We start from the raw sequence: 63,300 nt of genomic DNA on the forward strand, positions 1-63,300 counted from the left end.
ATGATACTTCTCTCTCTGGTTGACTTATTTTGCTCAGCATAATCTTTTCCAGTCCCATCCATGTTGCTACAAAAGTTGGGTATTCATCCTTTCTGATGGAGGCATAATACTCCATAGTGTATATGGACCACATCTTCCTTATCCATTCGTCCGTTGAAGGGCATCTTGGTTCTTTCCACAGTTTGGCGACCATGGCCATTGCTGCTATAAACATTGGGGTACAGATGGCCCTTCTTTTCACTACATATGTATCTTTGGGGTAAATACCCAGTAGTGCAATTGCAGGGTCATAGGGAAGTTCTATTTTTAATTTCTTGAGGAATCTCCACACTGTTCTCCAAAGTGGCTGCACCAACTTGCATTCCCACCAGCAGTGTAAGAGGGTTCCCCTTTCTCCACATCCCCTCCAACACATGTTGTTTCCTGTCTTGCTAATTTTGGCCATTCTAACTGGTGTAAGGTGGTATCTCAATGTGGTTTTAATTTGAATCTCCCTGATGGCTAGTGATGATGAACATTTTCTCATGTGTCTGATAGCCATTTGTATGTCTTCATTGGAGAAGTGTCTGTTCATATCTTCTGCCCATTTTTTGATATGATTGTCTGTTTTGTGTGTGTTGAGTTTGAGGAGTTCTTTATAGATCCTGAATATCAATCTTTTGTCTGTACTGTCATTTGCAAATATCTTCTCCCATTCCGTGGGTTGCCTCTTTGTTTTGTTGACTGTTTCCTTTGCTGTGCAGAAGCTTTTGATCTTGATGAAGTCCCAAAAGTTCATTTTCGCTTTTGTTTCCTTTGCCTTTGGAGACATATCCTGAAAGAAGTTGCTGTGGCTGATATCGAAGAGGTTACTGCCTAAGTTCTCTCTAGGATTCTGAGAGATTCCTATCTCACATTGAAGTCAGACACTTAACCAACTGAGCCACCCAGGCATCCCGTCTTAACTCCTTTTATATTAATATCTGTTTTAATAACAACAATATATTGGGTTATGGACATTGGGGAAGGTATGTGCTATGGTGAGTACTGTGAAGTGCTATGGCGATTCACAGACCTGTATCCTTGGGGCTAATACATTATATGTTAATAAAAAATTTAAATAATTTTAAAAATAACAATGTAAGTGAATTATTCTGGAACAACCCTTAAGGACAAATATGTTCGTTGCTTATGTGCAGGGGATAAAACAATTTTTTAAAATGCTGATAAAATAATGCAGGCACATAATTTAACAATTAGTATAAAAGTTAGTTCTCTCCCCAACCTCCCCCTCCCCCCAAAATCCCCCCTGTTCTTCTTCAGGAGCACCTGCTTTCAAGGCTTTTAGTGTTTCTTCTTGGACTTAGTCTCATACTTGCAAATAGGATGCTCTTGATTTCCATTTATGGCATTTGCGGATTTAATTCTCTTACAGAGCATGGCCTCTGCTGCCTCTTCTTCTTATCTTCTCAATATGGTTTTTATCACACTTTTTTGGTTGAACAAATGGCCATTGTCAGTATTGTTCACTGGTGAACTAAATAATTCTATGATGTGCTTCCTTCTCTCACAGTGTTGTTTTTCCCTAGTTTTTATTTGCTTAATTTTCTGTGTATTTTTTCAAGTGACCTCCCCCCCAGAATCTTTTTCATCCTCCCCAACCTGAGATTATCGCTGCTGGTTATCAACAGCAGCACCAAGGTGACTCACTCCTTTACTAAGAGCCTCCTTTGTTCCCACTCACTTTTCACTGAGACTGTGTTACCAACACAGTTCTACTTGGAAAAAGGTAAATTGAGTTCTGTTTCCTCCAGAGATATTCCTGCCTTTCCTGGGGCTGCTGGAACACCCCGAATGTTTTTCCTAAACTCCCCTCCTCTGCCTCACAAAGTAAGCAGGGCTCAAGGTGTAAATTCGCCTATTCACATCAGAATACAGATGGCTTCACCAGTGAAATCCAAACAAGGACTTGTTTTTGTGCCAGCTGTCACAATGGATGCAGAGCACCAGATATATTCCCTAATGTCAAAGATACTGCAATCAGGCGTACCTAGTAGCATAGGGGTAAGACAGAACCAACAAGAAGTGCTATAAAAAGCTGACTTTTTTCCCTTCCCACCTCTGACTGATATTTTTGTCACCCCTTAAATGTAGTAATCTTTGTAAATTTCTTTCCTTCTGTGTGTTTACCCTCTAGCCCTGTATGTCAGATACGACATTAACGTCTTTTGCTTAGTTTTCATAATTTTTTGGAAACTCACTTGGCCTCCAAAGCTTGCTACCTGCATGACTGTGGACAAACTACTTAAACTCGTTGACCTCAATTTCTTCATATCTAAAATGTGAATAATAATGAACAGCATCTTAAACCTTTGTTGTATTTAATGAGAAGATGAACGTGAAAAGTTTAGTCTAATACCTGACACTTGGTAAATAGTCAAATATTAGCTATCATCTTTAGGTTGGAATTATCATTTATTACCATCCTCCTCATTTTATTCAGTCTTGGAAGAAAATCCTAATGCATAACTTCACCATCCTCTAATATGCACATTATTATTAAAAACTCTGGTAAGATACTATAGTTAATAAATTATAGTTAATATTGCATATTTGAAAGTTACTAAGAGATTAAGTATTTTTTTAAAGATTTTATTTATTTATTTGACAGGCAGAGATCACAAGTAGGCAGAGAGGCAGGCAGAGAGAGAGAGGAGGAAGCAGGCTCCCCGATGAGCAGAGAGCCCAACTCGGGTCTTGATCCCAGGACCCTGGGACCATGACCTGAGCCGAAGGCAGAGACTTTAACTCACTGAGCCAGCCAGGTGCCCCTAAGAGATTAAATCTTAAAATGTCTTATCACAAGAAAAAAATTTCTAATTGTGTGTGGTGATGTATGTTAACTAGACTTCTTGTAGTGGCCATTTTGCAATATATACATAGATGGAATGTCATACAGCTGTAACTAATATAATGTTATATGTCAGCTATCCTTCAGTGAAAAGAGAAGTCTGGTGCCAATCTAATTTCCATTCCTATGTAAGTAAGCTGTTCCCTTTCTCCCCAGTTTTCTCTCTATCACTGATATTTGGAAAAGTCACAATGACTTACATGCCTTGTTTGCTTCTTCTCTCATCCATGGTGGTAGACACTCAATTTAGCACTTTCAATCTGAACGTTATTTTTTTTTTCCAGTTCCGAGGATTTTTCTTGTACTACTTCTCTGATCATCTCTTACATGATTTCATTTTCTCTACTCTCTTTCTGAAATTTCTTATTGGGTGGTATACTTTTAGGTTTGGTTCTCTAATTTTCTTATCATTTCTCTCCCACTTCCCATATCTTTCTGTTTTTATAATACATCCTAATATATTTTCCCATCTTTATCTTCCAAACAATCGATTAAATTCCTCACTTCATCTACCCTGTTGTAAACGCCCATCGGAGGTTTCATACACTCCGATAATTCCTGTTCCATAGCCTTCTTTCTTGCTTAATGGCTTCAGTACCTCCAAGCCTGTCTGAGAAGCTGAATGGCTGTTCTTTCATATTTTCTTCTGTTATTTGCACTGTCTTCGTTTTCTCTGAGTTCTTTTTCTCTGGCTTGTTTTGTTATCGCTGTTTCTTGTTTTCTCCCACTCTATCATGCATGTTGGTGGCTTTTCTCTACTCAGTCTTAGCTATCAGATCAGACTTATCATTTAGCCTGAAGCTGAGGTCTTCAGTCATCACCAGGCATCTAATGAATCATCCAAACCAGACTCTAGAGTCTAGACTATTTGTAGGAGAGCCTCAGAACACCTATCTATAATCTCCTGTGGTGAAGCCATGAAGTGTTTGGTCAGAAGAAACTCAGTGAAACAGCCTGATCGTTTTTAGACAGAAGGCCTCCTTTCTCCTTCAGACAAGACTCTGCAAAACATCCCCAAGCACTCCTTTATAAGCCGCAGTCAAGCCCATGCAAACGTTTGGGAAGAAATGTGATCCCTATTAGCCAGTTTCCCTTGAATTTCTCAGCACTCTCGGGCAGTTTTCCTTCCTAAATAGACATCACAGTTTACTCCAATTTTTTTATTTAAAAAAATAATTGCTCTCCAAACCCAAACAAAAACAGTAAAACAAGCAAGGGCATGCTTTCTGGGAAAAACAAACAAAACAAAACAACACCCACAACAGAAATAGGGGTGTCGTGGTGGCTCAGTTGGTTAGGCCCGGAACTCTTGGTTTCCAGCCAGGAAGTTCTCAGGGTCTTGAGAATGAGAGGGCTTCAGGCTTCAGGCTCTGAGCTCAGCAAGGAGTTTGCTTCCCCCACCCGCCTCTCTCTCTGCCCATCCCCCCAACTCATGCACACACAGTCTCTCTAAAATAAATAAATAAAGCTTTAAAAAACAAAACAAACAAACAAACAAAAACCAATGACAACAAATCAGAAGTATTTAAGGATCATGGATTAGGGCACAGGGCAGGAAGATGAGAACCAAAACTCATAACAAGGTGACATTTAGTAGACAGGGTCCTGACTTGATACTCAGATATCCTAGCTCAAGGGGCCCTGAAAAGAAAAGTGCAAGGCATCAGTTTGGTGGGAAATGGCCACGAGCAACCGAATATTGAGTAATTCTGTGGAAGAAATTAGCATACTAAGAAGGAAAATTTAAATATTAACAGTCAAAAAGGAGGTAGATATATTAAATTCCTTCCAAAATTTGAAAAATTTTCAGAAGAAAATTATGGGCAACATTCCCATTCCCATTAAAATATAGCATGTTGGGATGCCTGGGTGGCCCAATCCATTAAGCATCTGCCTTCAGCTCAGGTTATGATCCCAGGGTCCTGGGATCAAGTCTCACATTAGGCTCCTCGGCTCCTCTGCTCACATCTCTCCCTCTGCCTGCTGCTCCCCCTGCTTGTACTCTCTCTCTCTCTATCTATCTCTTCTCTCTGACAAATAAATAAGTAAAATCTTTTTTAAAAAATACCAAAATAAAATAAAATAAAATACACCATGTTGTCGGAGGGAGATTTACTTCCCATCACACACCCTTTTGCCAGACTTCTGTGTGGCAGAGACCCCAACAGCCAAGCAGGAACTGAAGGTCTGGAAGCTATGGAGGTGCATGACCTGGTATGTCCCTGTGCCAGAAGGGAGGACTAGCTCAGCTGAGCAGCCTCAGGGCAGAATGAGCAAGAGAGGCCAGCCCTACAAGGCACAGGTTGGGTGTAATATCACAGCATAGAACCTCCCCTTTCCCTGGGCCAGCTCAGACCACGTCTGGATGTGGCAACCACTCCCTTTCATTGAACAGAGTGGCAGGTGTGGGAAAGTAGAAATCAAAAGGAGGCGGCAGTCCCCACAGGGCACTAGTGCATCCTGCAATTCACTCCCCAACCTTGACCACTGCTCTTGCAGGTGAAACAGGTGCGGCGGTTTTCCCATGAATACGAACAGTTCTCTTGGCACAGAGACATGTCCACACCTGCTCTTAGTGCTCACTCTGGTCCACCTGCCGGATCCAGTCTCCAGGTTAAAGGAATGGCATAGAGGCAGGTGTCCCAGATGAAGGGGCATTTGCAGGAGGGTCCCATCTCTCTATGTGGTTCCAGTGAGTCTGTACAGGCAAGACATGTCCCGTGGACTTCCTGGAACAGCCAGCATTCTTCCAGGGACTGCACTACTCATGCAACTTATCCCTAAGTCTGGCTTTTCCTTGTGGTACTTAGCATCCCTCTGGACATGAGAAGGTCAGTTCTTGCCTGCAAAGTCCAAGGCTGGGTGCTCCCATCACAACTGCCAAGACCCGAAGGAGTAGCCTCCGTGCTGTCATCGATCAGGCCATGTCAATTTGAATCCTGCAACAAACAGCCTAGGATTGTCAAATCCTCCCAAGATTCCAGCAGGTCCAAGCTCTCTGGACACAAACCTTATGTTTAATCCTTTACCTTTTCAAAAAAATTTATTTCAAAGAGGAACAACCTAATTAAAAAAATAAAGCGTATATATTCCCCGTTCACCAAAATGAACAAATGAAAAAAGCAAATGGCCAATAAAATATGAAAAGATAGTAAAAAAATTTTGCCAGTGTTTGAATATGATTACATCATTCTGTCTTTGTAATAAGAAGAAAGGGTGGAAACTAAAATTTTTTCCAGATCTCATATATTCATTGGTTTTTTGAAAGCCCATAAATGCCTTTCCCTTGGTTCATCCTGTTTTTTTCTTATATCAGAAGAGCAGGTAGGCTCACAATTTCAAAATGAAAACTAACTCAAAGAAAGAAGAGCCAAAATATATTCACCTCTTTAGTCATTCCATCTATCTTCTTTGGTTCCTATTATCCATGGTCTGATTTATTTTGGTACTGAGTTCATGCTAGTATCTGAAGCTGATATAATTACTGACATAATTACTGATGTCATCTTACTGTGACGGTTTTAAAGCTGGAAATTTCTATATTTAAAAACAACATAACACCTCACAGTTAAAACTACACTTTTTTTTTAAAGTATAGGCTAGCAGGATACCTATCACATTTTCTGACTCTGCTCTGATATAATTTTTAAATTGTTTTATAGAAAGAGATGCATTCAGCTCTGTCCTCTACAAAGAACAATAGGAGGCAGAGGAATTTAAAAATAGAAAAACACAAGGAGCGCCTGGGCGGCTCTGTCGGCTGAGTGACTGACTCTTGATCTTAGCTCAAGTCTTGATCTCAGGGTTGTGAGTTCAAGCCCCGTATTGGGCTCCACACTGGGCATGAAGCCTATTTAGGAAAAAAAAAAAAAAATAGAAGAACACAAGAGAAATATTGAGGATGGAGTGTGGATCACGTACATCTGAAGTTTATCTCCTTCATCTCTTCAGCAGGACTTTGGGGTAGGACCCCAAAGAATCAAAGTTCCATCTCATCAACACCTAACATAGCCAGAATCTCTGGTTATAGGATATCAGTATCCGTCTGAGCTGTCTTAAGGCCTTTGTAGGTCCTGAGCATTCTTACTTTGAAAGCCCCACCTATATTCTTAACAAATCCTTTAAAAGGCACTCATGTCATAAATACTTATTGAGCCTTGTCCTAGGCATTGTTGTAGAAATTTGGCATATAGTAGTGAACAAAACAAAGATCCCCACCTTTGTAGAGCCTTTATTCTACATAATTCATATACAACTATGGAGGAGTCAGGTTGAATTGAATTAAGTATAGTTGAATGTTTGGCATGTTACGTTAGGTAGACGCTTGTACACAGTTTAGGCTAGACTCTGCTGACATAACAAACAGTCCCGCAAATCTCAGTGGCTTAACAGAACAGAAGTGTATTTCTGACTCACTACACATCCAGTGGAGGTTGGAGGATCTCTGCTGTCTTGGGAACCCAGGCTTCAGAAGGCATCATGATCCTGTAGCTGCACCAGTGAGAACATATGACCTCTTCAGTCTCATTAACTGGAAAAGAGTAACCTGGAGAGTCATGCACTGGCTCTTAAGTCTTTCATACCAGAAGGGACAAGAGCCACTTGCAGTCATAGACAATAGCAGAACCGGCCACAGAGTCCTGTCTAACTGCAAGGAAACTAGGAAATGCAGGGGAGCACAGGGTTATTCATGAGCAGGAAATGTCCCTGCCATAATGCTTATCTAATATTTATTGATCTTATTCTGCAGTTTTCCTTTTATAGTATAGAGCTAGTCAGTGTTTTTTCAAGTCTCAGATATTTGCACAAAGACCTTATAGACCTTAGCCACTGCTGTTATAATGGTTCATATTTACCAAAACTTTGTTACTGTTCTACTGTTCTACTGTATAAATACTGATAAAATAAAATTTATTTTATCTAATAAATCACTGTTTTTGGTGCTTTGTAGACATGCATAAATGTGCAGCTCCTCTACTCATCACAACAACCCTGTGACATAGGAAATTAATCCTGTCCCTGTTCTACGGCTGAGGGGATGGAGGCACAGAAAGGAGGAGTCACCTGCCCCAAAGGCACACAACTAGAAAATGGCAATGCCTGAGTGCCTACCACCTGGTTTCACTGCCTTTAAAACAAGAAGGAGAAGACGGCCTGTGGGCCATGCAGTATTTATCTTTTCTGCCTGTACCAATGCTTATAGTAACAATAATGAATGAAGAGAGAAGAGGACGGGGATAAGCAAGATCCTTCCCGCCCAAGTCAAGCCCAGTAGTGAGTAACTCTTGTTTTCCTGAGGGTGTGTTTCTACCCAGCACAGTGCTCTAAAGAAATAGGAGAAATAGGAGGTGGCCCATCCTTTGAAACCTACTACAGTCCACATTCTGGTAAAATGGCATAAAGCACTTAGTCAATCAGTGCAGCCCAAATGAAGTTAATTTTGCTTTCAGATGAACATCTAATGTGATTAGAGAACAGAAGTTGTTAAACAAACAGGTGAAGTTCACTGAGGCAATGATTTTCATCATTGTGCCTGAAGCAAACATAAATGTAGTCTACTCACCCTAGATGTGGCCTTACCCCAAATGTAGCCATTAGAGATCTACAGCACATTCAGCACACGATTTCACCATGCATGTTGATTATTTCTGGGTTTGTACTCAATGTGTCACCAAGAAAGGCAAACATGTCTCAGAGTACACAAGCACGTGTTAGCACACACACGCCCATTACCTAGAGTGAGAAACCACACTTGAGGTCTGTACTGTGCCATTCCATCCATATACAGTTCCAGAAGTGGCAGAACTTATTTATGGTGACAGACATCAGAATAGTAATTACTCCTGAGAGGTGGCATGAGGGAACATTCTGAAGCAATGGAAATGTTCTAAATCTTGAAGTAAGTAGTTTACACATTAAAAATTCATCTAACTAAGCACTTAAGATGTGTGTGTGCATATATATACATACATACATATATTTATATTTATATTTATATTTATATTTATATTTATATTTATATTTATATATATTTATTTATATATATATATATATATATATTATACTTCAGTGAACTTACCTCACTGGAAATCACTAGTCAGGTGGTATAAGATTCCACCATAACAGGGTCACAAACCAGGTGTTAACCTTTACCACACTTTTAGTTGGGTGATCTCAGCCAAATCACTACTCTCTACAATCCAATTTCCTTTCCTGTAAAAAGGGTTAGTCACTGTGCCTACCTTCAGGTGTTCCTACTTATAGCCCCTTAGCCCTAGACACAAAATACTCTATTATCTTCATTAATTTGTGTGTGTGTGTCTGTATATATCTAAATCTATGTTTCGGTGCTTTAACCTTCATGGCCCATCTCTATGGGAGACAGAATCATTAGCATCCAACAACTGGTTCATATTTCCTAAAGACAGGAAGAACTTAACCTTCAAACAGCCCCAGAGATGAGTTGAGGGGCAGGGGAAGTGATGGGTGGGGGGTGGGGCTCAAAGAGGTACATACCTGGAATGCCAACCTTGGGCATTGACCTAGTACAAGTTATGGGTACAAAAAGGAAAGAAGTGGGGAGTAAAGGTAGCCCTGCTGCTCTGGAAGCTTGTGCACCTCACCAGGTCTGGGTCACTGTACTTAGCTCTGTAGGCTACACATCGCACAGGGCCAGGGCTATAGTCCACGTGAATGGTGTCCCTGCAGTTGAGTTGGGCAGGATCACTGTGAGAAGCTGTCAGAGGGCAGAGGTCTCACCAGCTGAATGTCACACCTTCTCCAGGAGAACCTCTCAGGTTAGATTGCACCTTGGCTGCTTCAACCTTCACCTGGTGCTTTCTCAAGTGAGCAAAACCCATCATTGCAGTGGACTCTGTTCCATCCCTATCAGACTGCCCTGCTCCATTCAACTCCACCCTGTAGTGATCTGGGAACACCTAAGCCCAGTGGAGGCCCTGGACAGCCACAGGGTGGAGGTGTGAAACTCTGAACTATCCTTGAGGGAATTGGGGAGCCCTGATCTGAGTTGTGTGAATCACACACATCCTCACTGTGTATAGTGGTAGCAGTACTAAGACTGATAAAACCCATTAACTATAGCTATTAGGATGCTCAGAAAGGTCTATGACATAGGACTGGAGTCTTATCATATCAGAATGCATCAATATCTGCATTTCTTAAATTTGTAAAACCTCAGAAAACCCAAATCCTTTATGCAAACTTTTTGGCAAATTTCCCCATCCTCTGACTACCAGGTGAAGTTAAAAAGTGGTGAACCAAAATAAAAAACAAAACTATTTTCTCCTGGAAATACAATCCTGAATTTTACTGTCCACTCCAATGTTATAGCAGAAAGCAGGGAGGGACACATTCAGGGCTTACAGCCTCCTGGGGGGACACTTATATTTTTGGGCAGTACAAGATGGGGACCCAAGGCTTTGTGGGGCTAAGAGAGGGATGCTTTCTTCTTCCATTATAATCTGCTTTCTTCCTTATAGAAACATGTTAATTTTAGAAAATAGAGGAAATAAGGTTTGCCTCACCACAGAAATGAATCCAATGGGACCGCTCATCCATTTTTCTCACTCTCTTATTTTCCCTTTTCCTTTTTATTCTTTTATAAAACTCTTAGTGGATTTGGTACTGAAGTTGATTATTAAGGCAATTTTTAAAAATTGTTCAAATTTTCATGAATATCCACATGGATCCTACACCCACCCTGGGAAAATGAGATTTACAGCTTTTGGGGAATATACAGATTAAGGGAAGTGGGACAAAGTTGAAAATTCTTGCTTGGCAAGTTCTGCTTTTGTATTTCTCAAAGTACGTGTGTTAGAGTAGATGTGTGTATATAGTATACGTTTTATTGTTACTATTGTTGGGGAATAATAGTTCATGAAATAAGGAAGCCCCTTAGCCCTGGTCCACAGTTCAGAGAGTAGTGGATATCTTGTTTTTTTATTTGGAACAAGCTGAATCCCTGCTTAAATGTCCAAGGTCACCTTTTGTGAAAGCCTCAGATAAAAATGGTTATTATAATTGGCCTCACCACGAGAGCAGGTGAACCTGTCTATTGGTGACATCGGAGAGAAAAAAGAATGAGTGTGGGCTATAAAAGAATAAAAAGGACTTAAGAGATGTAACAACCAAATACAATATGTGGACGTGGTTTAGATCCTGACTCAAATAAACCAACTGTAAAAGACACCTATTAGGGATGTCTGGGTGGCTCAGTCAGTTAAGCATCTGCCTTCAGCTCGGGTCATGATCCCAGGGTACTCGGACTGAGTCCCGCATCGGGCTCCTTACTCAGCAGAAAGCCTGCTTCTCCCTCTGCCTGCTGCTCCTCTTGCTTGTCTTTCTCTCTGACAAATTAAAAAAAATATATATTAAAAAAAAAGACACCTGTTATATGATACTTTTACCATTATTCTGTTATGGGGAAGGGAACTTTTAATGTCCCTATCAGTTTACCAGTGAAATGATTATGTCTGATATTTGCTTTAAAATATTTGCAGAACAAGTGTTGGCTGGGGGAATATGGAAGCAACAAAGTTGCTTATTGAAACTAGACTGTATTATTGAAACTAGACTGTAGGAGTTTACAGCACTATTTTCTTCATTTTTGTGTATGGTTAAATTTTCCATAATAAAAAAATGTTTAAAAAGAAGCAATGGAGGGGTGTCAGGGTAGCTCAGTCAGTTAAGCAACTGACTCTTGATTTCAGTCCACTGACTTATAGAAACATGCTAATTTTAGAAAACAGCTCAGGTCATGATATCAGGGTGGTGAGATTGAGCCTTGTGTCAGGTTCCACGCTGGGCATGGAGCCTGCTTAAGATTCTGTCTCTCCCTCTCCCTCTGCTCCTTTCCCATCTCTCTCTCTCTCTCTCTATCAAAAGAAGAAGAAGAAGAAGAAGAGGAGGAAGAAGAAGAAGAAGGAGAAATGGAGAACAAATAAACTGGTGAACATAACAATTGAATGAAAAAATAAGTAACTAAATCTCTTATACAGAAGAATCTTAAATAATTTATGTAGATGCTTTGCTCTCCAGGAGGTAGAACATAGCTTCCCACCCCTTAAGTATGGGATGCTCATGGTAATGTCCTTCTAAGAAGCACACAATGGAGAAGAAGAAAAGAAGAGTAACTTCAGATAGAACTAATGAACATGCTCCGGCCAGGTGCTAAGGTCAACATCATCAATGACAAATCATGTTGACAGCAGGTACCCCTAATAGATGTGATGAGAAGGGCACCTCACCTCTGTGAGCTTCCTCCCCTAAACCCATAATTACTGTCCAACCATGAGAACATCAGACAAACCCAAACTGAAGGGTTTTCTACAAAACACTTGCATAGGGTTTCTCAAACTTGTCAATGTCATCAAAAATAAGGAAAATCTGAAAAGTCTAGAGGAGCCCAAAGAGAATGACCACATGTAATATGGTATCTGGATGGAATCCGGGGACAGAAAAAGGATGTTAGGTTAAAAACTGTAAATCTAAGTAACTATGGGCTTGAATTCACAATAATGTATCAATACCAATTCATTAGTTGTGATCAATGCAGCACAGTATTAACAATAGGGAAAACAGGGTACATGGAATACAGAAACTCCGTGATATTCTGGCAACTTTACTGTAAAACTAAAACCATTCTAAAACAAAAAACTTATTTTTAAAAAAATGTCTACTTCTTAGGAAGTGAAAGATACAAACGTAAAGGTGATATAATAGCAAAGCTGACTCCAGGTCACTTAAATCAAAACCACTGGGGGTAGATGTCAGGCATAGTTTCTATAGTGCCTGAGAAAGAGACAGAGACAAAGGACACAAAAAAAGAGAGATGCATATGTAGATGTTATGGACTGAATTGTGTCCTCCAGAATTTGTATGTTGAGGCTCTTTTCTAAATGTGACTATATTTGGAGATGGGGCATTAAGGAAGTAATTAAGGTTAAATGAGGTCCTAAGAGTGAGGCCTTAATCCAATGGGACTGATGTCCTTCTAAGAAGAAGAGACCAGCTCTCTCTCTCTTTCTCTCTCTCTCTCTGTCTTTTTCGGTTTCTCTCCATCCCTCCCTCCCCGTGTGCACAGAGGAAAGGCCACGCGAAGGTACGGTGAAAAGGTGACTGTCTATAAGCCAGGAAGAGAGAGATTTCACCAGAAACCAACCTTACCAGCCCCTTGACCTGGGACCTCTGGCCTCTAGAATTGTGAGAAAATAAGCTCCTGGTGTTTAAGCCATGCAGTCAGTGGTGTTTTGTCACGGTGGTCCCAGCTGCCTAATACAATAAACGCATGGCAACAGGAGTGGCAGACGGGAGACAGAAACACAGTGATTGCATTCTACAGATTGTGCATTGTTGGAGACTGAATTAAAGTTAATAATTACCTTCATCAAACATACAATTTATATCTTTGTACATGTTGAAGAGTAACTAAAAGAAAAAAAAAACACCTATTTTCCCCTATACAACATTTGGTTCTGACACTAAATGTGTGGGAGTTTTCCCCACAATTATCTTCCAACTTTCCAGACACCAGCTGGGAGTCTTAGAATCCAATCATGGCATTAATTACCTGAAGTGAGTGCAGACCCTGCAGGTTAAGGGCTTGATCCTACAAGTCTGCCCCCACGTCAGATGGCAGGGACAGGTTTCAGGCCATCTCTCATACTTCTGAAAACTTGACTACAACTTGGAGGTTCCCTCAACCTCCTCCTCAAGTTCAATAATTTGCTATAATTGCTCATAGCACTCAGGGAGACACATTTATTGATTCATTGTAAAGGAGATGATAAAGGATACAGATGCAGAAATACAAGGTCCAGAAGTGTTCCATTTGTAGTGAACCTGGGATAAGCCACCCTCCTGGCATATGGCTATGTTCACCCAGAAGTTCTCTGAAGCCCATAGTTTAGGGATTTTTATAGAGGTTTAATCACATGAGCATGATTGATTATTAACTCAATTTCCAGCCCATCTCTCCTCCTAGAATGTTGGGGGCTGCACCTAAAAGTTTCAAGTTTCTAATAATGCTTGGTCTTTCTGGTGACCAGCCCCCATGCAGGACATTAGAACAAAATATGCTTCTATCACCTAAGAAATTCCAAGGCTTTTGGGAGCTCTGTCACGAACTAGGGGTAGAAACCAAATATATACTTCTTATTATGTCACAGTAACAATGAAAGAACAATAATAGGATGTATACCGTCAGAACTGGTGGATGGAAAACCAGGGAATAAAGAAAGCTTCATATATCCAATGGAAGGCAGGAAGGAAAGGGGGGAGGAAAGCAAAGACAGAGAGAAAAGCACAATAAATAAAGGTCACTAAATAAAATGGTAGAAAAATGAATGAAAATACATCAGTAATCACAGATTCAGCCTAAAAGTGAGAAGGTTCTAAGAGGCACATAAAATCTAGTGATGCGGCAAGGCTGAAGTAAAACGCTGGAAAAATCTACCACATGGATCCGTCTGGGTCCCAGCGGAATCCAAGTCAGATGGTTCAAAAGATTTTAGGGACAACCCACAGAGGGAGGTAGAGGTAGATTGAGGGAATAAAACGGGTATGAGAAGCAGAGAGAACCTGTTGATACTCAGGGCGCCTGGGTGGCTCAGTCCATTAAGTCTCTGCCTTCAGCTCAGGTCACGATCCCAGGGTTCTGTGATGGAGCCCTGAGTTAGGCTCCCTGTGCAGCGGGGAGTTTGCTTTCCCCTCTCCATCTGTCCCTCCCCCCCCCACAACTTGTTCTGTCTCTCAAATAAATGAATAAAATTTTAAAAAAGAAGAAGCTATTGATACTCTCAGCCTAGATGTGACAAGGGGAAGACAGTTTTGCCAGACTTCTAAGGATGCCAGAGCCTGGGAAAAGGGGTCTCCATAGCCCTACAGTCATGGCCAAACACGGCACCTGCCAGATAATGCAGTTTAGTGTGAGGGGGAAGAGGCAAGAAATACTTGACCTCTCTTCTCTGCTCTTACGTCTACTCCCTCCCCTTGGCAGCCTAACCATAGGCAGTCAGCTAGGGAGCCGGTGTGACAGTTTGTGGGCCAGCAAAGGAGAGAAGAGAGAAGGTGGGCAAAGGGCATGGCAGTATTCCATGCCCGGTAAAAAGAACTTGAAGACACAAATCACTGTTAGGCAGGAAAAGGGGTTTTGTATAATAATAAAATAATTTTTCTAGAAGATGTAACAAACCTGTAGCTATATGAATGTAACAACAGAGGTTTCTCAGTATATCAAGAAACTACCGGTGGGGGACACCAGGGTGGCTCAGTGGGCTAAAGCCTCTGCCTTCAGCTCAAGTCATGATCCCAGAGTGCTGGGATGGAGCCTGCTCTCTGCTCAGCAGGGAGCCTGCTTCCCTTCCTCTCTCTGCCTGCCTCTCTGCCTACTTGTGATCTCTCTCTGTCAAATAAATAAATAAAATCTCAAAAAAAAAAAAGAAAAGAAAGAAAGAAACTACCAGGGGGCACCTGGGTGGCTCAGTGGGTTAAGCCTCTGTCTTCAGCTCAGGTCATGATCTCAAGGCCCTTGGATGGAGCCCTGCATCAGCAGGGAGCCTGTTTCTCCCTGCCCCACCTCCCATGCCTGCCTCTCTGCCTACTTGTGGTCTCTCCCTCTGTCAAATAAATAAATAAAATCTTTAAAAAAAAAAGAAAGAAAGAAAGAAAGAAAGAAAAGAAAATACCACAGGGGTTATACGAATACAAGAACAAATATACCATCATAGTGGAAGGGTAACATATCTCTCCCAGAAAGTGACAGATCCAAGGATCCAACACACAAGAATTTTCTAAGTCCACAGAAAATTTAAACAACACAGTAAGCTTCATATAAGGGATGTGAGAGAATTCTACTCCCAATAATTTAAAATAGTGTTCCTGAAAACCATACAAATGTCTTTGAGTCGGTGGTTGGGTAAACAAACTGTGGTCTCTCCATACAATGCAAGACTATTCAGCGATAAAAAGAAATGATTATGGATACCCGGGACAGCGTGGACGAATTTCAAACATTGTGCTGAATAAAAGAAGCCAGACTTAAAAGGTCAGGTACCTACAGGATTCCATTTATATGACTGGAGGAGGCAAAATTAAAGGTACAGAAAACAGATGAAAGATAGCCAGGAGCTGAGGGTGGGGGAAGGGTTTGACTGCAAAAGAGCAGTGGAGAGTGATAGAACCCATATGGCTCGGTCACAGCAGTTACTGGACTCTAGGCTTCTAAAACTCCCAGAACTGTCCCTCCAAACCAGGAATGTTACTCCACACAAACAAACTTGTAAACGGAATTTTTAAAACATCATCTGAATATTCAAGTTCAACCAGATAGCCACATAATTGACCATGTGCACGGTCACAGAAGGAATCGTAAAGGCCGTGTAAGATCAGTATTATACACACCAGATCTTCTAACTACAGTGCAATAAAACTCTAAATCGGTTGTAAAAATTTAGCTCCCAAACATCATACTTGTGGAAACTAAGAAAATGCATTTAAAAAAAAATCAATGGGTCAAAGAAGATCATAATGGAAATCACAAAATAGTTCAAGCTGAATAATGACAGGAGTGTTAAATATGAAAATGTGTGGCATGTAGCCAAAGTGGCCATTGGAGTAAAGAGCTGACTCAGAGAAGACAGGCATTATTGTTGTTGTTGTTGTTGTTGTTTAATAATAAGGTAACCATTTTGCTCAAGAATTTAGAAAATGGACAATGACAATTTAGAAAACGGAAAGAAGGAAATAATACACAGGAAAACAAAACTCGCCCTAATTGCAAACAGGCACACTGCAGAGAGGACTGGTAATAAAACGACAATAGGATTGTGGCTGAGAGCCAGACAAGAGAACTATGAGAAGAATGCAGAATCTGATCAGGCAGAAAAAAAGATCAGTTGAAGCTGGTCACGTGGAAAAGGAAATTAGGTGTATCGGAGCGAGGAGTGCAGAAGTTCAGCCCCTGAAATCAAGTGATTAAAAAATAGATTACGGTGACAATTGGCATCCAAGGAAAGCACTTATTAATAAATCTCAGCCCAACTGAATGGCTGTCGGACCCGCCACGCCTGCTGAACCTGGGATAGATAGGGTCATCCTGAGAAAGGGCTTAGTATGTGCCGATCTGTGACTCAGGGAGAACTGGCCTGAAACAGTCCTCAGGACATCAAAGGGCTTTTATTTTCATGGGTTTTACCTACCAATATTTAATGTATTTGAATTTAAAAATACTTTATTCACTTAAAAATAACAAAAATATGGGCACCTGGGTGGCTCAGTGGGTTAAAGCCTCTGCCTTTGGCTCAGGTCATGATCACGGGGTCCCAGTATGGAGCCCCGCATTGGGCTTTCTGCTCAGCGGGGAGCCTGCTTCCTCCTCTCTCTCTCTCTCTCTCTCTCTGCCTGCCTCTCTGCCTACTTGTGATTTCTGTCAAATAAATAAATAAAATCTTTAAAAAAAAAAGGACACCAACTATATTTTTAAAAATAATAGTAACAAAAATAAATTCAATACAACATCGTTTACAAACAATGCAAAAATGAGAATGACCCAAATATCCACAAATATGGAAGATCATGAGTGAACTGTACTTTATTTGTTCAATAAAATACTACACAGCTTATTTCTAACTATAGGTAACAATATAGATAAATCTCAGGAAAAAAAAAAAAAACTTGAATGGAAAAAGCAAGTGGCAAAAGAACTGAAGATACCATACCATTTATGTAATTTTTTTAAGGTAGAAAAAGAATTAATTGGTAGAAGCAAATCTTTGAAGGCCCGGCTGAATTTAGACTTACTTCAGCAAGCAGCGAGCCCCTATTTTTGAATGAGTGAATCATCAAAAGATTTTGAGCAGGAAACCCACACTTCTGCTGTAATACCAGTCTGGTAACTTCTTAACCTGGGGTCCACAGAAAGAATGCAGGGGCCTTGTATCCTTGCATGGAGGAAAAAAAATCTTTATTTTTAGGAAATGAAACATTTTTCTTCAATTAAGTATAGTCGACAAAGCACAATGCTATTGGCAGGACCTGTGACTTTGTCACAACAGAAATCACAGATATTTCCATATCACGGTATAGTTGTTGTAGATGTCTCTAAATATCCTTTAGTTCTTCATGCTTTGAAATTAAAATAGGCTTTGGGGAGCCTAGGTGGCAAGGTCAGTTAAGGGTCTGACTTTAGTCAAGTCATGAGTCCTACATCTGGCTCTCTGCTTCTCCCTCTCCTTCCGCCTGCTTGTGTGTTCTCTCTCTCTCTTTCTCTCTCTGTCAAATAAATAAATAAATAAATAAATAAATAAATAAAATCTTAAAAAGAAATTAGAGTTGGCTTTAGATCTGCTGCTAAATCTCATTGCTTAATAAGGTAATAAAGAAATACATACATATTACATCCCAAATTTGCTTTATTTTTTATTTTTTATTTTTTAAGAAAGAGCACAAGCAGGTGTGGAGGCAGAGGAAGAGAGAGAATCCCAAGCAGGATCCATGCCCAGTGTGGAGCGCAACGTGGGTCTCGATCTCACAACCCTGAGATCATGACCGGAGCCAAAATTAAGAGTCGGTTGCTCAACTGACTGAGCCATCCAGTCATCCTCCTAAATTTGATTTTTAAAACCTTTTGAAAATGCATTTCAATATAAAGGTTTCCTTTGTAATTCTGTGTCTCATTTTGTACATTTTAAAAAACAATTCTGGGACTGTTCATAAGCTTCACCAGACTGGCAAAAGGGTCCATGGCCCCAGGCAAGTGTGGGAAGTCAGATGGCTAAGGGTGGGAAGCGGAGGACAGATGTGAGAAGGCGGCTGCAGCAGTCTGATCTGGGGAACGCAGGGCTGGGATGAGGGTGTGAAGGACACAGGGCATGCTCAGTCTGCAGCTCAGACCTACTCATTTCCAGCCCTGCCCCAGCACCTAGCCCAGTGCTGGGAACACAGAGACCCCCAAGTCACATTTGTTACATGATTGGAAAATGCAGCCCAGTGAGTGGGCTTGTGAGGCTAGAAATGAAGAAGGATCAAGGGCGATAGAAGCTGTCGTACCTAACCGAGTTGTGCTGCAGTGGGGTCTGGCACTGGAGCAGGTAGGAAGGATGGAGACATGCAGTGAGCCCACCGACAGGAAAGGATAACCCAGAAGTGCACAACGGTCTTAGTTTTTAATCTCACTGATCTTGTTCCAAATTTGCCTTTCCTCCTTTTTACATGGGACTCTTGAGCCGTTGCCACAAAGTGCATTTGTCAGTCTTCCTGCATGTCTCCTCAGAAGCAAGTTGGGACAAGGCTTTTCCCAGCCCAGAACTTCTTTTGCAAAGGATGTCTTGCCTATATGACACCGCCCAGACAAGCCCTGAATCTGGGTCCAGCATCAGAACTAAAGAAAAAGCAATTGAATTTGATATGGGTTAATTTTATGAGTCAATTTATGTGTCAATTTTACAATCACATGCCCAGGTATCTGGTTAAACAGATAGCAGCAGAGTAAGGTGAGCTCACGTTGCCTGTCTTCGAGCTAAGACATCAGTCTTCTCCTGTCTTCAGACTTGGACTCAAACTGGAACTTATACCATCTGCTCTCTTGGTTTTCAGACCTTTGACTCACACTAGAATCACACCACTTGTCAGCTGCTGATCTGGGGACTTTTCAACCTTCATAACCACAACTGATTGATTCATTGATTGATTCTGTTTCCCTGGTGAACCCAGACCAATGGAAATGACCTTTGCCTATAACCCTCCACCAGTGAAAATGTTACAAAACAACTGTTACAAATATTATAAATTCAGAAAAAAATGCTCCTTGTGTTTTATTAAATTTGCTAAATCAACAAAGAGCATCAGTAAAAACGAGGTAATGAACTTCAACAGAACTTAAGTTTGGCTGAAATGGAAAAGGGAGGACTGCCTTGGAGGAGAGCAAGAATTAGGGTTGTCTGGGGCATGTGTATACACACACACACACACACACACACACACACACAAACACACACGCACGTGTGCACTCTATGTCCTTCTTGTGCATTCTTCACGACCTCTGGCAATCAGACTTCCACCCTGACACTCTACTCTTAGAGCTTTGCCTTTGGTGACCTGTAGTCTCCAAACTCCAGCCATTCCCACTGTGCTAATGATGTACATCCCTAGCCTTGAGCTTTCCAAAATAATGGAATCCTCACAGGCAGTCTGATTTCACCCAGTACCTTCACGTCACAGATTATAAATTTGAGTGTCTTAGAAGCCGAGAGCGGTGTCCAGAGTCATGTATGTGCTGGCAATTAGCAGAGTTGAGACTAGAAGCCAAGTTTGCTAAATACCACTCTCGCACTCACTTGGATAACCTGGTTTTCTGTCTGGTCTATATCCTAAAGAGTTATGAACTATTTTCAATTAGATAGCCTCAACTCAGACACTACAAGCCTCAACATACACTTGTAAAACTGTTGAGTCTTGAGCGGACAGCTAGGGGAAAGTCTTTGTCACACAAGATGGTCAAGGGGTTAATATCGTTAATTTGTAAAAAGAGCGTTCATTCAACACATGTTTCATTGAGGGCTCACCAGGTCCAGTGTGCAAGACAGTGAGAAAACAACGGTGAATAAGAATAGCATGGTTTCTCCCTGCACAGACTTTACTGTCTAGTGGGCACAAACAAAACAATCTGAAATTACCACTGGGAAAGGCAGTCATGTGCCGCTTCTAGCTGCTGGCATAGGAGGGCAGCGTTCCCTTACAAAGTGATAAAGAGCCCTTTTGACCTGTGATGGGTATCGCTCTCTGCTCTGTAATATCTTTTCCTGTCCCACATTTGAACAGGTGCCCTTCTTTGTTCTGCTTCAGTGTGGGTCAAAGACCCTTGGGCAGACCTCAGCTTTCTGTTCTTCAGACCCCTTGGGGGAGGACATGGGGTCCTTGGCCTGAAATGCAAACGGAATCTGTATGCAGACCATCTCCCTGTTTTGTCTGGGTGAGGAGATCTGCTGAGCATAGGAGACAGACACTGGCTATTGAAGGGGATCTTGTTCTGTCTCTTCTCCATGTAAGTAAAATGTTGTTCAATCCAGAGCCTGTGTGAGTCTTGTCTATCCCAGCAACTCTGATACCTGCAAACTACGCAGGGGATCAACATACTGGGACTGCTGCACCTGGTTGTAGGCAACAGGTGCTACTCACTGGACAATTGTCGTAATAAAACACTAACTGAGAGAAAGGAATGCCTTTGGCGAAGCATGCCACTGAGGGCCTGACTCATGTTGGCTGTGTGACCCGGACTGGGGAGTGTTGGGAGCTATCCATGAAGTTCTGAGCTGAGAATGAAAGCATAAATATGAGCTAATTAGGGAAGGATGGAAGAAGGGGCAGATACCACAGGTCACAGAAGTTCTGTGCAAAGGCCCTGTGGCATATTTGAAGAATTGAAAGAAGGCTGGTATGCCCTCAGGGCATAAAGAGAGGACAGGAATGTGGCTCAAATGAGCTTGGAGAGGGAAGCAGGGACCAGACAGTGCAGGGCCTTCTAGGTCACCTTAAGGATTTGAATCTGTATCCACTGAGGAATGGACAGCACAGAAGTTTGCTAAGAAGAGGTTGACATGGTAAGATTTGTGTTTTGAAGAGATGAGGCTGGTGGCAGTGGAAAAAATGGATGTGAAAGGGAGAAAGTAGACACTAAGAGCTAAGTGAGACCATTGCCAATATCTAGGAGAAAAAGAGTGGTAGTTTAGGCCAGTGGTTCTCAACCAGGGAAATTTCACCCCTGTGAAGACCCTGGGCAATCTCTGGAAACACTCTTGAGTGTCACACGGTGTGTGGAATGTTATGGCATTTAGCAGATTAAGGTCAGAAATGCCACTAAATAAAAATCCTATAAGACACAAAAAGGACCCCCTAACCTGAGCTATAAATAGTGGCTAGATTGACAAATCCTGGCTCAGGCTGTGGTGGTGGTGGAGATGGCACACATGGGAGAGATAATTAAGAGGGCAAAGCCAGCAATCCTTAGTGACTGATTGATGATGAGGGACGAGGGAGCGATTAGCAAAGAGAACCCTCAGCTTTCTGGCTTGCTCACTTGAATGACTGGGGGTGCCGTCCACTGAGACAAGAAACATTGGAGAAGTTGATGGTTTTCTGGAGGAGGATGAGGAGCTCAGCTGGACACCTATGAAACTGAGATGCCTCTAAGACATCCAAAAGAAATCAGGCCATTCTCTAGGTCTGCAGCTCAAGAGGAAAAGCCTGAGAAGAACACATACATTTCAGAGGTTTCCATAAGTAGAATGGAAGCCAGGGGCAGGGATGAGGTACAGAGTGAGGAAGAAAGAGGTCCCGGACAGAATCTTGAGAAACTCTTGGGAGAGGAGAACAAGCCAGCAAATAGCATGTAGGGGGCATCCGGAGAGGTGGGAGGAAAACCAGGGCATGTCACCTCCCAGAAGCTTCAAGTGGGACTGTTTCCCCCACACCTTCTCCAACACAGAGCACACAGATATTTTTAAAGCTTTGCTAAACTGATCAGTCAAGAAAAATATAGTTTCAAGATGTCAAAGTTTTGCCATGTTGGGGTAAGTAATGAGATTAAGTATCTTTGCCATGTTTACTGGCGATTTATACTTCTTGGGTCATTTGTCCATTTTCTTATTCTAGATATTCCTATTTTTCTAGATTGGTTTGGCCTCACTAAATATTGTGATTTTTCACCCTTTGCTATCGCATTATTAAATATTTCTGCACAATTTATCTTTTTTATTTAAAGATGTCTTTTTCCATGCACTTATTTTACATTTTTTTTTTTTCTGCAAGATTGCTGTTGACTTTATCTTCCTGCTTTGATTTCATGTTGGAATAGGGTGTTTCTTCCCAAGGATCACAAAAATGTTCTCCTATATTTCCTTAGGATATGAAATCCCTTTTTACATTTAAACTTTTCATCTATCTTAAATCTCTTTTTGTGACTGATGAATGATTGGGATTTTTTTCTCAGTTCAGTTGAGAAATGTGTTCTTCCAGTCTCCTCTTTATGTTAAACTAAATCCTATATCCATTAATCTGGTATTGACCTATCTCTTTTGTTCTTTAGAGCTATTGGTATATTCCTGTGCCCAAACCAGGCTGTTTTAATTACTGTAGCTTTATGGTATGGTTTGATATCTCGAAGGTACATTTGTATTATTTTATTTTAAAGATTTTATTTATTTATTTGATTAAGAGAGCGAGCGAGAGAGCACAAGCAGAGGGAGTGGCAGAGGGAGAGGGAAAAGCAGGGTCCCTGCCAAGCAGGGAGCCTGATATGGAGCTCAATCTCAGGACCCCGGGGTTATAACCCAAGCCAAAGGCAGATGCTTAACTGACTGAGCCACCCAGGTGCCCCATATTTGTATTATTTTATAATCAGGAAAAACCCCAAAGGTTTGTGTGTATATATATATATATATAGTATGTATGTATGTTTGCTTCTGTGTGTGGATGGTTGATGGGGAAGCGTGTGTATGAAAGCTGGCAACAAGGACTAATTTGGGTTATTTTTAGAATGACCACCAACTGCATTTGAAGGCCCCTTAGGCCCAGGAACCTTCTCCCAGCTCCTGGGGAATCACTGAGGATGTTAAGGTCAGCCATTCACTTCTTAGAACCAAAGTGACTGACTCTGGTGTAGGTAGAGTATCAGCAGCTTTTCATGGGTCTATGGCCGCTGGGGAACCGAAATCCCTCAGCTTTTGGTCAGATGCCTTACTTTTTGTTGGCCCAAAGCTTTCCAAGAAAGTAAGTCTTGTAATTCAGCAAGCATTCACTGACTGCCCCACATCCCCATCACAGACCCTGCAGAAATCTCCCAGCAACGGTCCATTTCAAACAACTCAGGGTGAGTGACTAGTGCTCCTTCACACACAGACACACACACACACCACACCATCCCCCTTCAGCTCGGAGCCTTTGTCTCTGGGCTCAGAGGTCTCAAATCAGGGGCATTCTTCTCTGAAGACCACCCCCCCCCCCAACTGTCAGTGGATTCGGTCCCATCTGCACAGGACAGGAAATTAGTGGCATACAGCGTCTAGGTCTCCAGGGGAACAGGCAGACCCAGGACATAGCCCAGACCTTAGCTCTTCCTTCCAGCTATTCAGGACCACCCATGAGGAGGGGTCGTCCAACAGAACTCTACTTAGGCCTCTTGGTGGATCATTCCAAGAGTCCCAAAGGGCCTGCTGATGCATTAAAAACAAGACCCCTGGGGCATTTCAGTCGCTGCATTTTTGTTCTCTTCCAGGATTAGCTTGTCTTGAATCTTAGCATAACGATACCCATATAAAATGGGGTTGGGGGAGGGCATTGCTGAGTAAACAGTGAGCAGATCCCTGGGCATGGCCAAGGCAGTCAGTCCGAAATACATGACAGGGAACGTCTCTGTATTACTTTGCTCTCCTGGCCCAGGTGATTCAGGGACCAGTGTGCCTGCTAGCCTCACGCCCAACATTACAAGTGGTTACCAGCCTCCACTCCACAGAAAGATGGAGCACAGGGCCCACCTGTGCACATTCAAGCAGTGCCGGGTTCCTACACTCTGCCCTATCCCCTGCCCCAAGTAGTCTTGGGGTGAGGATGGAGGAAACCAAAAGAGAGATCAAAGGGTCCTTGATCTTGACATCGATGTTTCATGGAGTCATGCAGTGGACACCCTCCTGGCCTTCCCCAGGTAGGGCCGGGCGGCATGGGGGTGAAGAGGACCGGAAGGGGGAAGATGAAGGAAAGGTACTGGGCCTTGACCCGGCCGAGGGGGCGGTCCCCGGCCCGACCGCTCCGCCCCCGCCCCGCCCCGGGGCCGCCCTACCTCCCCTGCCTCCGCAGAGCCTCCGGAGCGCTGGCAGCCGGCTGCCACTGCGGCAGCGCAGCTCGCCCTCCACCGACCGTCTGCGCACAGGTGAGCACCAGGGACCCCGCGCCCGAGCCGCTGAGGAAGGAGCGGAAAGCTTCGTGGGGCTGGGAGCTGGGAAGGAAGGAAACGAGATCGGATTTCAGAGAAGACTGGAGGGAGGGACCGAAGGGTGCGCGCCCCAATCCTGGGAGGCAGGGAGGTGGTCCCTGCCAAGCCCGGAGAGGTGGACGCGTCCCCACCGAACGCATCTGCGACTCCGGAGATGGGCTGGCGCTTAGCTATCCTGGCTGTGTGGAGACACAGTTCCAGAGCGGGGCCTCTCAGATCCTGGGGCGCTGGATCCCGGGGACCCGACATCCCTTTGCAATTGTTTCCAACCAGCAGCTAAAAATATCCCTCCTAGGTCTTTCAGGGCCGACTCTGGGCTCGCGGGTGCCCAACACCCACAAAAATCTCCCTTGCTTCTGCGATTTGAAGAAAAGCCCTGCCTCAGTCCTGTGAATGTTGCTAATAGGTGGAAGATTCCTTCTGCCCCAGTCGGTGTGTACAGGTGGAAAAAATCTGCAAGAAATGATTGACTTATTTTTTGGAAAATTTTCTATTTAAAATTTCAGCAAACCTGTTCTTCTTCTCGTTAAATCTGGGGAGGTGACACTAGAATTTAAGCCCAGCTTTGGGTTTATATCCAAAGGGCTCCGTTTCTCTGTCCCCCAAGAGGTTTTGATTTGGAAGAAGTGAAGTGGGTTTGAAAGCAGGTTTTGCTTCGTGACAGGTTTTCTGGCTGGATCAAGAGTTTGCTTAAGGTAGTCATTGGCTTTTTACCTGAAAACTGAGGACCAGGAGGCAGCCACGTGGCTGTGGTCAGGAGACTGCTATGTATCACTCCCCTTCCTCCCTGGACGGATGTTTTTTTAGTCGTGCCCCCAAACTGGGCTTAACACTGCTGGTTTCCGGAACTGAAGTCAGGGGCCAATGGCACACCGTCATTCTGTGTTCTCTTGCCTACAGTCGGGAGGAAAGATGTTCACTGTGCTGACCCGCCAACCCTGTGAGCAAGCAGGTTAGTATCTCCAAGCAGGCAGCAGGTGTGGTATTCTCAAGTCACAGCCCAGGCTTCAGCCCACAGTTCTTCATGCGTGGCCCCTGCCATTGAGTTTAACGTCTGTGGTTTGAGACTCAGTCACTTACTGAGCTTTCACCACCAGCATGCCTCAGGTAGAAGTAATGCTTTTGATCAAAGCTACGCATAACAAGGACTAACATGCATGTTTCGCTTAAATGGTTTTTCCGGTTTGCATAATCCATTAACTTGGCTGTTTGTGGTTTCCCTTTACCAAGCTGCGTGTGGGGTTTGCTTGAGAATATTGTTGCTTTTGTAATGCATTGTAAAGTCCTTAGATCTGTCCTCTTCTTCCATACCAGTGTTGTTGCTGGCACAGTGTCTACAGGTTCCGCACTCTGCACCCCGACCCCAGGTCAGCGTCCTATCCTTGCTGCTGGAGGCACATGTGCAGAATTCTCACACATATGCACACACACATACTGCCAAGCTTGCCCTACCTGCCTGCCTCTGGAGCACGTTTTACAGTCGCTCATGTGGAAGCCCAGAAGGATCTGGCCTCTCCACTCTCATGTTGACACCTTGTAATTACAGTGTTTGTTCACTCCTAATGGCAGCACAGCTCTGGGCTGCATTCCCTAAACGAATGAGACCTGCTCTAGTCCGTTTGGCTTTGCAATAGTCTTTTCTGCTGGGGCCAGGGTTTGCTGAAGGTAATCATAGCTATTTACCTGAAAAGTGCTGAAACACAGAGGACTGGGGAGACCAAACACACAACTGTGCTCAGCAGACTGCTTACATATCACACCCCCTCCTGCGCCTGGACAGATGGTCTTTAGTCATGCCCCCAAACTGGGCATTGTTGTCTTCTAAAAGGATATAATTTTAGGGCGGTAGGGGCAACTTAGACAAATCTTTTTTTGTAAAAGGAAATTGTACCTAAGGAGCTAGTTTACTTGGATTTTCAGGTTTTCCTTAAAGGACTTTGAAAGATTTGATGAATTTTGACAAATGCACACACCCATATACCCCATAATTCTAGGAAGATATAGAGCATTTCTGTGACTCCAGAAAGTGCCCCTGTATTCCTTCTCAGTGAATCCCTGTCCCCAACCAACACCCAGGGTGGTCACTGTTCTGATTTCTGTCACCTGCCTGTTTTAGAACTTCACATGAATGAAGTCATTTTAGTATAGAACAATATTTGTTTCTTTTTCTGAAAAATATATTTGCTACTTTATTTATAAAATTTCCATTAGCCCACACTGTTTTGTTAAGACCCAAGTAAATATCTGTTCAAAATCATCTAGTTAAGCAATATTAGTTTAACTTTAATACATAGACATAGTCCATTATAGTAATTGTATACCTTACATAATACAGATATAATTATCTTTCTTCAGAGGCGTTGTATTTAGTTGAAGATTATTCATAGGCTTCATTATTATTATTTTGCTTTTAAATGGGTACAGTTTACATGTTACAATTAAAAGACAAATGCCAGAGATGATATGACCCCTTTGAACACATGGCTTAGGGTCTAGCTGTTCTTTGAAGATGTAGGTGAGACCCTATGGCTTCACTGTAGACATAGGAAAAATGACTAAGGTTGACTTCTTTCTGGGAAATGAAATATTTTAGAAATTCATATGTGTTACTATTTGCAAGACGGTATGTCACTGTGTACTGAACTTTATAATCATTGGTTATATCTGAAGTAAAGCAATAATTTATTTTATCTGATATATATATATTTTTAATAAAGATTATTTATTTATTTAACAGAGAGAGAGAGCACAAGTAAGCAGAGCAGCAGGCAGAGGGAAAAGAAGAAGCAGGCTCCCCACTGAGCAGGGAGCCTGATGTGGGACTCAATCCCAGGACTCTGGGATCATGACCTGAGCCGAAGGCAGCTGCTTAACTGACTGAGCCACCCAGGCACCCCGATATTATTTTTTTTAATTTATTTATTTGACAGATAGAGATCACAAGTAGGTAGAGAGGCAGGCAGAGAGAGAGGAGGAAGCAGGTTCCCTGCTGAACAGAGAGCCCAATGCGGAGCTCAATCCCAGAACCCTGAGATCATGACCTGAGCCGAAGGCAGAGGCTTAACCCACTGAGCCACCCAGGTGCCCCCTGAAATTATTTTTAAATGAAATATTTTATCACCTGCTTAATAGAAAACCCATATTTTTTAACTCTACATTAGAATAAATATTATTGTAAATCATCTCAGGGACAACTAGTAGTATGCTTAACACATCTGGGGAGATACCAGGAAACTAAACTATGCACACCCTTTCTGTAAATGATGTCTTAGTCTACTCTTTTGGAGGAAAGGTAAATGGTTATTGGAACCCAATCCCTGTTCCACCTTAAAAGTGTAGGTCTCACTAACGCCACAGGAAGTGACGTATGCACACAGTTATGCACCCAATCTATGGATTCTGCAAAGAAAGCTGATGCCTCATTCCTACTTTCCCCTCATGTGTCTTCTGGGTCTTCCCATTTTAGGTTTCAAGGCTCTCTCCCGAACCCCAGCCATCATTGCCTTGGTGGTCTTGCTTTTGAGTGTTGTGGTGCTTGTGTCCATCACAGTCATCCAGTTTCACCACAAAGAGGTCCTCCTTCCAGGACTGAAAGTAAGTGTGAAGGGATTGCCACTGAAGGGATGGGCTATGACATCAATTATTCTAAAGTCATGAGTTAGAAGAAAACCCTTTCTCCAACTGCCATGGGGGAAGACCCAAGGGAGAACCCAAGGGTCTTTGGTGTAAGACCTAAGGGAGGAGCATGCTGGTTTTGTGATGTTTGACACTAGAAAATGTTAATGGTGACAACTTCTCTGAGAACTGTGTGGCCTTGCTTTGATTCCTGACTGTGGAACCAAAGCTAGATTTTGTAGCCAAGAATTGCAGATGGCTTCCAAAGATCTACCAACTTGTGCATTCCTCCAAGAACACACAACCCTGATCATAAGTGGAAACCAGGAGACCCAGGCTCCTCTTCTGGCCTAATCTTATAAGCAAAACATCAAAGACTTGAAAGGTCTCCTTGAGCTGTATTTGTGCTACCTCTCTTGAGTCTAGAAGTGTCCCATGATCCCTCTAATTCTTCCCCTCGAAAAATTACTGAGAATCTTGTGCTCAGTTTCAGAGGCTACTCTTAGCCCTTGATAAGTCAGTCCCCACATGGCCTTTCAGATGATGTCTGACGGTCTGAAAAACATGTGTGTCACCCCAGCCTTGGCTGTTAGGGTGAGGGGAGGAGATCCCATGAGGGACTTGTCAAATGAAAGAGAATCCTTTCGGTAGAGTTTGGCACATTTTCTGTAGAGAGCTAAATAGTACATATTTTAGGCTTTGAAGGTCATTTATAGTCTCGATCACATTTCTTCTTCTTCTTCTTCATCTTCTTCTTTTGGTCTTCTTATGATTCTTTAAAAATGTAAAAACCCTTCTTAGCTAGAGGGTCATAGGATCCAAGGAATTCAACTCTTATTTGAATCTCATTTATCCTTTGCCTTTGACCTCATGAGTACTTTCTACATCTTCCTGCTCTTAGTGACTGTTCAAAGGCTATATTTGAAATAGAAGTTTTTTAAAGTTTTTAAAGATAAAAAGGAAATGAGTATTGCCTGAGCTTTGTGGGCAAGTTTGACCTACCATTCTGAGACTGCTCTTCAGATTAAAGTAAAATCTCCCATAGATAATGACATTTGGCTCTTTTATAGGACATTTTATTTAAGAATCTCAACACCCTCCCCATGAATAACACAAAGAAAAAAGAAAAAGAAAAAGAAACCTTATACAACTTTCCAGTGATGAGGAAAAACAAATTATCTGGTTGTCCAAAGACATTAGCCAAGGCCTAGAGAAGCCCTTGTCCCAAGCTCCAGGCACTGACTTCTTGTATTAACTATAGAAAATCAGGATTGCAACTGGAAGTAACACCATCTTGTTATACTTTGTAAATTGCAGTTCAGTTTAGGGAACACTTTTCCCTGAATTATCTCATGTAACTCTTGCGGTAGCTATAGCAGGGGGACAAAGCAAGCATTGTCACCACCATCTTGCAAATGAGAAATCATAGGTTTGACCAGTGGATGGCAGACCGGAAATGAAAATTTGTCTTCCTGTTCCCAAAGCCTTCTTTTTCTTCACTCACCTCCCTCTTCTCCCTGATCCTAAGTTCAGAATGGGGGACCCAGGAGAAGGTACTACCTCTGACAGGAGTACTTGTCCTCTTTTGCACAGGTGGGAAGGTGGGGAGGATGGGTGCGGATGCAGAAGTTTTGCTGAACTGAGGGATGGAGGTATCCTCCACATGGGGGCAAGCTAAATAGCCCTCTTAGACCCCAGGAATCACTCTTACACCCCATATTTCAGAGGAACCAGCTCTAGTTGTATTTTAGGGTTATCTCTCTCCAGAGCACAAGGGAATGTGCCCACCCAGAGCCATGCTTCCCCTTCTAGAACAACCTGTGGTGCCTGGGACTCCAGAAGCCAGGGTCTTTGTGGGCCTTCTCCAGAGGACTGTCCTCACCAGTGGTCTGAGGGGTTGCAAAAGAGCAGCTCTTTGCAGCAAGTGTAGACAGAGCAGAGATGTGGAGTCTGAGCTGTCACACCTTCTATAGACAATGTGTAGGTGCATGAGGCTCTTTATTCTGTGGATCTGGAGCTGAATCCCTGGAGCCCAGGAATGAGGACAGGTGGAAGTTGGGAGGGAGAGTAAGAGTCTGCATTTATAAAATTTTCCCTACAAAAGTTAGGGATGGGGTAGTTAAGCAGTTGCCAGTTGCTGGCTTCCACTTGTTCCAAGAAGAAAGAGGTAACTCTTCTGTTCATACTGGAGGGACATGGAGGAATTGACAGAACACTAGAAGAGCAAACTGAGTAGAGAGAAGTAGACCCCAGCGCAGTAAGGAGGCTACAGCTGAAGGAGGAGAACTCACATGTTTCATGCTCCTGGGTCAGGTGGGTTCCCGTGGTCAAAGATGTGAGTAAAAGTAGGCCATCTGGGAATGACCCTAGGAAGCATAGGTAGGGGGTGGGAAGGCAGCTGGTGGAGGGTCTGCCTCCCAGCAGGTTACCACTGCAGGCAGCAAGGGCTCAGTTCTGCAGAGGATCTCTGGGAGCCAGTACAGAATCCATCGCAGGGTTGTCCTCTACCAAAGGGTATCTAGAACCACTGCCTCACAGGTATCCCACTCGAGGACATACTTACACACTAACTTCTGCTAGTCATTGGTTGAGCGGCTGTGCCCTGGAAGACATTCACTCCTTAATGTTTCTGGCACGTTGTATGCTCAGGTGGGCTCAGGTCCCCGGAGAAAGCCGTTAGGCAGGTGGAAAGTGCATGGCTGGGCATCACCGTGCTAAGGCCTGAGGGATGTGGTCAGGGAACCCTCAGTGACTATTCCACACAGATATGATTATTTTTATCCTCATTTTGCAGATGAGAAAATAAAGGAACAGAAAGGGCAGACAGCTTCTTATAGTTAAATGGACTGGAAATAGCAGACGTGGTGCCCAAGAAACAAAAGAGAGCAGAGAATGTTGGCCTTAAGCAAGGGTTTAGAAGGATCAGAGGACACGCCCTCACTCATTAGCACACAGTTCAAAGAGGGGATTTTTGATCTTCTCAAATCCTGCCGCCAGGTCCTGGTCACAGTTGTAGGGGACAGGAAGTTGTAGAGCATTGGAATACTGGCTCAGAAGACCCATTGTGCTTAATTGGGTGGATTAAATGTGAGAAAAGACAGATGTTCTGAGCCAGTGGAACCAAGAGCAGAATGGCCACTTGAAAGAACATTCCACATGTAGCTCTTTTCAGAGTGAGGACAAGCCTCTTTTTTTTGTTTTGTTTTGCAGTGTGTGCTAAGGGTGGGAAGGGCAGTTGTGGGAGTGAATACAAGGGCTTTTAAACTGTTCTGTTTATGTTTCCATACCTTGAAGTTTGTTTTGCCTTGGTGTGCCGCTGACAGTTGGTTATGAGGGGACAGCTCCACAATGGCCTATCTGAGGGGCCCTAGACTGCTCCTTAAGACCCTAATCATGATAATTGGCTCTTAAATCCAACCTTGGCCTACCTAACCTTGGTTTATTTGAGTTGAACAGCAGAACTATTAAAACTTAGTCAAGGATCGAAGTGTCCCCAGTTCCATTTTCATTGTTACTGGTCTGACCTGCCCTACCAGCCTGAAGAATAAACATGATGGCATCACTTTTGTTTTTCACTCAGGCCCCCACTTGCTTTATTAACATTAAGTCTAGTATTGTCCTTTTGAGACCTTGTCCTCCCAAACCCCAACCACAACTGTCTAGAAGCCCTACGGCTTCCCAGTCCAATATGATCGGTATCCCATTGCCATTGCCCCTTACAGCCGCATGACATCATTATTGAAGAGGGGCCTACATAGTCCCTCTCAAGTCACATTAGATCCCCATGTTGGGTCACTGTCCCACGCTTGGCCATTACTCTCCAAAGCACAGCCACAGGACCAAGCTTGCTAAAACCATTCCCTTCTAACCCTTACTGTTTCTCAGTCATCAGCCTGGAGCTCTGGTGACTTGCGGCCCTCCCTGGTTTACCCCTTGGAGAATGAGAGTTAGATAATTGGTTTCCTCCTTTCCAGAAAGATGCAACTCCTTCATCACCTTGGTCCACCTCCTCTCCAGCCAGATCTGCACACTACTCAACTATGAGTTTGCTTTTGAGGGACTTTATGTCTGAACAAAAGATCCGCGAATGCACACCTTATTATGAAACAGTCAACCCTGGTAGACCTGGTTTCCTTGGAACTCAGTGAAAGCATGGCGGCTCTGTGAACAGGACTGATGTTCAGTTAGACTCAGGCTTGGGACTGTGGGCAATTATTTACCTCTGTGAGCCTGTTTCCCCATCTGTCAGGTGGGAATGATGACAACACCTGCCTTCTGAATGCAACACTAAAGCACTTTGTGCAGTGCCTGACGTATTATAAGTACTCAGCAACTGTTTATTACTACTATTCCTATTATTATGCTAATAGTGATGATGATGATGATGGTGATGGTAGTAAATCTAAGAAAGCTGATCTTATGATCCTTGCTTTTGTTTTGTTAGAAGTTCACATGGTTCTTAAGTTTTGGATCGTGCAGTTCATATGGAAGGCTGTTTCCTTTTGGTTAACCCACTGAGTATGTCTTCAGTTCCACATTCTAGCCATATTTTTTTCCTGATGCTGCATTGGACAGAGGGTAACTTATTGCTTTCCATCTAGCTGAACTGAATGAAAATCAGTCCCCATCTCATGCCCTCCACTGAACCACACTGAGTGTCACTGATCTAAACAAATGTGCTCTGAAAACTGGCTAAAACCAATTTTCCCATTTTTGAAAATGTCAGGGGATGATGTGGCTACTCAGAAGTAGTGCTGGGCTCAGGGCTGTCAGCACATTGGCAGGTGCCCAAGGGGCAGCCATTTCTCCAGGCTCATTGTGAAATGTCTCTGGCTGCTCCCACCATGATAAAAACTGGATCCCAGCTGGGATGAGGATGAGAATGAGAATGGCCCTTCTTCCTCCTTTCTGATCTTGGCCCAGCAGCCCCAAGTTCCCTTCACAGGGAAAACACACAGTTTGTGAAGTGTTTGGTTCCAGAAGATATGGGAAGGGTGGGGAACCTGTGGAGTGGTTGCTCTCGTGTGTGTACTCCCTCCTCTAGTCAGCACCAGGCGTGGAGGGGTCGGGGGAGGGGCGCTGAGGGGTCAGCAGCAGGTGGGAGGGGAGAAAGTGGACTGGTAGGGAGGCAGATCTCTTGAGTGCCTGGTTTCCTTCGGCTCCACCTGTGCACTAATCTCCTTGGTGAGTCTCTGTCCAGAGCAGGCTGTGAACAATGCCTCCCTTGTTTGCAGGGGGTATCGTGTCAAGATCCCTGTCAGCGTTCATCAGATTGAAAGCTGAGATTAAGAGGCTGTCCAAGTTCAAATACCAATGGACACAGGATGTTCCGTGTCGATATAATGGGGAAGCTGTGATTGAGGAGCTGGAGCAACATGTTTTTATTTGGTCCCATTTCAGACGAAACAAGCGCTTGTTAATAGTGGGAAGTTGGAACCCTCCCAGATGTCTAGAATCAGGGAATTGGTGAAAATGATGATATCAGTATTTTTACTGGCAGGGAGAGATGTGCATGATATGCTTATTGAGTAAGAAAAGAGCATTGGAAAAGACTATGTACAGTGTAATCCTGTATCGAATTGAAAACATATGTCTAGCCACATATTCACATGTGTAGCTATAGACACAGAAGACCAGTAGAAAAGATACATAGTAAGATGTTAAAACGATGGTGGGATTTGAATTTGAGGGGTATTTTCTTTTCTTTCCTCTTTTCCTTGCTTTGTAATTTTATTTATTTTGCTTTATTGATCTTTCTATATAGCCTGTATTTATTGAGCAAACATTAAGTATCAGATGTTTGGTCTCCTATGGACTTCTCAAGGTTGAGTTGTCTGAAGATAACAAAACCCACAGAGCTTAGGCCTCCTACCCAGGGTCATAAAGCAAGCATCCCCGAGTCGCCCTGCCTCCAGAAACCAAATTCATCTTCTTCACTGAAAGGAGCAGCCTAACCCAACAGTGGTGGAATTGGGGAATTGCTGTGACCCAGAAGCCTCTGCTGCCCTGGGCTGACTCCAGGTCCAAGCACTCACAGACCTCAGTCAGCATTACTCATTCTAGTCCCCATAGGCTGCTAACGCATGCTCTTTCCTGCTCAGGCTTGGTCCGAGGCCTGGTCTGAAAAGACCCTCAGGAGACACTCCCTGGTGCTTCCCTCTAGCTGGGGAGGTGGTCCAGGGCTCTTAGCCAGCAGTCCCCAGCACAGCTAGCCCTGGCGACACCCTCCTGTCTGTTCATGTACCATGTTACCAAAGTGGGACAGTATGTCAACATTAGTATTGTGGGGTTTTTCTCCTTAATTACAAACACTTTCCTTCTGAAGGTTAATACAGGTATTGATGTGTCTCTCCCTTGTGAGAACCTCCTGTGTTTATTTGGGCAGCAGGTGACTGACTATTCATTTCCCTCCTGAGACCCAGGTGGCTTCTGTTCCCCACCTCAGAGGTCTGGGTGAGGAAGAAACTGGGGATGGGCAGGATCCTCGGAGTGCTAATTTTCAACCTTGGCTTCATACTGGGTCACCATGAGAGCTTTAGAAAGTGCCGATGCCTTTGTCCACTCCGAGAGTCTGATTTAATGGATCTGGGATAGATCTTGGAACTTGGGGCTTCAGAAACTCCCCAAGTGATTCTAAGGTGTGGCCAAAGCTGAGAACACCTGAGAACAGCCCCAGAACACCTGACCCACCTCATCCCATCCCTTTCCCCCACAGTCCAAGGAGACAAAGTTGGTTTGGAGCAAATCATTTTTTCCCCTTGGTCAGTCCCTACTTAAATGATGTGGTGTGGATTAAGCTCATGAGAGAATTTGGGGTTCTCAGTGACCCATTGGAAAGGAGTCCTCAGAGAAGCCCAGCCCATTTCTGATTCTCCCTTTCCCCTTTTCTTCAGTATGGAGTCGTGCTCGATGCCGGGTCCTCCCGAACCACCATCTACGTATATCAGTGGCCAGCAGAGAAGGAGAATAATACTGGAGTGGTCAGTCAAACCTTCAAGTGTAGTGTCAAAGGTAAGGCCCAGAGTGTGTGCAGGAGGCCCATAGAGAAGCAAGGGAGAGTCCCAAGGGCCTTCGGAAGCCTGGAGGGATCCCAAGAAGCTGCCTGGAGGCAGAGAATGAGCCCGGGACTGGGCATCAGGAACATAAACAATCCTGCGCTAGTGCGTCATCCATTCAGTGACCTCGGGCCACTCACTTCCCTTCCCTGGGCTTCAGTTTTCTCACGTCTGAAACATGGCAGTGCATGGTGTGAGATTTTACCCTGCCACACTTGCAAGAATGAAGGCTGGTGGAACCAGGTTCTCCAGGGTCAGAACCAAGGACGGCTTATTGCTCACAGTAATAGCATTTTCTTGAGCTGGTTCTCTAAACCTTACTTTGCACAAGATGATGTAAAGAGGGCCAGACAGTATTTGCTCACACAGTGAGTCATATTACAGAAGACAAACCCTGAGATTAGGGAATCTGAAACATTTATAATACCTGCCTTTTGATCTGGGGAAGAACACTGTCTCTATCTTCTGAGTCTGCTTATTATGCAAACATCCTTGAGAATATAATCCAGAACAAAGGCAGTCAAGGTCTCTGCTCATAAGATAAGCAGAAAGATGAGCAAGTCGTGGAACATTATATTCCAGTAGGGGAATTGTATTCTAATTGGCTGTGTATGTTGGGAGTGGTGTGGTGGAAAGAGATGGACAAGGATGGACAATATATTAACAGTTGGGTATGGTTCTATTCCAGTACAGCTTGATTTATGGACCCTGAAATTTTGAAGTTCATATAGTTCTCAAATGCCACAAAGTATTGTTTTAATTTTTCCTTGTTATTTAAAAATGTAAAAACTATCTTAGCTCACAGGCTGTATTAAAAAAAAAAAAAAAAAGATAGTGAACCAGATTTGGCCTGTGAGATGCCAACCCCTGAAACAACATTCTCGGTATCTCCACAACATAGCCTGAATTTTATATTCACTGCTCTCTTGTTTTTCTTTCTAGTTTTGTCCTTACGCATTTAGTTTTTCTTGTTCTTTTTTAAAAATCATTTTTATTAACATATAATGTATTGTTTGCCCCAGGGGTACAGGTCTGTGAATCATCAGGCTTATGCATTTCACAGCACTCACCATAGCACATACCCTCCCCAATATCCATAACCCAACCAGTCTCTCCCTAGTTTTTCCTGTTCTTGAAAATGGAATCAAACATGTATTTATATAAATGGAATCAAACATTTATTCTTCTGTTATTTGCTTTGTTCACTAACATTGGGTGTTTAAGATTCATCTACATTGACAGGAGTAGCTGAAGCTCGTTCATTTTTCCCTGTGGGACGTTTGTATATCCATGGTTATGGAAAGGTTGGTTATAAATAAGGTTGAGTATATTTATATTTTATTTACTTATAAAATTACAAATTATAAATATATTTACATATTTTATATTTATTTTTCATATACTTATGGCCGTTTCTATTTTTGTGAAGTGCCCGTTCATGTCTTTTGCTCACTTTTCTTCTGAATGCTTGATTTTTTTTTCTCATTGATTCATTGGAGTTGTTTATAAATATAGTAAATCTGAGTGCTTTGTTGGTATTATTATGTTGTCATCCTATCCCCTTACAGCTCATGATTCATCTTTCTAAGTCTCTTCATTGCGTCTTTTGATGAACGGTTCTTACTTTTTATGTAGGAATAGTTATCAGTCTTCTTTATGATTTGCTCTTTTGTATTCAAGGTATCTTTCTTAGCCTGAGGTCATAAAGATATTCTTCAATCAAAGTTTTATAATTTTACCTTTTATAATTAAATCTTTAGTACTCATAACAAACCCCAGTTAGTGATTGTGTGTATGTGTGTACTTTTTTTTTTTTAAAGCCACCCTCTTATATCATGCTTAGTGAAATACGTCAATCGGAGAAAGACAACTATCATATGATCTCCCTGATATGAGGAAGTGGAGATGCAACGTGGGGGTTTGGGGGGGTAGGAAAAGAATAAATGAAACAAGATGGGATCGGGAGGGAGACAAACCATAAGTGACTCTTAATCTCACAAAACAAACTGAGGGTGGCCGGGGGTAGGGGGGTAGGGAGAGGGTGGTGGGGTTATGGACATTGGGGAGGGTATGTGCTATGGTGAGTGCTGTGAAGTGTGTAAATCTGGCGATTCACAGACCTGTACCCCTGGGGCTAATAATACATTATAGGTTTATGAAAAAAAAAAAAAAAAGCCACCCTCTTTAGAGCATCATGATCTCTAACTTGGTGTAGAGCTTCCTGACTAGTGCATCCTGAATCTGTTAACAGGCATACCTTTGGTGCATAGGACAAGAGGTTAGAGACTCTGGACTGGTCTCCCCAGCCCCAAACAGCTTCTTTCATTTACCTCAATGAGCTGCCCAAGTGGCGTTGAAAAAGCTGGAGGGCAGAATTAGCCTTTCCTGTAGGGAGACTAACAGACTTCTTTGAATAACAGAGTGAGTTCTGATCATCTGCCCTTCCCTGGAGGGCAGCTAGGAGCTCATCTACCCTGGTACATAGGTGTCCAGGTTAGGTTGTCAAGAAGCTGATTTTGGGGACGCCTGGGTGGCTCAGTTGGTTAAGCAGCTGCCTTCGGCTCAGGTCATGATCCCAGCGTCCTGGGATCGAGTCCCATATCGGGCTCCTTGCTCATCAGGGAGCCTGCTTCTCCCTCTCCTGCCATTCTGTCCACCTGTGCTTGCTCTCTCTCCCTCTCTCTCTCTGACAAATAAAGAAATAAAATCTTAAAAAAAAAAAAAAAAAAGAAGCTGATTTTGAGCTAGAATTTAGGACACAAGATAGTTATTAAAGATCCACACCTGTGGAAGAAAGGACGAAGAAGGAGGATTGGTCAGAAAGAGATGTCAAACAGCCACAGGGGCATGACCAAGCTTCAGCTGATCAGAGTTATCCTGCATGGCCTGAATTAGCTAGACTGTGATACCCCTGTTGCCATCAATTATTGGATATTGCCATTCTGGGAAGAGTAAGACATTGAACAAGGCAGCTCTCTGCAGCTGAGGCAAACCACGCAGGAGATGACAGCTGAGACACTAAGTCTTTATTGGAAAGGGCATCTGCTTGGCATCTCTCCGGGCTCCACACCACAGGGGACTTAGATGTCTTCTGAGTACTGTTTGCGTTGTTATCCACAAGACACAGGTCTTGCTCAAAGCTTAGTCAGAGATTCCATCTCTGTTGTCCTAACTTCTGAGTCATTTCCTTACCTTCAGGCATGAAAGAAGGCAGCAGGATACTCATTTAGAAAGGTGAAACCAGCCACTTCAAGAAAAGAGGATAGTGTAGGATAATAATTAATACCTCACATCACCCCTCCTGTGTGAGCTCTGGGGAAGTTTCTAACCTCTCTGTGTCTTGACCTCTTCATCTATAAAATAAGCATAATGAATAGTAACACCATCCCATAGGATTCATTTGAAGAATCAGTGACATAATATACATAAAGCAGGTGGCAAATGTGTGGCATACAGTAAACACTCAATTAGGTGTTAGCTATTATTATTCAAGGGGCAGCATACTTTAGAGCTCCTGGTGGATATTCTTGCCAAGAAGTTAGTCTGTCCCAGATCTTTCTTTAGACCCAGAGAACAATTCAGCCAAGTCAGTCCTCGTTAGGGGGAGATGTGACCTTCATGGAAGGACACAGGCAGTCTGTCAGGGGAGGTGGCCCTCGGCCACCCTGGATGTGATTTAGGGGAGGGCAGGGTCATGGAGCCCACACCACATCCAGAAATGGGTCTTCCCTTTGATTGCAGTAGCCTCAGGGATCCATATATATACTCCAGATGACCAGAAGACCACAAACTGAAGCTCAAAATACAGAGTTAAAGTTTGGCAAGTGTTGTCCCCTTGAAGACACGTGGCTTCTCCAGGGATAATTTGGGTTTCTGATTTCCCAGTTGCAAATTTTCCAGGACTCCCCTGCCTTGGCCAGTCTGAGGGGGTAATGAATGCTTGCTTGCCCAGTAGTGTTTCCCAGATACCCAGGCTCTTGGAAATTTCTTTATTGATGGGGGTGGAGGGGCCTTGGTGAGTATCATCAGTCCTCAGTTATGCTGTTTTCCTGAGTTCGCTGAGTGCTGCCTTGGGTGCCAGTCCCCAGGCTGGTGTCCAAAGCTCTGGCTGCATGTTGTAAAGCCATTTCCTGGAGGGCACTGGGCCTCTCCACGCCCCTCATCTCTTTTATGGTGTGTGGTGCTCATGGCTGCTGCTGCCTCCTCCCACAAAACTTTCATGTGTTCCCTTCAAACCACTGGTTAAAAATCTTTAAACTCCACTAGAGCTTAAGTGTAACCATCTCCTCCATTGAAATACCTTGAAGAGTTGCACTGGGGTCCAGACCACTATGGTGTTGAAAGCATCCTTTGCTTGGGTACCTATCTTCTGCTTCTGTCCCACCTCGAGTAAGTTTTAGTCATCTGTCAGCCTTCTTTCTCCAGACTGAAAGAGTGATTTCAACCCTCCCTTCTTGGGGTTGTGAATCCTAGGATCCTGTGAGCCTATGACCCCAATTTTGTCTTTTCTTTAGGAAGCTTATAGGACCTTATGCAAATAGGTCTCGGGTGACATGTTCAGATATCCCAAGTTTTGACATTCCAGCAAGGCCCCCAACCAGTCCCTTTCCAGAGACTGCTCTGGTGGATCAGATTGGACTTCATGATCCCCTTAGTATAGACATGCACTCTGGTTTGAAAATCTCATTGACTGACTGATACATTTATTCATTTATTTAATAAATATGTATTGAGTATCAAGTGTTTGCTGGCAACTGTTCTTGACACTGGGGATTCTAAAGTGAAATATATGAAGTCACTACTATTGTGGAACTCACATTTGAATCAAGGAGATAGATCATAAAAGCATATATAACACATCAGGGAGAAGTGCTGTGAAGAGAAATCAGGTGAGGTAGGTGGACAGAGAATGATCATGCTCTGTTTGGAGGGGATAGTTAAGCAGAGGCAAAAGTGAAAGGAGAGTGTGAGTCATACACATTTTGGAGGGAAGAATGTGCTGAGCAGGGGGCTTGGCGAACAGAAAGCTTGGGGAAGGAAGCTGCTCAGCATTTTCTAGGAAAGCCAAAGGGACCAGTGTGGCTGGAGCAGAATGAGTACGAGGAGGAAAAGTGAGTGGTGAGGCCAGAGCCATGGTCAAGGCCAGTTCAGAGAGGGCCTTGAGGGCAGTGAGAGGTTTGACTTGTACTCAGATGCATTTTCTTCAGAGTATCCTGGGAGTCATTAGGAGATTCTGGTTAAGGAACGAACATGGATTTGACTTATACTTTTAGCAGAGTACTCTGGTTGTGGAACATGTAGTCAGAAGCTGTGATCAGAAGCAGGGAAACCAGGGCTATTAGAACAGTGCACATAATGATGTCGTAAACTTATGGCATTTTGGTGGTCTGACTGAGACTGTGCTTGTCAGTGTTGGGCAACTTGGCTTCCCAGGGAACATTTAACAATGTCTGGGGACATTTTTGATTGTCACTACAGGGGTTGGTGGTACTGCTGGCATCTAGTGATAGAGACCAAGGACACTGCTAAACATTGTGCAATGCACAGGATCGCCCCACAAAAAAGAATTGTGCGGCCCCAAATGTCAGTGGTACTGAGATTGAGAAACCGATCTAGAACAGTTCTGGGCAAGGAGAGACTGAGTGCTCAGATTTGAGACCTGTTCTGAAAATAGAGCCAACACGGTTTTATGAAAGATTCAGTGTAAGACGTCTAAGTTGGTGAGCACCTGAGCACCATTTCTGATCTGAGCAACTGCGTGCATGATGGTACCACTTCCTGAGAGGCAAACACTGGAGGTGGGGTCAGTTGGGGGCATGGCAGGGATTAAAGAATTTGGTTTTGGACAGATTAAGCTGGAGATGCCCATAAATCATCTAACTCCAGGAACAGCAAACGTTTTCTGTGAAGAGCTAGATGATAAGTATTTGTTACCTGTTGGCCATATGGTCTCTGTTGTAACCATTCAGCTCTGTCACATTAGCGCAAAAGCAGCCACAGACAATGTGCTGACAAATGAGCATGTACATATATGTGTTTCAAGAAAATTTTATTCATGGATGCTGCACATAGGGTCCATAATGCCTAATGGGATATACCCTAAAGACAAAAAGAACTTAAAAAAAATCTTAAACTGTTTTCAATAACCATACAGTTGGTGGTAGTGCTGTATTTTCATACTAAAATCATTGTGCGTGGGTTGTGAAAGAAAGCAAGTGAGCTATTCAGTTGAAGTTGCTGGGAAGCAGGATTTTGAGCATAGGAGAAAGAAGGTCAAGATCAACGTAAGTAAAAACCTGTAGTTTTAAAGTAGAAGTACCAATAAGAATTCATGGTGCATTTTCTCTTGAAACAAAGTCTTTCCTAAGTCTGTCCTCTGAAAAGTCTTGCAAAGGCTTCCAAATTTCAGACACTAAATACCATACTCAAAAAAAAAGAAGCCAGGACTCTTTGGAGAAATGGCTAATTCCAGAGCTGGGGCAAGAAGTGTATAAGATCACACAACTAATATCAGAGAGCAAAGACTCTCTCAAAGTTTTCTGGGACCACATCTAAAGGACTCAGGGCTCATGTTGAAGAGAACTCCACTGGCCAACAATGGGACCATTAATAAGAATAACAGCAATGAATTGAAACACATCAAATATATCTTCAAATTCGTATGTTCCTAAAGATATACAACAAACAAATAAAATCCCTCACTGGATAAATTAGGAGGATAAGGGACATGCAATCCCTATTTCTTAAGCTGATGAAGGAGAAAGATTCAAGCACTTATCCTGCCTTCCCTGTACAAACTGTACCGTAGGGTTACCAAATAGTTGACCAGAAAGAAGTTTTCCTCTTAGGAAAGCATTGAGGTAATAAGTGAAGCAAGAAAGATGGAAGTAAAACATCACCATTTCAAAAACCCTACTGGGCTAACGAGTCCAAGCAATGATCTCTGAAGCCTGCTCACAGCACAAAGAGAAGTAGCCAGATGTGCGTGCCTCAGACTGGAAGTGCACACTAATCCCTATAAATTACTGCTTCTGAAAAGTCCAAACCTGAATCTGACTGAGCCTCTGCATTTGATTACCAATTTATAGGAAAAGCCGGAACTCAACAGCATGTTACATGAACCACTGGGATGCAGTCAGCAAATTCTAGCCTGTGGGAAACTCCATAAGACAAATGAAATTGCAAGGAAAATTTTTTTTAATCTCAAGGGAAAAATAAAAAGGGAGGATGGAACTCATGGATAAAAGAGACTTAAGAAACATACCAGCCAACTGCAATGGATGGAATTTATTTGGACTCTAATTCAAACAAACTGGTTGGACAGAAAGAGAGAGGTAGGGGGAAGGTGGGGGGAGGAAAAATATGGAGAAAATGTGCACCTTCACTAGAATTTGGTTCTGTTAAAGGATTCTTTTTAATTTTTATAGGCATAATAATAGTGCAGTGGTTATAATTCTTTAAAAAAGAAATCTTGCATAACTCTACTTTCAGTTCTTTCTGTGACCATTCATTTCAGCTTCATGGAGATTTCTGACCTAACTGAGTAACTCCGTCATGGGTTTGTCTGGGTTATATGTCTCTCTAGGTATGTTACTTCTTTGGGGGTAGGACGACGTCTTGTTAAATTATATATAGGTATATAAAAATGTTTCCTAAGGACAAATCATGACAAGATTCCTTTATTCCCTCTATGTTTGAACCTATGGTACATAGGTTTGAATTTTTGTTTCCTTTTTCCTATTCCACCTTGACTATGTCTCTAAACCTATTTGGTGCAAGTTCTGTCAAGAAATGAACTTCCCAGAGCTCCTGGCTGGCTCAGTCGGTGGAGTATGTGACTCTTGATCTCAGGATTGTGGGTTCAGGCCCCACATCGCTGGTAGAGATTCCTTAAAAATAAAATCTTTCATAAACAAAACAAAATAAAAAACAAGTGAGCTTGCCAAAGGCAAGTAGTGCGAAAGGAGACTAGAGAAGCAAAAGGCCAAAAAGATGGATTATTTCTGAACAACAGCAACAAAAAGAAATTTTGTCTGTTAGTGAAACATACTGAAGTGTTTAGAGAATGAAAGGATACCGTATCTGCAGTTTGCTCTGTGGGCAGAGAGAGATGAAACAAGACTTGATCCTTGTGGAAGCTGGGAGATGGGTGCAATGGGGTTCCTTATACTCTTCTCCTGACTTTTATTTATATTTGAAATTTTCATAAGGAGACCTTTAGTTTTGTAGTTCCTCCCTTCCATATTTTGGGAGTTGAGTCATCAGTGTGACCACATGGGACTTAACATATCCACCTGTTTTCAACCCCCCCGTACTCAAAGCCATTAATTTCCAAAGCTGATTTGTTTTCTATTCGGAAGTTGTACGGCTCTTGTTAGTTCCTGGGAATGCTAAGACGTGCTGACTGCTTGCTCTTCAGGCTCTGGGATTTCCAGCTATGGGAAAAACCCCCAAGATGTCCCCAAAGCCTTTGAGGATTGCATGCAAAAAGTCAAGGGACAGATTCCAGCCCACCTCCATAGATCCACCTGCATTTACCTGGGGGCCACTGCTGGGATGCGCTTGCTGAGGTAAGGGCTGGAATGGCCTCAAGGAGCCCATCTGATCAAAATAGCCAAGAATGTGTTGAACCCTGCCAAGAATGTAACTCTATTTCTGGGAACAAATCTGAAAGAAAGAAGCCCATATTCTGCTATAAATGTAGGCTTCAAAAGCTGGGAAATTTTCAGGCTTTATTTTAATACCCAGAAAGAAATCATTCTAAAATGGATTCCCTCCCCGTTGGTGATTTTCCTGATAACTCTGGAAGAAAGGAAGGTAATATGGAATCTCATGGGGTGTACCTCTAATTCTTTAGAAAAGTGAAAATTGTTTTTCATGCCTGGTCTTTTGATACCTGTGTGCAACCTGCTGCATTGAGTGCAGCCCATATTTATGTGGCTTCTACCCATGTACACAATGCCACAGGAATCTGCTGGAAAACAGTGGAATTTCTGCACTTCACCCCAGTCAAAGTCTTTGGAGCTATTAGGAAACAAAGAGCTCATTTCACTCAACTAAGAAGATCCTTCTAAATTTGCAATGATAACTTTCAGCCCAGTTGCACTGTCTTTGAGAGCCCATTCTCTTTTTTTTTTCTTCCATTTTTGTATTTCCTTGACCTTGAAATAAAAGAAAAACTGTTTTTAAAACATCAAACTTAAATCTACCGAGGGTAGAGGCTGCTCCAAACTTTGAAAATAAGGCTTTAGCCCCCAAAGATGACACTCTTCCTGCCTCAAAGCCACTTTGTCTACGGTGCCAGTAACATAAAATTATATGTGTGGGCATGAGGAAGATACACAGGAACAAACAAACAGAACCACTTCAACATGATCATTAAAAGAAATCAGGGAGAACCCTCAGTTGGATTGGGCCTTTTCCTTGTGGTTTTTCTCTCCTTGTTTCTATTCCTATGTCCTGGTTGACCAAGCAGAACGTGGGAGAACGTTGGATTTCTTTGCTCCCTCTTGGAATCTGCAGTGTGTTTCAAAATGATTGTGTTTACCTGAAATAGAAATTATATAGAAATTCCTTCCTTCTGCCTTTTCTTTCTTATGCAGACAAAGCACCCAACTTTTTCTTAATTGCTTTTTCTCTCAGTCCTTCCAGTGAGGAATAATTAAAAGACTTTGTGATTTATAGCCCATGACAAAAACCATGGACTAGGAAGTGCACTACTTGGGAACACAGTGAACGTCCCATTTTAATAAATTAAATATTATCTCCTCCTTGTAAAACTCTCTGATGGTGATCCATTCCTTCTAAGGAGCTGGCTGACATTTTAATTGCTAGAAAAATCAAATATAGAAAAAGAAATAACGAGAATCCTCTGGGATGGAAGCTGATAAAACTAGGAAAACTCTCGAATTATTTTCTGAGTAGTGATAATTTGCTCCGGAATTAGCATGACCCTCTGGTTGTGACGTGGTTCTTTCTTCTTGAGCCAAGAGCGAACTGGTATCCCTGACTTTCTTAACCCACTGATGAAAGGGAAAATAATCTCCCAAGTGAATCTTCTTCCATAAGGTAAAATGGCAGCAAATGAATGTTATAATGTTATATCATTAGGTGACATAGGAATGCTGTGTTGCCACTCTCCTGTGGATTAGCACACTGATGGATTTCAATCCAGTGACAGCCATGATGGCCATCACACCCATCATGATGAAGCCCTCCCCAGGAGCAAAGCAGGGACTGCTGGAAACTCAATCCTCTTCCTTCCCCCCTCCTCCTCAGATCCCCCTTCTTTCTGGACTGCTGAGGGCTCCTTTATGTGGTGCCCCCAGGAGATTATTATGCCACCCCTATGGCTTCACCAGTCCCCTTTCCTGTGCTGATCTGAGACAGAGCAATGGTGGTAAGCAGAAGGCTCTTTTGGTTAACTGGTTGTTAGAGAATGGGATGGGCACCGGTGAGGGAGGAGAGGACGAGGGGTATTTTTACTTGATGCTATTTTTCTGATTGGCAGTTTGACGGGTAACAAGTGTATCTGCCTTCATGGTTTCCTAGGAGCCTTCAGCTTGCAAAAGGGTTGCCATTTTTGCACACATCTGGAAAATCGTCCCTGCCAGCAGACGGGTGGGGAGGTTTACCTTTTCACCTGAGTGAGATGACTTTAAGACTCTCTTGTCCAGGCACTCAGCCTTTTGTGTTCTGTGCCTTGCATAGGTTACAAAATGAAACAGCAGCTAATGAAGTCCTTGCAAGCATCCAAAACTACTTCAAGTCCCAGCCCTTTGATTTTAGGGGTGCTCAAATCATTTCTGGGCAAGAGGAAGGGATATATGGATGGATTACAGCCAACTATTTAATGGGAAATTTCCTGGAGGTGTGTGAAAACAAATGCATGGTTTTTAATCTTGCTCTTTATCTTGTCCCCTGTGGGTGGTCACTTAAAGCAGAGGTGCATGCTGACAGGGGCATCTGTCCTGTGTCAACCTTATCACATAATGCATTAAGGAAACACCTATGAGACAATAGCTAAGAAAAGACACATTTGGCTGGGGCAGAAACATTGCATCATAAGCAGGACCAAAGCACACAGGAGAGGGAATATCATCACTTCACTAGCTAATAAGAAATTGGAGGTGGGAAGGATCTAAATCTAAAGCCTATGGGTCTTTTGAAAGGTAACTGGAGAATGACCCTTCCCAAAGCTTCACAGCCCTCTGAAATTTCTGGAGATCTCAGGCTTCCCAAGTCACCCTGTGTCCCCAGGTCCCTTATACTGCAGTCCCCACATGCCCTGCCCCTGTTCAAAGGAAAGCCAACTCCAAGAGATAATCACCATGTTACAGAGGGCGTAAACCATATCCAGCCCAAGGCCTCTTTTGTTCCCCTTCAAATATACTCAAATTTTAATTAATTGCCAACAAGTAATATGTGGAAATTTCATATAAAAATCCACATTTCTAGCTTGTCCTGACCCCCACACACCTCCAAAAGTTGGAAGCACTGGTTACAATGGACTCACATTCCGTATGACAACAACTGGAACAGAGTGTAGCTCATGTAGTCCCCAATTTGCCACAGTCCCCACCATTTCTCGATTATCTACACCTAATCTTCACTCAGCTATGTTGCCTGCCCAGCCTCTGAAAGCATTTGAGTTCACCACCCTTGAAATAAAGGAGAGATTTGGCCCCCGAATGTTCCCCATGTCATGCTTCTTAGCAATAAGAGATGGGTCTTGGGTGGAGAGCCTTGGGCAGAAAAAGATGGTGCCTCTCGACTTTTCTCTTGCTTTTTTCCCCACTGTGCAGAAGAACCTGTGGCATATGTGGGTGCATCCAAATGGAGTGGAGACCACAGGTGCCCTGGATTTAGGTGGCGCCTCCACCCAGATATCCTTTGTGGCTGGAGAGAATGTAGGGCTGAACACCAGCCACATCATGAAAGTGTCGCTGTACGGCTATGTGTACACGCTCTACACGCATAGCTTCCAGTGCTATGGCCGGAACGAGGCTGAGAAGAGGTTTCTGGCAATACTCCATCAGGTACCTGAGCCGGGGCGGGGAGGTGGGGGGTCTTGAGGGGAGGGGGCCTTGGCTTCTGGGACCTGTCCTTCCCACTCCAGTTAGAATGTGGATAGAAACGAGAGCATGTTCCAGTTTACTCGTGGGGGTCCAAGCTCTCTCTCTCTCTCTGTTGTATTGACCACTTCAGTGAACTTGAGTCTGAGGTCTAGGGGAATTCCAGGGCACCAGATGTTTTGTAAATGACTCAAGACCTGGGATCCCTTTAAGGACACAAACTGTTTTAAACCAATAGCTAAATAAGCCTGGGAATTTTGCAACTCCCCTGAGTGCAGAACAAATAATAAAAGTGGTCCCAAGAGAAATACTTGCTGACAGGGGAGAGGACCGAGCCTTCCCGGGGCTCAGCCTCCTTTTAGATGGGCCTATATTAGGCAGGTTTGATGCCCTTTATATGGTGGGATTTTGAGTAACAGAATTCCATCACATTGGTCAGTAGCTCACATGGTAAGTGTTCCACGTCCCAGATGGCTAGTTCAGCTATCAGCTGGAAAGCTGCCACTAAGGTAAACTCAGTGTTAGTGTGGTGTGTGTCAGCAAGCACAAACTCCATGGATGAGACCCAAGACCCCAAACTCCAGTGATCAGGGGACATCCATCTCAGACATGCATGGCTGAGAAAGGAAAATGAAAGATGAAAGAAAGGGACTTTGACCACCTAGAGGGGCAAGAGAACAACCAGAGGCCACAGATCCTGGTGTTCGGTGGGACCCAGGGGCAAGGGGACAAGGGCTGGGTCAGCCTGTGAACATAGTGGACACAGCACCATAGGTTAACCCCCACCCCTCCCACCTACTTTGGCAATTAAAGAAGGAAGCAGTGTTCTCCCAGCCACTAACCTGCGGAGGGAAATAGTCTGGCTCGCCAAAGTGCCATCAGCAAAACTGACATCTTCAGACTCCTGCATTTACCAAGATGTCACGCAGGGCTGTGTGTGAGAATTCACCCTCCAGATCTGGCCTGCTCCCCAGAGCTTCTCTTTGAACCTCCCAGGAAAGGTTGGAGCCTCAGTATACATGCATGTGGTGGGCATTGTTGGGAGAGACTGAGCACTGCCTGGGAATGACAGAGTGGGGGACCCTGCAGGTGGCACTTGGGGCTCAACAGACCCAATGCCCACCCCAGACTCACACCACCTCCACTTGATCAAACCAAACCCCACAGGGAACCCCATCAAGCCTCCCTAGCAAGGTCTCCATAACCACCATTCCTCTTGCTTGCTCACTAACGTATGTCAGCCAACATGCTTCTTTCCAGGGCAGAAGTTCTGGAAACACCTCTTTTCTCCATCTCCTTTTATTTCTAGCAATGCTTAATGCCCCTCCCTCCAGCTCTAGTCCTGACAAGGATGGAGGGCAGGGTCTCCTCTGAACTTGAAACAGGAGAAAGGGAGCAGGTAAAATCATCCTTTTCCCAAGTGAAGGTCAGAGAAGCTCACCTCCTAAATTTGGCTGGCCCTGAGGAATGTTTGTGTGTGTGGTTTTTATTTTTATAATGATTATTAAAGAGCAATTATCCAAGAATCCATAATAAAGAAGTGAATACTACACTTGTCTGAGGTCTCACTTGGGTTTGAGAATGTAGGTGTGAGCCCCGGCCTGGGCACAGAGGCGGGAGACCCCAGCCTCTACTGTGGCCAGTCAGCTCACAGGGACGGGGGCAGCTCTCCAACTTGCCTGGTAATCTCTGGATGCCTGAGGGGGTGGTTCTGCCCTCAAAGCCTTCTGACTCAGGTGAGGGGAAGGATCCGGGTGTGCTGAGGATCACCCACAATTGCATGCCCAGACTTGCCTGACCAATACTTTCATGTGCCATGTAAGTGTTACCAGGCCCCGACTTAGAAGGTTCACAAAGATGACTGCATCATGAACGTTACTGGCTGAGTAAATCCTGCCAGTCTGGGTCTGGTTTCCTTATCTGTCGCAGTGTGGCGAGAACGAATATAACCCTTGCAAACTGTCTTTATATGAACAAGCCTCCAGTTGGCCCAGCGCTGGAGTCTCAGACAGCCTGTTGGATGCTAGGGACATGCATTAACTATCCTGCCTCCCCTCTTTAAGGAAGTTCTTTCTTTTGTTTGTTTGTTTTTTTTATTAAAGATTTTATTTATTTATTTGACAGAGAGAGAGATCACAAGTAGGCAGAGCAGCAGGCAGAGAGAGGGGGAAGCAGGCTCCCTGCTGAGCAGAGAGCCCGATGTAGGGCTCAATCCCAGGACCCTGAGATCATGACCAGAGCTGAAGGCAGAGGCTTAACCCACTGAGCCACTCAGGCGCCCCTCTTTTGTTTTTAAAGTAAGACACTTTGAATGAAAAAATTTAGAAAAAGCAAACACAAAAAATATAAATAATAAAACAAAAAACCCTAGAATTTACCACCTTAAACATACTATTGCATTTTCTTCCAGTTCCTTTTTCATGCACGAATATGTCTATTTACAAATTTGGCTTCATATGGTATATATAGTTTTATATCCAGCTTTTCCTTTTACCTAAGTATTTCTTTTATCCAAATATACCATAAGCAGTTTTCTATGTTGTTCAATATCCTTTGAAATTATTATTTTTATAGATCCATAATATTCCAAGTACTATTATTTAAAAAGAAAAATTGTATTGGTCCTTTTGTTATAAAAGAAAGCACATTTTTATTGTAAAAATGTCAAACTATGCAAAAAACGTATTAAAGTAAAAATGAAAGAATCTCTTTCCAACCCTATTCACTAAAAAAATGTCTTCACTGTTCACAGATGGATAACGTCGTGCTCTTGACTTTCCAGATTGATAGCTAACTTATTTTCTTTACCCTTTAGTATTTCACAGTTCGTCAACCATGCCTATCCTGATGGACACTGGGCTATGTCCTGTTTCGCTGCAGCAGTAATAGGCCAGTAAAGCTTCTTGTGCATATAACCTTATGAACTGGTGATTTTGCTTCCGTAGAATAGAATTGAAGGATAGGTATATTTTTTATATAATTGGACAAATAAGCAATCTTCCAACAAAATTAAAAAACCACCTTGGGCGTCTGGGTGGGTCATGGTCTCAGGGTCCTAGGATCGAGGCCCGCATCAGGCTCTCTGCCAGCACCCCCCACCCCCGCCTGCCTCTCTGCCTACTTGTGACCTCTCTTTCTGTCAAATAATAAATAAAATCTTAAAAAAAAAAAAAAACCACCCAGACTCCCACCAACAAAGTTGTAATGACTTTTTGCAACCTGATAATTTCAGGGGTTCTGAGACATCCCACTAATAAGTCCCTGGATAAGGAAGATCTGTCTCTAGATTTCTATTCTGTTCATCCATTTCTCCATTCTTGAGCCAATTATTCTAGTTGCAGTGGTTTGTTTTTCTGGTCTCAAACATTTATTCTGAACTTCAAAATCATTTTAAGCAGTAACAGGAAATTTTTTTCATTGAAATTATGATGGTAGTTGCATTGACTGAAAATGAATATGGTAAAAAATTAGCTAATTGATGATATTATGAATCCCCATATAGAATTATAAAATATCCTTCCAATTATTTATCCTTGGTTTGTATCCTCCAATAAAACATAGTTTTCATTATTGGTCCTGTACCTTCCTTTTAAATTAGTTTCCTGGTATGTTCTTTTAATAGTTTCCATCACTATTGAGGATAGTTCCTATCACTATTTTCCCACTTTTGATGGGATTTATTGTAAGACCAAGTTATGCTGCAGTTTTCCAGTGGACTTTTTTACCCTCAATCCTAATGGTTAACCCTTTAGTACCAGTGCCATGCAAACACTAAGTTCAGGGGAGATTTGTTGAATGTTGAGGGCCTGAGCAACTTGGACCATTGGCAAATTATATTTAAAGAACGACATCACAATCGTTCAAACTCCAGAAAGAGTATAGAAATGATCTTTAGGGTCGCCTGGGTGGCTTAGTCAGTTAGGCATCTGCCTTCGGCTCAGGCCATGACCCCAGGGTCCTGGAATCAGAGCCCCACATCTGGTTCCACACTCAGCAGGGAGTCTGCTTCTCTCTTGGCTCCTCCCCCTCCTCATGCTCACCCACATGCACGCTCTCTCTCTTTCTCTCAAATAAATAAATAAAATCTTAAAAAAAAAAAAAAGAAAGAATCTTCACTGAGCTTCTTCTATGTTCCAAGCCAGAAATAATTGATATTATCTTGCTTCTTCTCCAGGTGAAGCCAGAAGCAATTTATTTTATATTAACTATTTAACAAGTATGTCAGATTTGGAGGGGGAAATTAAATAACCAGTTGACTGATTTCTACCCCCCCTTAAACTAATATTTCAGCCACAGGGTGACCCTGGTGGGACATGTTATAGTAGACATAGCAATTTTTGAAAATCATGGATTTTTTTCATACCACTGAAGCAGAAAGATGCCTTTTTGCTGCCTCCAGAGTCAGTCATATTAAAATATCCTAGAGGATAGTCATTAGAGTTACATTGGATGAGTGTTGGACTTCTGTAGGCTTATGTATAGAGTCCTGTCACTGGCCTTTGTTAAATGATTCATTACTTCGTTGTGTATCTCAATTTCCTACATCAATAAATTGAAAGACTTAGAATAAGTATTGTCCGAGTCAAGACTTTACAGCAGGAGATGCTTAGTGGCTTTGAAATTGGACAGAGTTCAAATCCAGTTCCCTGGAAAAGGGAGTCCATAAATAGAACCAAACACGCTTTGGGATTTAGCATAAGATAAGAAGAATATTTTTCACCAGTACATAAAATATTGGATAATCATTTGAAAGAAATAAAATCAGGTCCCCTACTATAATCTTTACACCAAATAAATTACAAATGGATCAAAGATTTATATGTAACAAGGATATTTGTTGCAGCCTTGTTCATAATGGCAGAATGACTGGAAACCATCTAAATATCATGGGGCGCCTGGGTGGCTCAGTGGGTTGGGCCGCTGCCTTCAGCTCGGGTCATGGTCTCAGGGTCCTGGGATCGAGTCCCGCATCAGGCTCTCTGCTCGGCGGGGAGCCTGCTTCCCTCTCTCTCTCTCTCTCTCTGCCTGCCTCTCTGTCTACTTGTGATCTCTCTCTGTCAGATAAATAAATAACATCTTTAAAAAAATATATACTCATATTTCTTATCTAAGGAATCTCCTCTGTAGTTTATTGGTACAGTGGAATGCTATGCAGCCTCTAAAAGAAGAGGCCATTTTATATGTACAACGGGAAAGATGAGAAAGGTATATATATATATTTTTTAAGATTTTATTTATTTATTTATTTAGTCAGAGAAAGAGAGAGAGAGCAAGCACAAGCAGGCAAAGTGGCAGGCAGAGGCAGAGAGAGAAGCAGGCTCCTTGCTGAGCAAGGATCCCAATGTGGAACTCGACCCCAGGACCCTGGGGATCATGACCTGAGCTAAAAGCAGTGGCTTAACTGACTGAGACACCCAGGCGTCCTGAGAAAGGTATATTTTTAAGTAAGAAAAACAAGGGGCATAACTGTGGATAGAGTAGTACCATTTATTGTTTTTAGAAAAAGGAAGAGGGAGAAGAAAAGATATTTGCATATGCATACAAGAAGTATCTCTGGCAGGAAATCACAAAAATTGGCAATCATGGTTACTTCTAGGGAAGGGATCTGGTAGCTAGAAGTAGTTGGGAGGGAACCTTAATTTTCATAATATACCTATTGGTAACCTTTTGGATTATTTTCTTAGGTGGATAGGTGATATTCTATTAAAAATGATCAATTAATCTAGGGGACACCTGGGTGGCTCAGTTGGTTGAGCAATTGCCTTCAGCTCAGGTCATGATCCTGGAGTTCCAGGATCAAGTCCCACATCAGGTTCCCCGATGAGCAGGGAGTCTGCTTCACCTCTGACCCCCCCCAATTCTCTCCCTCCCAAATAAATAAATAAAATAAAATCTTTTTTAAAAAATGATCAATTAATCTAAACATGTCTTGTTTTCCCATCCAAATAGATTTCATAAAACCTGCTTCCCCGGACTGTCTTAAGGGGTGGATCAGATAATGTGAACGAGGACCGGGCATCGTGCTCAGTGCAGGTTCACCCACCCCCACTAGAGTTGCCTTCAAGTGCACACTGACACAAAATGGCATGTTTTCCATCCATGTCTCTCTCGGCATGGGAGGGTAGCAATTGTAAGGATTTGCAAGAGGGAAACACTTTGGCCCTCCACAGAAGAGTGGTTTTTGACACCTCCCTTTTGTACCCACAGAATTCTCCCATCAAAACCAGTATCATCAACCCCTGTTACCCTCAGAATTATGTCACCACCCTTACTGGGGGCTACATATTTGACAGCCTGTGCACAGCAGACCTGAGACCTGTAAATTATGACCCTGATGACGTCATCACTTTTGAAGGAACCGGGGACCCATCACTGTGTAGGGAAAAGGTGGCTTTCCTGTTTGACTTCAAAGCTTGCCATGACCAAGAAGACTGTTCCTTTGATGGGGTTTATCAGCCAAAAGTTAAAGGGGCATTCGTGGTAAGAGCAAAAACCACCAAAAGTTTCCCTTTCTCCCCCATTGAAGATTTAGCTTTCCCCTTTCTGTTTCTCTTCTGTTGCCCTGTTTGCCCACTTTCTTATTCCCCACCCCAAAAACTCCATAATGTAACCCGTTCTGAGAACTGACTTCCTTCTCCGCAACCCCCTTCCAGGCTTTTGCGGGATTCTACTACACAGCAAGTGCTTTCAATCTTTCAGGGAGCTTTTCCCTGAATGCCTTCAACTCAAGCACCTGGGATTTCTGCTCAGAGAGCTGGAGTCAGGTCAGTATTTAAAGGGAAAGGGGCAACATCCCCCGTACAACACAGTGAGCGGAGCCAAGTGTATTTCATTTGTGTGTGGGTGTGTGTATGTTCCAATTTTGGACTTCATGCTGTTGTGCTTCCACCACATCCACAAAATGGGGTAATAAGGGAACCTGCCTCATATCCGCATTGTGGATGAATGTTCTGACCACAGGCATGATGGTTACAACAGTATGTGGTGTACCCCGTACTGCAGAGGGGTATTTTCGTTATGATGTGATACAATTGGATTGTTTTATGGTGATGGTATTATGAAATTCTACAGGATGAGATTCTTTAAAATGTGTTCTGAAACATGCGTTGTCAAACATGCCTGCCTCATCTGTTTGGAACCTCCTCCTCAGCTCCCGCTGCTGCTCCCCAGGTTTGATGAGGTGTATGCCCGCTCCTACTGCTTCTCAGCCCACTATATCTACCACTTGCTTGTGAATGGATACAGATTCACCGAAGAGACCTGGCCCCAAATACATTTTAAAAAAGAAGTAAGTCAAGGCACAGGTTGTTTTCTCCTCTTCCTCTCTAAAGGTTTGTGTATAGGTGCAGAAGAAATGTAGATGTTCAGAGGGTATTGGTGATTTCAGTTTGCTGGGGGGAAGCTGGAGAGACTGGGATCCCTTGTGAGCTTTCCCGAAGGGATGGTGGAGAATCCAGAGGAGGTGTCCCTGGGAGACCCCTCCACATGGGGGAGGGATCAGAGGCCAAGAGCTTACATACCCTGAGCTCCTCAAGCACAGGACCTGTCTCATTACCTTCAGCACAGGGGCGAGAACCTAGAAGGTGTTTACTGAATGTTTGTTGAGTGTATGAATAAATATTTTAAGGATCAGACTTATCATCAGGAAAAGAAACTTTAAATAGGGCAGTGATTCTTTAAGAGGCTGATAACTAACTGCTGTCCATTTTACACAGATGTCAGGGTAGTAGAGAGTATGAGGGATTTACAACAGCATGAAGTAAGGAATGTTCTGAGGTCACTGGATTTACGGTCAAGTGTCCAGGATGGCCTGAAGCTGGAGTCCCCAGGTGTCACCAGGTGGCTCTTTGGCCGGTCACCCTCTATAGGCTTTGTTTTCAGGAAGGACTCAGCCTTGCTGATATGAACCCAACCTAAGTTCCCCAGGTTCGGGGAGAATTTTCTCATCTCAGGAATCGCTGATATAAAGCCTGGGGTCCTTCTGTTTGATATTAGCTTTAGCAATAATTAGATTAAACCAATCAATAGCCAGCATTAGGCCTGTGACTGTCTACTTTTACATAAATAAGATTGAGTCATCTACAAAAAGCTAAGGCTGTCTGGAGACATACAAGGACTCTTGGTGGCATGTACTCTCTAAGCTTTGCTTCTTAATGAATCTAATTAGCAGGAAAGTACATTACGCGAACAGAAAGTGATGTTCCCTTGGATACCAGTTTGGATGGATACAGAATTCCAGCTTTCAAATCCTTTTCCTTTATTCATAAAGAAATTTATATACAGCCAAATTGGTATTCAAACATGAAGGCATAAAAAGACTTGGAAGATTTGCCACACAGGGATGCCAAAAATATTTTTGGAGGAAAAAAATCAAATAAGAAGAGGAATAAATCCCGGAAATGTTATAAAAATATAGGCAGAAGAATAAATGATGTGGTGGCTTAAAATGTGTATTTTAAAAAAGGAAAAAGAAAACTTAGACTAAAGAAAAGTAAAAGATTCCATCCATAACAACCCAAAATTTGAATATATCTGATATCCAGTGTGAAGGGAGCAGGGTAAGGGGTCATAAGAGAGGCCTAAAATGCTCCTCTTGTAAAGGCAGACTTTATTATATAACATTTTTAAGGCAAGAAAAGAAAAAATAAAGAAAAAGGAAAGTAGCACTAATTAAAAGTTTTAAACTAAGATATTAGAAAGAAGTAGTCCAAATATATCCATAATCACAATAATCATAATTGGACTAAACCTACCAGTTAGAAGACAGATATTGTCAGATTGGATTTTTAAAAATCAAGCATATTGTTGTTTGTAAGAGAAACCCTTATGTGTTAAGGGTAAGGACATGGAAAGTTTGAAAATTAAAAATATATATATATTAGGAACACCTGGGTGGCTCGGTCAGTTAAGTGTCTGCCTTCGGCTCAGGTCATGATCTCAGGGTCCTGGGACTGAGCCCCGCATAGGGCTCCCTGCTCAGCGGGGACCCTGCTTCTCCCTCTCCCACTCTGTTTGTGTTCTCTTGCTGTCTGTCAAATAAAGAAATAAAATCTTTTTTAAGATTTTTATTTATTTTTTATTTATTTGAAGGATCACAAGTAGGCAGAGAGGCAGGCAGAGAGAGAGGAAGGGAAGCAGGCTCCCCGTGGAGCAGAGAGCCCAATGTGGGGCCTGATCCCAGGATCCTGGGATCATGACCTGAGCCGAAGGCAGAGGCTTTAACCCACTGAGCCACCCAGGAACCCCATAAATAAAATCTTTAAAAAAAACTTTATATATATATATATATACATATATGTATATATGTGTGTGTGTATATATATATATATATAAAATTTAAAAATTAGCTACCGGGAATACACTACCCAAAAGAAAACGGTTTAGCTAATATTTAAAAATTTCACTATAGCTATTTAATATCGACCAAATAGTCTTTAAAATAAGGAGGATCATGCAAGATTCAGAGGAGTACAACATAAATATAGAGAGTTCCTTCTGAAGATTATAAATTTGAAACTTTTTTGTATCTAATAAAACAGCCTCAAAACAAGGAAGCAAAAACTGATGGAATTTACATAAGAAATTGACAAAGTCTGTTTCTTATTTAGACTGACCCCTGTGCTTAGAAACTGGTCCTGGGTTCAGTAAACTGCTCGTTACCCTCTTTCTTTAGCCACAGACACTTTCGTACTGGACAGTAGAAAAACTCCCACTGTTATTAACTGTGCCATCATCCCACTTGGCTATTGTGAGGTTGTGAGGTTGACAAGGTTGTGAGGACTCTGACTGTTTTTCCACAGTGCTGAGTGTAGGGCCTCAGTGACCTGGATTCTAGACCAGTCTCTGCAGGGTCTGAACTTGGACAAGTCTTTGACCTTAGGCCACAGTTTCTGGTGGGTGTTTCATGAGGATGACAGTGGTGTATGTGTGTTATTCCTGCCTGGGGCCCTACCCTGAGAACTAAGCCATCTTTCTACCATACAGGTGGGGAACAGCAGCATAGCCTGGTCTCTGGGCTACATGCTCAGCCTGACCAACCAGATCCCAGCCGAAAGCCCCCTGATCCGCCTGCCCATGGACCCGTCTGCCTTTTTGGGCATCCTTGCCTTCTTCACTGCGGTGGCCTTACTGTGTCTGGCATTTCTGGTGTACCTGTATGCTTTGTCCAGGAAGCAGAGGCGCTCCCAGCATGCCTTCGACCACACAGTGGATTCTGAGTGAGCTTTGTGAAGCAGCTTCCAGAGCCTGAGGGCTGCCCAGAACCAGCCTGGGTAGCACCAGACAATGCAAGCGAAATTTCCACCTTCAGGAAATGCACCTAAAGTCAAATACCTAGGTCCTGTGCCTCTCCAAGTCTGATTTATGCCAAAGCACCTCTTGGGGAGTCCCCCAACCGTTCTGGGTATGTTGCTTCACCAAAGACCCTACCACCCACTTGCTGACCTGTTGGGGAACTGAGAAGAGACCTGCCTTCAAGGTCAGGGTCTTTATTCCAAGTGCCCTAGAGGAACAGTGAGTTGAGACTATGACAGTCTGATGTTGAAGCATTGACCTCAGGGCTCAGTTTGCATTTTTCCTTCCTCAGAAATGCCGTATGCCTCCTGGCAAGTTTGGAAGCTGGCAGGCGGCCATTAAGCCTTTAACACAGTTAGATATGTTGCATTATGGCTTCCTCTCATTGATTCTTAACTCAAGACTTGGCAATCCCATAAGCATTGAGCTCCCTCAGACTAGTAGAATAGAATATTCAGGGGAGAAGTTTTCTTTACCCCCATGACAGTGGCCATGGCCAGGCTCTATCTTACAGGCAGAACCTGAAGGACAGAGACACACAGAAAATCTCCCCGGAAACTGCAGACCATTTCCAGAGTGGAATTCACACTCAGGGCCATGGTCAGTAGATTGCAGCCTGTGTGTACATCTTAATTCTCACCTGCCCTTCACATGGCTGGGTCCTCTTATAAAACTCCTAGTGAGGCTATCATGTATTAGATCTTTTTGCCTTTGCTAAGCTTTTGCTTAGGGCTGTTTCTCCACTGACAGAGTGGTGTGTATGTTTTGCCCACTGTTCCCACAAGTGTACTTGATGCCGTCCTGAGATAGCCTTGCTTACCACATTCCTACGTATGATGAGAAAGAACTCCAGCAAGTCCAATGGCGACAAACTAAAAATCAACATTATTTGAGATTGTTGTTGGTTAGCTGAATATGGAATAAAGGACTCTTATTTTGTTTTGACTTGAAATGTGTGTGTTTGTTACCTTGCAAACAGTACTTTTTCTCCTAAGGACCCAAGGTGGTATTTATGAGAGTAAGTTCTTAAAATGAGGAAAAATTTCTTAGGAAATCTTTCCTAGTGAACTAAGAAAATTATGCATCAATCACCTTTATTCCAGAGAAGTAAAAGTACTTCACTTTGATAAAACTTTGGCTCCTTGAGATAATAGATTCAAACATTTCTGTGTTTTATCTGACATTCAAAACTTCTGTGAGGCTACAACCTGCCACTCAGATCTTGATTCCCAGCCAGAATGGCTGCTTCCTTCCCAAAATGCACCTTTGCTCACACAATTCTCCCTACCCTGCCTGTGGGACGTCCTCCCAAACATCCAAGTAATGCATATTTCTCAAGGCCGAATTTAGCTCTGCTTCTTCCACAAAGCCTTCCTTACACACACACACACACACACACACACACACACACAATGATCTACTGGACCACCTTTTAAAAACTAGTGAGGAATAGGGGCGCCTGGGTGTCTTAGTCATTAAGCGCCTGCCTTTAGCTCAGGTCACGATTCCAGGGTCCTGGGATTGAGCCCTGCATCAGGCTCCCTGTCCATAGAAAGGCTGCTTCTCCCTCTCCCACTCCCCCTGCTTGTGTTCCCTCTCTCACTCTCTCTTTCTGTGTCAAATAAATAAATAAAATCTTTTCCAAAAACACTCATTAAGAATAAATAAATACATACATAGATACTAGTTAGGTAAACTCTTATTTATCTTGTGTGTACATATGGCTTATTTTTAAAATAGATAGTAGGCTACTTAAGGACAAATCCCTTTTGAATTCCATTCATCTTCATTCATTCAACAAAATTCTAAGAAATACCTACTATGGGCCTAACACCTTGCCAGATGTAATCTTGGATTTGGGTAAGTAAACGTGATATATTCAACACATTTGTTGATTAATGTTATCTCCATAAAGGACAGAAGGGTGGACAATAAAGTATGGAGAAATCAGATAAAAATAGCATCCAAATCACTAAGAGTTTGCATGAAAAAACAGATATGTCTGTGCAGGGAAGAGGGCCAAGATTCCATGAGGGCAAGTCAATCAGTGTTTCTAGCTGATTCAGGAACTTGGAATGAGCTGATGAAGTATTTTGGGTTTTCTAACATATATCAAAGAATTCTTACCAAATAGATCATTGTGAAATCTGCAGGCAAAGTAACATATCTAGTAAGACTATGGTAAGCAGAAGTCTAACATGGTCCCCATCACCTCGCCCCCTAGTGTTACTGGAGAGATTATGTCGTTACGTGGCAAAAGGGATTTGCTGGTGTAATCACCAATCAAGCTGACCTTAAAATGGAGAGATTATCCAAGTAGGCTTTTTCTCCTCACATGAACTCTTTAGAGGCAGAGGATTTGCTCCAGAAGTCAGAGAGATTCAAAGCATGAGAAGGATTCTTTTTCAAAGATTTTATTTATTTATTTGAGAGAGAGAGAATGAGAAAGAGCATGAGAGGGGAGAATGTCAGAGGGAGAAGCAGACTCCCTGTGGAGCTGGGAGCCCGATGTGGGACTCAGTCCCGGGACTCCAGGATCATGAGCTGATCTGAAGGCAGTTGCTTAACCAACTGAGCCACCAAAGCGCCCGCATGAGAAGTATTTGACGCTCTGTTCCTAACTTGAAGAAGTAGTCCAAATATATCAATAGGAGGCCAGGCATAAGAGAACCCAAGAATGGCCTTGAGGAACTAAGAGAAAACCTTGGCTGACAGCCTGCAAGAAAGCAGGGGCCTCAGTCCTACAACTGCAAGCAACTGTGTTCTGCCAGCAACTTGCATAAACTTGAAAGCACTGTTACCCTGAACTCCCAGTTAAGACCTCCACCAGGTTTAACACATTGATTTCAGCCTTTTGAGACCCTAAGCAGAGAACCCAGTTGAGCCCACCCAGACTTCTGACCTCTAGAACTGGAAAGTAATACGTGGGTGTTGCTTGAGGCCACTAAGATTATGGCAATTTGTTAAATAGCCAATAGAAAATTAACACTACAGAACCCAGGCCCCAAGCCTTCAACCAAAACAAGCACCTCCCTTTGAAATATGAGGAAAGATAAAAGTGATGAGGTATCACAAATTGTGTCTATTCCTTACAATGACCACGCAGGAAAGTCATGGGCTCAGAGATAAAATAACTTGTCAACATCCCCCAGCTAGGAAGCCTTTTTGGAGGTGGAGACTGTGAGTTGAGATTCTGGTCTGATTGAATCTAAAGCCCATTATGTCTGTGACATTTCCTGTCGCAGGAAAAGGCAGTATCACATGGCAGATAGGAGTTTGGCTTTAGAATGTTATTCACATGCAGAGACTTGATTTATGACACAGGTGTCATGTCAGAGCAGCAAAAAAGATGTGGGACAACTGGATTTCCATACAGAAAAAAAGGAAATTCCATCCTCTTCTTCACACCCTTTTCAAAAATTACTTGAGGTCAAACACCTAAGTGTGAAAGATAAACGCACAAAGGTTTTAGAACAGAAAAGAGGAGAAAAATTTTAAGATCTTGAATAAGGGAAGGGTTCCTTAAGCATTACACAAAATGCATGAACCATAAAAGAATATGTGATACATTCGATTACACTAAAATTAAGAACTTCTAATCCTCAAAAAACACCATTATAAGAGTGAAAAGACAAACCACAGAATAGAAGGAGGTATTTGCAACATATATAACTGATAAGGGATTGGTTTCCAAATTATATGGCAATTTCCTACAAATCAGTGAGAAAAAGGCAAGTTATCTAATTTTCCTAAATGGGAAAGGGCAGTGAAAAGCCATTTTACAAAAAGGAGAAATCTAACAGTCCAATAAATACAGAAAGGTGCTCAACCTCATTCATAGGTCAGGGCAATGCATATTAAAACCATAGTAAATTAACATAATATACCCATTGTTTGACAAAACTAAATGACACTACATGTGGGTGTGGAACAACTGGAACTCTCGTGCAATGCTGGGGCGGGGATATAATTTAATGTAACCATTCTGGAAAACTGGTATTATCTAAAAAAGTTGAAGATATGCATACCAAATGACTCAAAAATTCCAGTCTGAGGTATATACCATAGACCTACATATTCTAATGTACAACAGGCTACATGCCTAGGGATGTTTTTACCAGATACCTATTGCATAAAATGGTAGGGTATATAGTGATATATCTGTACTAGAAAACACCATACAGCATGAAAACAAAAGAACAGCAAATCTATGCTCAAACAGAGAGGTCTTGCCAAGGTGACATTGAGGGTAAAAGGCAAGTCACAAAAAATACATATACATATAATTCCATTTATACCAAGTTTAAAAACAGGCAAAACTAAACAAGGCAAGCAAGGAAATTATTACTCTTAAATTTGAGGGTAGATGGAGATAGTGTTTGGAAACAGATACTTGAGTGTCTTCGTGTGCTAGGGCTACCATGACAAAGTACCGTAGACCAGGTGGCTCAAACAATCCATATTTATTTTCTGACAGTTCTAGAAGCAAGGAAGCCTGAGACCAAGGTGCCAGCCAATTCAGTGCTTGGTGAGAGCCTTCTTTCTGGCTTGTAGATGGCCCACCTTCTTCCTGAGACTCCCCTTGGCCTTCTGTGCTTGTATGGGGAGAAAGACAGTGAGATCTCTGGTATCTGCTCTTTTGAGGGCACCAATCCCATCATGAGGGTCTGACCCTCAGGGCTTTATCTCACCCTAATTACCGCCTAAAGACCCATTTCCAAATACCATCACAGTGAGGGTTAGGATTCGATATATGAATATTGGGGGATACAAACATTTGGTCCATAACAACAGGATTTCTGGGATGACAAGAATGTTCTATCACTAACCAGCAGTTATAGGTGTTCCCTTTTTCCAAACATATATACACTTTGTGTATGTTTTATATGACATTTAAAAAATAAAATTATAGGGACAGCTGGGTGGCTCAGTCAGTTTAAGCATCTATCTTCAGCTCGGGTCTATCCCAGAGTCCCAGGATAGAGCTCCAAGTCAGGCTCCCTGCTCATTAGGGAGTCTGCTTCTCCTTCTGTTCTTGCTCATGCTCTCTCACTCTCTTAAATAAATAAATAAATAAAATATTTTAAAAATTTTAAAAATAATTTCTGTGCATTGATTTTATATCCTGACACTTTACTAAATTCCTGTACAAGTTCTAGCAGATTTGGAGTGGAGTCTTTTGGGTTTTCCACATTAGGTATCATATGATCTAGTGATAGTTTGACTTCTTCTTTGCCAATTTGGATGCCTTTAATTTCTTTTTGTTGTCTGATTACTGAGGCTAGGAATTCTAGTACTATGTTGAATAGCAGTGGTGATAATGGACATCCCTGCCGTGTTCCTGACCTTAGCAGAAAAACTGAGAGCTTTTCT

General features: G+C 42.8%; 1 protein-coding gene across 1 annotated transcript; it reads left to right on the forward strand.

The window, feature by feature from the left end:
• The first annotated feature begins 24,774 nt into the window (after window positions 1–24,774).
• Window positions 24,775–58,879, forward strand: LOC111159131 (ectonucleoside triphosphate diphosphohydrolase 3). The gene is made up of 11 exons (XM_022521550.1): window positions 24,775–24,827; window positions 25,791–25,842; window positions 28,357–28,484; window positions 35,399–35,516; window positions 43,980–44,130; window positions 46,271–46,430; window positions 47,365–47,598; window positions 53,842–54,114; window positions 54,288–54,398; window positions 54,785–54,922; window positions 57,619–58,879. Exons 2-11 carry the CDS (start codon window positions 25,803–25,805, stop codon window positions 57,853–57,855), a joined length of 1,590 nt encoding a protein of 529 aa, XP_022377258.1. The 5' UTR covers window positions 24,775–24,827; window positions 25,791–25,802; the 3' UTR covers window positions 57,856–58,879.
• The last annotated feature ends 4,421 nt before the right edge of the window (window positions 58,880–63,300 follow it).

The sequence above is a fragment of the Enhydra lutris genome, unplaced genomic scaffold (genome assembly GCF_002288905.1).
Source record: "Enhydra lutris kenyoni isolate GAN:26980312 unplaced genomic scaffold, ASM228890v2 scaffoldscaffold66, whole genome shotgun sequence".
NCBI lineage: Eukaryota > Metazoa > Chordata > Mammalia > Carnivora > Mustelidae > Enhydra > Enhydra lutris.

What these genes read in the sequence shown, in the direction of transcription:
- LOC111159131 (XM_022521550.1), top strand. Translation starts at nt 25,803, where the DNA reads ATGTTCACTGTGCTGACCCGCCAACCCTGTGAGCAAGCAG. An exon ending in GCTGGGATGCGCTTGCTGAG is followed by an intron (nt 44,131 to 46,270) that starts GTAAGGGCTGGA and finishes TGCCTTGCATAG; the next exon opens with GTTACAAAATGAAACAGCAG. An exon ending in TTCTGGCAATACTCCATCAG is followed by an intron (nt 47,599 to 53,841) that starts GTACCTGAGCCG and finishes TTGTACCCACAG; the next exon opens with AATTCTCCCATCAAAACCAG.